Source organism: Gorilla gorilla, chromosome 1, assembly GCF_029281585.2.
Source record: "Gorilla gorilla gorilla isolate KB3781 chromosome 1, NHGRI_mGorGor1-v2.1_pri, whole genome shotgun sequence".
Classification (NCBI taxonomy): domain Eukaryota; kingdom Metazoa; phylum Chordata; class Mammalia; order Primates; family Hominidae; genus Gorilla; species Gorilla gorilla.
The window spans coordinates 193,381,615-193,452,071 of NC_073224.2; the positions used below are offsets into that span (position 1 = coordinate 193,381,615).

The window sequence follows — 70,457 nt, forward strand, 5'->3', positions numbered from 1 at the left end:
TGGCCAGACTTCAACAGGCCTGGCTCTTTAGTAGGCGACCTCTGCCCCCACACCTTGTCCATCCTCCTGGGCTCTGCAGGCCCCTGGTGGCTGGAGTGTGGGAGAGGGAGGTAACAAGGCAGACAGAAGAATGACTGCTTTTTCAGTTATTCTTCTATGTATCTATGGCTTCCACCCAACCCAGCAGGGTGGGGCGCTTAAATCAGGCTCAGAAGTTGTCCAAAGCCCCACTTAAAAAAAAAATAGGGACAGAAGGCTGGGCATGGTGGCTCACACCTGTAATCCCAGCACTTTGGGAGACCAAGGCTGGCTGATCACTTGAGCTCAGGAGTTCAAGGCCAGCCTGGGCAACATGGTGAAACCCCACCTCTGTCAAAAAATACAAAAATTATCTGGGCATGGTGATGTGTACCTGTAGTCCCAGCTGCTTGGGAGGCTGAAGTGGAAGAATGGCTTAAGCCCAGGAAGGTGAGGCTGCAGTGAGCTGTGATCATACCACTGCATTTCAGCCTGGGTGACAGAGTGAGACCCTGTCTTTAAAAAAACGAATAGGGACTGAGGCCCAGAGAAGGGCTTTTCCAATAGCCCGCAGTCTGAGAGGCAGGTTGGGGCTTGCAGGCTGCGCGGTCCTTTCTAGGCAGCTTACCGAGGGCAGACTGAAGGTAAACCTGAAGGAGGTGAACTGAAGGTAAACCTGAAGGAGGTGAACCTTTCAGACGTCTCGAGGGCCCTGCCTCCACAGGGGCTGTGCATGCTAAGGAGACAGCGAGGGGCGGGCCGATGAGCACCTGCCTTTACCTCCCCTTAATCTCCCGTGTCGTCAAGCTTCCGCCTCAGCCCCCTGTCGTGAAGCTTCTGCCTCAGGTAACCTGGATTCTTCCTGAAGCACTGGGGCTCCTGTGTTCTGGAGTTCTCTTCAGGAGAATCTTAAGGTAAAAAAGAATGTGTTCCCTCCCTCCTGGCTGCCCAGCACATGCTGTGCAGAGGCCAGGAGATGGGCAGGGTGACCTGGGAAGGACCCAGGCCTGCGGGTCTATCGTCCCGCTCAGATGAGACCAACAACAAAGAGCAGCTTGTACACACACTCACACCCACGTGCACCCACACACGCCCACACAGGCTCTTTCCAAGAACAGCTCTTCAAGCCTGGCTGCCAAGATAAAGGAGCCACAGGGCGGTCAACCCCAGGAGGAAATATCGCTTCTGCAACTTTTGTTGTTCAGAGGGCTTTGTGAAATCTCCAGACTCTTCTTGGAAAGGATCCCAGGCTGAGGTGGCAGTTTCCCGCAGCGGGAGACATGGGTGAGGGCCACACAGCCTCCCCAGCCTGGAAGGAGTTGGGGGAGGAGAGACCCAGGGGGCCGGGCTTGGAGTCATTAGTGGTGGCAACAGAAGCTTAATCCTTCACTTCCATTATTACCGCACTCAATTCCCACAAGCCTGGGGGTAGACAGAGACCTCCCCATTTTACAGATGATGAAACAGAGGTTCCCAGAAGCCTAGCAGCTTATTAAATAGTCCACAGTGAGTCAGTGCTAGAAATGAAACTGTGACTGACTTGGCACCAGTCACAGGCTGAGCCGGCCCTGCCCCAAACTGAGTCCTGCCATGGCCCATTCTGAGCTCCAACTCTGATCTCTAATCGAGCTGTGTCTTGCCCTAGATTGATCCTGAATCTAGCCTCAGATTGCCCCTCCTGTTAGCCGTAAGCCCTTCGAGGTCAGAGACGTGTGCACTTCTCATTCACCCCGCTCCTTTACGTGGATATATGTGTGATTATTTGAGTAATCTCCATTTTATCCACTAGACTATATATAGGGCCGGGAACTGAGTCTACTTTTGTTTAGTGGCACTTATCATAATGTAATAAGTGCAATAATAACAAGCAAGTATTGGCCGGGCGTCGTGGCTCATGCCTGTAATCCCAGCACTTTGGGAGGCCAAGGTGGGTGGATCACTTGAGCTCAGGAGCTAGAGACCAGCTTGGGCATAACAGTGAGACCTCATCTCAAATAATAAAAATAAAAACAAATTAAAAAAAAAACAAGCTAGTATTGAGCATTTACTAAATGCCAAAATTGTGCTAAGTGTTTTACAGATGTTATCTTTTATTCCTAACAAAGAACCCTGAAGTAGGCATTATCATTCGCCCCACTTTACCAAGGAGAATACTGAGCCCCAAGGTGACACTAGGAGGAGGCGTGTATAGGATACGCTTGGTAGTTCCCTCCACCCCTCACACTCAGTTGCCTGATGAGGAATGGGGTGGAGAAGGAAACCGTGACTGGAAGAGGAAGTGGTGGCCCTTGGGCAGGTGGGAGAAGCAGAGGGCTTTCTGGAGGCCTTGGGTTTCTGAAGCCACAGAAGGGCCAGTGACTTAGCTGAAAGAGATGGGGTGGGCTGGGCACTGTGGCTTACACCTGTAATCCCAGCACTTGGGGAGGCTGAGGCAGGCGGATCACCTGAGGTCAGGAGTTCGAGACCAGCCTGGCCAACATAGTGAAACCCCCCGTCTCTACTAAAAATACAAAAAAATTAGCCAGGTGTGGTGGCAGACGCCTGTAATCCCAGCTACTTGGGAGGCTGAGGCAGGAGAATTGCTTGAACCTAGGAGGCAGAGGTTGCAGTGAGCTAAGATCACACCATTTCATTCCAGCCTGGGCAACAAATGCAAAACTCTGTCTCAAATAAATAAATAAATACATACATAAATAAGTAGAAATGGGGTGGGAGTGAGACCAGCTATATATTTTATGGGGTCCAGGGCAAAATGAAAATGCACGGCCTCTTGCTTAAAATGTAAAGATTTCAAGATGGTGACATCAGAACATTGCGGGCCCTCTGAGCCCAGGGCCCTGTGTGACTGCATGGGTCACACGCCCATGAGGCCGCTGCAGGAGGGAGCATGCTGTGAAGAGGTGGGCTCAAGGCAGCCCCTTGGGGTGGATGTGTGGGTTGGTGCACATGGGTGTTCACATGGCAGCTGGGACCAGTGTCTGACTCTTACGTGGGCATTTGGGTGGCATCTTCCACAATCACAGGCAGCCGCCACCAAGTCTCTGTGGGCACCAGGCCAGCAGTTTGGCTCGAGAGGCCATCTGTACAGGGGAGCTGGTGCCACTGAGCATTCAGGGGCTGTCTGGAGTGTGAGCAAGCCGGGAAGAATGCATGTCTGGGGGTGGAGTGGGTGTGTGGAGCATCAGGCGACAGAGCGTGGCTGTGTGTCTGCCGGTTTGCAGTGGGGCTGTGTACACAGGCATGAGAGACAGGGAGACAGACACCCTGGGATTGTGTGGTCCAGTGCAGAAGTCAACATGTCCCAGGGGTGTGAGAGGATGTGTGTGTGCGTGTGTGCTGTGAATGTATGGGGAATGTGTGTGAGAGGCTGTCAGTGTGTGGGGGCGTGTATGCCTATTCCCACATGCCTTCCTGGGTGCTGGCCCTTGCTGTCTTCCTTATTGTGAGGCCTCCCAGGTGAAGACCTCTCCAGCCTGCCCCAGCCCAGCCCCCAGGCCTTTGTGGGACCAGGTCCCCTCTCAGAGTGACATTCCTGCCTGCCGTGGGGTGGGCAGCCCCACAGAGCTGCCTCCTAGGCTGCTGGGGTGATCCCAGGCCAGTGGTGTCAGGTTCCCAGTGCTGAGCCCTCCCTCTGCAACCCTCTGAGGGCCTTTGTTGGAAGTTCAGACACACTTGTCAGGGGGACGGGCAGAAGGCCACCTCCTAATCGGCTTTCCCAGAAGCTAAAGGAGAATGAGTGATGGGGGTGGAGGGCTCCAGCCCAGAGCAGCTCTGTGGGAAAGAGATGAGGGAAGTGCCCAGCCCTAAAGGGGTCCATTCCCCAGACCCTCTCAGCAGGGGCCCCTTCCCTGAGGGCCCCTAAGGAACCAGACCCCTGAGCTGCAAGAACACTGGCCAAGGCCTAAGAGAAGGGGGAACTACTGGGCGCCATGGCTCAGCCAGGCGGTGGCTCACGCCTGTAATCCCAGCACTTTGGGAAGCAAAGGCAGGTGGATCACCTGAGGTCAAGAGTCTGAGACCAGCTTGGCCAACATGGTGAAACCCGTCTCTACTAAAAATACAAAAAACTAGCCAGGAGTGGTGGTCAGCGCCTGTAGTCCCAGCAACTGGGGAGGCTGAGGCAGGAGAATCCCTTGAACCCGAGAGATGGAGGTTGCAGTGAGCCAAGACCGCACCATTGCACTCCAGCCTGGGCAACAAGAGCAAAACTCCATCTCAAAAAAAAGAAAGAGAGAACATGGGGAATTTGGAGAGAAGCTTCGGGGAGCCCCCTACCTTTCCCATTTCCCCCACCATGGGCTATCTGAGCACCAACAGCATGCTGGGCCCAGAACTGCTCAGCTTCTCAGCCTCCCCAGTGCCTTCTCCTTTTTACCTCCTCTGAGTCACCCAGGAAGCAGGCTGGACCTGGTTAAAGATTCCTATTCAACAGAAGAGGAAACTGCAGACCAGAGAGGGATAGTTATTTGCCCTCAGTAAACAGCAAGCCAGGCTTAGCTCATCCTGGCTCCACCAGTAGCTTCCTCTTCTCTTCGTGGTCAGCGTTTCCCTGAGGTCCCATCCTCTGCTTCTCTCTCTGTAATCTCATTTAGCAACGTGGCTTCATTCACCATCTCCCTGTGACAACCATCAAGGCTAAGAGCATGGATTCTGAGGCCAGCCAGGTTCATCCCTTGGTTGGCCCATGACTAGCTATGTGGCCCCCCGGCAAGTTATTTAACCACTCTGTACCTCAGTTTTCCCATCTGTAAATGAGGATAGTAATAGTACCTACCTCATAGAGTTGTGTAAGGATTAAGTGACTTCTTTTATTTATTATTATTATTATTAATTATTTTTTGAGACGGAGTCTCACTCTGTTGCCCAGGCTGGAGTGCAGTGCTGCAATCTCAGCTCACTGCAATCTCTGCCTCCCGGGTTCAAGCAATTCTTCTGCCTCAGCCTCCTGAGTAGCTGTGAATACAGGTGCCTACCACCATGCCCGGCTAATTTTTGTATTTTTAGTAGAGTCAGGGTTTCACCATATTGGCCAGGCTGGTCTCGAACTCCTGACCTCATGATCTGCCCGCCTTGGCCTCCCAAAGTGCTGGGATTACAGGAGTGGGCCACCATGCCCAGCCAAGTGACTTCTTATGTGTAAGGTGCCAGGCACAGAGAAAGTCTGTGTCAGCAGCAGAGACAGACCCTACATCTTCCCTTGAATAAATAGAAGTCTCCTCAAATGCAGCAAACAAGACTACCCTGAGCTCAGGATCATTTTCGGACACTCACTCCACTCCAACAGAGTAGGGGTCTCCATCTACCCTATTGCCTGGCCAGAGACTTGAAAGTACCCTTGACCCTCCCCATCCTGCTTAAAATCACCGCAACAATTTTCCTTCCGAAATCTCTCATCAATCAGACCCCTGCTCTGCACTCCCTCCCCCAGTCCAGATGGATGCCACCCTCCTCTCACCAGGACGTGACAGATACTGGCCTCCTCTCTGATCTCCTGCCCCCAGCTCCTTCTCATGAGCCACCATGCAGCGAAAGTGGGGGTTACTAAAATACGCATAGATCACCCCACTCCCTCACTGGGAATAGCTTCCAGTGCCTCCCACACCCTTGGCCCTTGGGCTTCAGTCCAGGGTCCTTGTTTCCCTCCTCATCCTCACTGGCTGGCACCACCCCCACCATCCTCAAGCCCCACCCAGACAAGTCCCTTGTTCTTTCAGGGCTCAGGGCTTTGGCAAGCTGGCTCAATCCTGCAGCTTTCTATGAGCTATGCCTCTCCCAGGGCACCCTTCTCTTTGACTTCCTGGTGAACACTGGACCCATGAGACTCAGGTCAAAAGTCTCCCTCCCAAGGGGCCTTTCTGATCTCCCTAGACTGAGCTAGGGGTCCTCTTCTGTGCTCCCACAGGTATCCTTTTTTTTTTTTTTTTTTTTTTTTTTTTTTTTTTTTTTTTTTGAGACAGAGGCTCACTCTGTCGCCCAGGCTGGAGTGCAGTAGCGCCGCGGCTCATTGCAACCTCCACCTCCCAGGTTCAAGCAGTTCTTGTGCCTCAGCCTCCCGAGTAGCTGAATAGCTGGGATTACAGGCACACGCCACCACACCTGGCTAATGTTTATTTTTAGTAAAGACAGGGTTTCGCCATGTTGGCCAGGCTGGTCTCGAACTCCTGACCTCAGGTGATCCGCCCACCTTGGCCTCCCAAAATGCTGGGATTACAGGCGTGAGCCACTGTGCCCATCCCAAGGTCTCCATTTTTTGAACACCATATCACCCTGTGTTGTATTGTTTTCCTTACTTGTTTCTATGTAGCCAGCTCCCAGCACAGGCATAGGCATACAGCAGGTGCTCTGTATATGCTGAGTGCATGAGTGATTTGAACTGCAGTGTTACCAGGGTACCCTTTATGCCAGGGAAGGTGTGTCCCTTGGGGCTGAAGTACGTAGGAGGCAGTCAGTGGCTCAGGCCAGGGGAGGGAGCAGTGGGAGATTTGAGGCAGATATTTGATCTCTCAGCCCCTCCCAGGGAGGCAGGGGACAAGGTGAAAGGGAGACACTCCCCGCCCTAATCCTCAGCCCGCTGGGGAGAGAGGAATGTGTCTCCTGGGGTGGACCTGGGAAGTGGGGAGGTCAGGGCCCGCCCCTGGGAAGCCTAGCAGACAGCTCCCTGCATACATTCAGGTCTGCTGGGTTCTCCTACCAGGAAATCCGCAGACAGAGGAGACTGTCACCTCCCCCAAACCTCAGCCAGGTGCATGCACCACCTCTTCTGGCTCTTGGCCCTGGGCAGGCACTCTGGAGCACCGGGGAAGAAGGTGGAGCCAAAGCAGCCAGGACTGAGCAGAGATCTCTTGTCTTCTTTTTCTTGAAATGCAGCTGGAGGGACCAGGGTTTCACAGCAAGAACTTGCTGGCTGTGCATTTTTTCTGCACTTATTGCCTGTATGTACGGTCTTGCCGTCTATCTCGCGCTGTCTCTCCTGCTCATCGTGAATGTGCTTGTACACACACAGATGCAAGCAGACACTTAGGAATTCATAGCACAGGTTCTCAGACCTGCAGATAGACTTATAATAACATAGACACACCACAGCGCACCATGGCAGAAAGCCCTCCTTCATCCTCTGCTTGCTCACCTCTGAGGACAGAGCTCACAGCCTCTGAAGGCCTCCCTTTCCACTGGAAAATAGCTCTGGCTGTAGATCCAAATGTCTCTTCTTACCACTCCCCTTTGGCCCTGGCTTACTTGCAGTTTTCCACAGAGTCCCCTGCCTCTTTCTGTCCTGCAGACCCATCCGTCTCCCAAGCTACACTGAATACTCCCAGGCATTGCTTGTCTCGGGCGTCCCATGTCCCAGGCTACTCTGCCACTTGTGTTTGGGTGAGGTCCAAACAGCCTAGAGAAGATGGAACTCTCTCCCATTATCTGCTCCCCTGCAGCCACTCCAGAGTGGCATCCCGGCTGCAGATTAGTAAGGGCCACAGAGAGAGCTACACAGTCAGTGTGACAATGGCCAATAGTGCAGTAGGTCCTCCTCCCTCCCCACTGGCCATGGCATCAGAGGGGCAGTGAACAGACCTGGAGACACTGGCTGCTCAGGCCACTGCAGGCATCTCTGGGAATGAACATGGACTGAGGTCTGGGCTGCTGGGTTCTCTTTTATTCGCCAAGTAAGACAAAGAACAGGTCACAACATCACAGGGAATGAGACTGACAGAAGGACAGATACACAGAGTGTCATGCTGCACTACACAGGGGGCAGGCGAGGGGACAGGCAGGGATGAATTAAGTCTTGTTTTTTTCCACTAACAGAATAAATAAATACAGTACACAGTGTCTTTGCCATGGGCTGGCATGACCTCTAAGCACAAATGGTCACAAAACAGCTGGTTTGGAAAGCAGTCTGTAGAGCCCACCAGCCTTGGAGTTGGGGTGGGGATCCGGGCCCCTGGACCATGCTCTGGGGGAGTGAGGAAACAGAGAAATGGAGACTCAGACAGCAGGGAGAGGCCAGGCATGAGGCATTCCTGGAAGGGACAGTCAGAGCTTGAGCCTCTGGCTTTCAGGCCCAGCAGGCCTGGGAGGGGCTCCAGCATCAGGTGTGGTGGGCCTGTACCCTCTGCCCACAAGAAGGGAAGCGCGGTGCTGCTTACAAGCGTGCTCAGAGGAGATGCACGGTGCCGCTTACCAGTGTGCTTGGAGGAGACACAGGTGTGCTCTCCTCTTGCTCTCCAGCTGCTTTCAGTACCCGAGGCTGGTGCCCTAAACTTGAGAGCCCTCCGAGGGCAGGGACCACATGTACCTTCCCTGCCTTCTCTGGCAGATTTGGGTCAATTGAATGGGACAAGTGTTAACAAACATCTGAGGGAAGCTGGGCTGCTCCTAAGGTGGGCCTGCCTCCAGCCATGACAGAACATTGCCCCTTAGGAGTTCAGGGGAGGCTTCCTGGAGGAGGTAGTGATATCTAAGGCTGTTGGATTCCAAGGCCTAGTGACAGTCACTCGTACCCAGGAACTGACAAAAAGCTTCAGCCTAAAAGCAGCTAGGAAGCTTCCCATACCTATCCCGATGATTATTTTTTGTTTTAGAAACAGAACTTCCTGGGGCTAATCCCAGAGGACAGTTGATGGGCTATTGGCCACAAAATCCCTCCCAAACCAAAAACCTCCTCTGTCACTCCTGGAATCTGCCAACCTCCCACAGCGCTGCCTAAGTCTCTCCTCTGATGCCCCCATGGCTGGTGGATTCCCCTTCCAAATTCCAGACCCCAGCAAGAGACCTGAGGATTTGGAAACCCTCAAATGCCTGTCTTGGTGCTTGCCACATGTAGGTGAGGTCTTTAGCCTGGATTCCAGGCCCCTTAGCCCCACCTCTCATGAAGCCAGCCACCCCCTTCCCATGGTCTACTGAGTCTCATCTCTGCTGCTTTGTTCAAACACTTCTCCTGGCCTAGACTACCATCCTGCTCACTTTTTTCCTGTCCAAAGCCTTCTCCATCTGCCCCAGCCTAGGCTGACCCCCATCAAGGGTGATGGGCATTGACTTCTCTGCAAAGCAATTCAACCAGGACACCAACAGAACCTCTCTCTTCCCACTGGGAGAGGAGACAAGCCTTAACAATCTTTACCCTGGCTTTCAGATAGATCAACTTCTTTAAGCAGGGTTTGGAGTGTTTAGTGGTGAGCCACCAAGAGTTGGGGAGCATGACCAAGAATCTGTCCAAGCCATCACCTCCCACTGCCCAGAGCCCCTGAGACCATGAAAAGGTATGAAAATGGGGTGACCCCAGAGGCTGGCACTGGAACTCAAGATCAAATCCAGATTGCCTGAACTAGAAGGGACCCATTATGCTTATGGGGAAACTGAGGCAGTGTCTACAGCGAGGCTTGTGTGTACAACACCCCTTGCTCCACAGAAAGGCAATAGTAATTTCCTACTTCATATATTGTGCTTTTGAGAACCCTCTGTTGTTGTCAATTTAACTAAAAACTTCTGTGTTACAAGGTTGCGAGCAAAAATGCAGAGTGTAGAGCTGGCTAGGACCTTACAGGCCATCTAACCCAGACAGGGAAACAGACCCAGAGAGGCTACAGGCTTGCCCAAGGTCACACAGCTTTTTTTTTTTTTTTTTTTTTTTTGAGATGGAGTCTCACTCCATCGCCCAGGCTGCAGTGCAGTGGCATGATCTCGGCTCACTGCAACCTCCACCTCCCAGATTGCAGCAATCCTCCCAACTCAGCCTCCCAAGCAGCTGGGATTACAGGCATGTGCCACCACGCCCGGCTAATTTTTGTATTATTATTAGTTTCACATGTTAGCCAGGCTGGTCTTGAACTCCTGACCTCAGGTGATTGCCTGCCTTGGCCTCCCAAAGTGCTGGGATTACAGGTGTGAGCCACCATGCCCAGCCGGTCACACAGCTTTGAAAGGGAGTTTGCTGAGCTGGGTTTCCTGGCTATGAACAGGAACACACTTTTCCATTCCAGTGACTAGCTGGAGGGAAGCCCTTACTTCCATAATTGGCTCTGGGACAGGAAGCCTACAGAAGCCTGAGCCTATGTGCTGCTATATGCTTTGCACGCACTGTGCTCAGGAGCAGAGTTCAGCCTTGACTCCTGGTCAGCCGTACCCCTGCCTTGGACAGTATCTGCTGAACGTGGAGGCTCAGCTTGTGGGAGAGGAGCACCAGCCCTGCTGTCTCTGAGAGCACCTCTTCCCCTGCTGCTGCTCTCCATCCAGGGAAGTCTCACCAAAGAGAGCTCTAGAGCCCTGTGGTCAGTCCTGGCTGAACTGTGCCACCAGGCCTCTGTCTTGGGAGGACTTATAGGCAGAAATGCCGGCCATTCTACTGCCTTCCCAGCTTAACTACTGCCTCCTCAATCTTGGGAATAAGGACCTCAAAATTGAGAAGAGAGAACAGAAAGTAATTCATGACGCCTTCTAGATGCCAGCCTGGGCAGGGGTGGGAGTGGGAGCCAGTGCCACCTCCTGCCTGCAGCTCCAGATCCCCAGAGTCTCCAGCTAGGGCCTTGTTGCTTCTATTGGGCATAGAAAGGAACAGCTTCCTAGAGAGGCCGCAGGTGCAGGGAGGCAGGCAGGGCAGAAGGAAAGGAATAGAAGGGGAGCAACGGGAAGTCGCAAAATTACTAAAACCAAAACCAGCCACAACCCCAAACAAAATATAGCTCAAGAACTGACGATACCAACACAGCCAACACCAAAGGAAGAAACCAGGGGCAGTGGGAGAGACAGGGAGAAAGATCAAGGGTGGAGAATACAGAGGCTGGGCCGAGACGGGGCAGGGACCAGGACAGAGACAGGAAGAGGCAGATCAAGGGAAGAAGGAAGGAGAGAGAAGGAGAAACAGAAGGGATGGCTGGAGTGAGCCGCGGAGGCTGCAGGGAGGGGTGGCAGGGAAGAAGAGATGGGAGTGGGGCAGGGGGCCTGGGGCAGGCAGGAGCCTGAAAATATAGCTTTATATATTTATATTTATATCTCACATTCCACACGTAGACTTACTAGGGGGCAGAAGGATAGGGAGAAAAGGGAGGAGGTGCTATTGAGATGAGGATCTAGCCAGGGAGAGCCTCTCACTTCCCCGAGGGAAGCTTGGGGCACCCCAGCCTCTCACCTCCTCCCTATTCGGCCTCCATGGGGTCCAGGCAGGGCCATGCAGAGGGTGTGTAGGTGTGGGCTTCACCTCGGGCTGGGGTATGGGGAAGCGGAGCAGGGAACAGGACCCCAGGCCCTAGGATCCCTGGGCTCATGGAGTTAACTCCTCGAGAGCCACCTAGGGATAACCACAGGGCTAGGAGGGGACACCTAAGACCCCTGGCTGGGTTGGAAGCCAGACAGTCAGTTGGGCAGCGTATCGAGTCCCAGGGAGGCCGCGTGCTGCTTGGCCCGGAGCCGCAGGTTCTCGATGCTTGTGGTTTTACTGTTCAGGGTAGCTGATGCAGGAGCCAGGCCTGCTGGGGGTGCAGGCAGCAGAGGAGACCCCCACACACCCTGGTGGGCAGCAGCGGCTGCTGACAGGGACTGGTAGTAGGACTGGCAGTGCAGTGAGCCCAGCGGGGCCATGTTGACGCCCAGGTAGGGCACAGCAGCAGCCGCCGCTGCAGCAGCAGGGGCCGGACCCCCTACTTCGAAGGACGAGTAGTGCACCAGGTTGTTGGTGGCCGCCATGTGCTGGCGGAATTGCTCCTGCAGACGGAAGAGGCTCAGCGGGGACGAGGAATAGGAGTGGGAGGGGCCCAGGAGGCCACCCCCTGGGGCCACAGGAGTGATGGTCAGGCTGCCTGGGGAATCTGCAAGCAGAGAACCCAAGAACAAAGCCCTCAGGACAAGGGCATTGGTCTGCCGGGAGAGGTGCACTCAGCCTTCTCACCTCCTTGGCACTATAGACAAGACAGGCTTCGGCTGAAACCACATCCATCCCATCTCAGCCAGAGCATCCCCTGAAGCAAGGCTCAGAATCCTAGGAGAAAGGGACCCAGGCTTCTTGGGAAAGCTCCAGGGACCCTGCCAAGGCCCCCACGTCTGTCTCTTTTTCTTTTCAAGGGCTGTAAACTTCCCCCTCCCCCACCCTGCCCAGAGCTCCCATTCCTTCACTCCAACCTTCAGCTCACAGCCCCTGTCCCCTCCCTGCTGGGCTTAGGGTTTGTATCTGAGATATGCCTCATGCCAGAGCTCTGTTCCTTCAGAAATGTGCTCGGAGTCTCTGCTGCACGTGGGAATCTCTGGTACTAATACAGTATTCGCCCAGTATGCACTGGGACATCCAATTGGTTGTTAAAATATTGGAATACTTCCAAATGGTTGATAAATAATTTTTGCACCGAGCTCCCGCAGTATCCCACCTCTGCTACCCAGCCCGTCCCTCAGGACCCCCTGGACCTTCCCACGGCTCTGCAACTAAAGGGTGAAAACCTGGCCCAGGCCTGCTGTGGTCAGTCCTTTCTGATGTGCCATGCCCCTGAGGGGCAGTTGATTACTCGCCTCTGACTTGCTTCACACGCTCAGGGCCCCCAGACCCCAGCCCTCCCATGGTACCCCTCAGACCTCACCTGCCTTGGGGCTGCCCCTCTTGCAGCCCAGCCCCTTGCTGTCAGCCCCAGGGCTCTTCTCAGCTTTGGGGTCCTCAGCCCCTGCCCTGGGGTCCTCCTCACGGTCCGGCTGATCCTCGGGGGCTGACTCACTGGCTGACTGCTCAGACAGAGACAGACTCAGGTGAAGCTCAGCAGGGGGGTCGCTGCCAGGCAGACGTGGGGGCTGGTCAGTGTCCAGCTGGGTATCTGGAGTGGCAGCCTCGGCCTTGCCTTCCCCATGGGAGCCCTCAGCCTCCTTCTGCTTCTGGAGCTGTTCCTTCTGCAGGCTACGTTGCTTCTTCCGGAACTTGGCCCGGCGGTTCTTGAACCACACCTGGGGACAGGAAAGGAGCAGTCCGAGGTGGGCAAGAAAGAAGTGGGGTTGGTGTGGAGCAGGGTGCTCTGGGAGAGGATGTACGTGATAACATCCCCCCACCCCTCTAGGGAATGCGCACCCTCTGTCCCTTCCCAAACTTCCCTCCTATCACTGAAGGCTTTGATGGAGAGATCAGTTGCACCTTGGCACAGGGATGACATGCTGGCTCCTGGACAAGGGGGCAGACTGGTGGGCTGGTGTTTGTCTGCAAGGCCTAGTTAGGAGAGTTGGGCCCTACCTGCACCCGGGCCTCAGGCAGGTTGGTGCACATGGCCAGCCTCTCACGCATCACCACATCTGGGTAGTGAGTCTTCTGGAAGGTCTTTTCCAGGGCCTCGAGCTGCTGAGCCGTGAACGCCGTGCGGCTGCGACGTTGTTTGCGGTGCTGGGAACCATAACGGGCCTCCAAGATGATGTCTTGAAATGTACAGCCGTTGGAGGGCAAGGAGAGGGGGCCCATTTAATTATGGGAAATAGCTTTGAATCTTATCCTGCTCTGACCCACTGTGGACACCCAGGCTGCTGCCAGAGCTGGCCCTGGTCCCTTACCCTTAGAAATCAGCCATCCCCTCTCCATATGGCTGTGGGCTTTCAAGGTCTCTCCACCCCATTATGCACTATCAGGACCACAGAGGTCTAACTCAACTCCAAAAATGGCTGTCAGGCATATGATTGAGGGGGGTCTTCGTTATTTGGCATTGGGATTGGGTAGGTGGGTATTACCCTAAGATGGATACTATGAGTATACTTTGAGACTCCATGATGCTAATAATCTGTAAGTCCATATCACAAGAGTTCTAAGACCCTATAGCCCTTAGATTCTGAATACTAAGACTTCTTTAGCATCAGAGTACTGGTCCCTGCCCATGAGAAGCCAGGCTGGGCTGGTACCCATCTCAAGGTCTAGTCAAGGGAGAACTGACTAGGCAGACAGAATTCACCAGCACTTGATTCTCTGTCCTCTGCATGTAAACCCCCTCATCCCAGCTGGCCTAGAGTCTCTGATGGCAGGGCCTCAGGCTCCTACTCTTCTGTTTCCTGAACAGAGAGCCTGGCTAAGGGGTAAGAGTGGAGCGGGGAGAGTGGGGGTGGCAGGGCTCACGTCTCAGGTGAGGCTTGTTGCACTCAGTCTTGACCCTTGTGGCTGCCTCCCCAAGAACAGAAGGACAAAGAGACCTGGTTCCAACCACTGTGGGTTTGTAGGGGAGACAGGACTATGGACCATTGATTCCACAGTCCTGTCCACATGTCTGGTAACATGATAACCACCCAGGATAGGTGTCTACCTAGGGCCGAGGTCTAGCCTCCATCCTGGGGTATAGCCTTCAGCTCTTTCACTTGACTAGCCCCTGAAGGATAGACAGTAACTGCTCTCCTCACTGCCTCCCATCATGTCATAAGTGGATCCTGCCCTGTTTGTGCTGAAGGGAACTTGAGTCATCTCAGCCTCTGCAAAGGGGTGCCAGAGTCCTTCCCCCACCCTCCAGGGAATGGGAAGTCATCCACAGCACCCTAAATAGGAAGAGGCGGCCCGGCACAGTGGCCCACGCCTGTAATCCCAACACTTTGGGCGGGTGGATTACCTGAGGTCAGGAGTTCGAGACCAGCCTGGCCAACATTATGAAACACTGTCACTACTAAAAATACAAAAAATTAGCTGAGCGTGGTGGTGGGCCCCTGTAATCCCAGCTACTCGGGAGGCTGAGGCAGGAGAACCGCTTGAACCCAGGAGGCGGAGGTTGCAGTGAGCCAAGATGGCACCATTGCACTCCAGCCTGGGCAACAAGAGCAAAACTCCATCCCCCCTTCGCAAAAAAAAAAAAGAATAGGAAGAGGCAACTGGGTATCCAGGAAGCCCCAGACTTTGAGATACTTCTTCTTCAGTTTAAAAAGGGAGTCCTGAACCCCTCACAGACTGACCTTAATCCTAGGCCTGACTCAGCCCTGAGCTGAGTCATCCTGGGGCAGGGGAAGGAGTGGGGACCACTCTGTCAGGCCCACTCTGGTTGGGGAAGGAGCAACAGCTCAGCATCCTACTGCTGGCTCCAGGGACTGCAGGGGTGGCGGGGGGGTGGGGGGCGTGTAGGTGTCACAGGGAAGCCAGGCTCTCTAAACCGCCGGTAGAGCCTCTGCTGGAAGGCAAGGCCTCCATACAAAGGCTCACTTGGAGTTCATGACCTCCTTCCTAAGAATTAGAGAGTTGGGGGTGGGCTGAACACCCCAGTTCCTCTGCCCCCACCAGCGGACATGAGCCCCTGTCCCTGACTCCTCTCTGTGCTCTGGTCCTTGGGTCCTGGAATACTGTCAGGAGCTGATGTCACCACCAGGTGGTGCATAGGACTGTATCCAACATCCCCACCCTAGAAACTATGCCTCCACACTGGTCCAGAGAACCTTTATCCACTGAGTTCTGCCCAGAGGCCTGGCAGGGTCTAAAGGAGTGAGACTGGCCATGCCCTCCCTGCCAGGCCAGTGCTGCTACCCAGGTGGAGATCCCATCCCATTTCTGTGCCTTTGCTCATGTTGGCCTTTTTGAGGCCTGGTTTCTGCCCCTGTGGATTTCAGAAAGCTCTTCCTGACTGCCCCAGCTGATCCTGCTGCTCTGAGCTGCCCCAGCATTTGACCTTGGACACCCTCCTGTTGTGCCCTCTCATGGGTCATGGGCACCTGTTCTCCCTAGGAGTTCCCTGAAGTTTTCTGAGGCCTGCCTGGCACAGGGCTGAGCCCATGTGGGTTTACCAGCTGCTCAAGGCTGGACCTGGGACAGGATGGGGTGGGTGGCACCACCTCCCAGGACATCAAACTCCCCATCCATGCCACTGAATCCTTTTCTCACCCACCGAGAGGCTGGCAGGGCAGGGCAACAGTCAGTAGAACCAGGTGTGGGGGACCAGACTGCCGGTCCCTCATAGGCATATATAGGTACTTACCTTGGGCTTTGGGTAATAATGACCTCTGAGCACCTACCAGGCTCTGCTGAATGCTTTGCATATGTCATCACAAATCACCTCCCAACCACCCTAGGGGATGGGCATGGCCATTGTCTCCTTTTTATAAAAGGAGAAACTGAGGCTCAGAGAAGAGAGCTGAGTGGGAAATCCCATGCTGGTTTCAAGTCTAGGACTCCAAAGCTCATATTTTTAGCCATGTTACGTTCCAACCCCACTTGGCCCAGATTTAGCCTGTCTGAGCCTCCGTTTCCTTGTCCATAAAATGGAAATAATAACCTCTCCACATGGGGATTGGATGATTTGAGGCACACAGAAAGAGAGAGACTCCCACAGTGCCTAACTCACAGTTGGTGTCAGAACATAGAAGCTGTTATTTACAATTCCCTGTGCCTGAACTCTCCTTGTCTGGGCATTCCAGGCTCTTCCAGCTACTTCCCAGCCATAATACTCTGGACTAGTCCCTTACCCTCCTACCTCATTTCTTCATCTGTGAGATAGGGCTAATGAATGCCTCCCTCACAGGCTTGTTACGAGAATTTGAAAGCATAGGGCAGCTCCAGTGCCCTGGACAGTGCTGGCAAACAAAAGGCACTCTGGATATACATGCATAGTTTTGAATTGACATCTCTCTGTGTTGCTAAGTGACCTGAGTCTTTTTGAGCCGCCTAGAACAAGCTTGGCCAGTGCTCCCTCTCCTCTTTGCCTTCCAGAGCCTTCTCCCCCAACCCCCACAGTCCTGTCCCCATGGTCCCATCCCCAGGGCCCTTACCAGCCAGGCGCTCAGCCAATGTAAGCGCATGCACTGAAGGCCGGTAGTCGGGGGCGTGTTGGGCCTGCTGGGCTGCCTGCTGGTGCAGGTTGTACATGGCGCTGAGTGAGTTCATGGCGTGCAGTGAGTAGCCGTTCACCCCATAGTGCTGCATGGCGGCATCCGCCTACAGATGGAAAAGGGAGAGGGGCCGTGAGGCAGGCCTATCAGACTCTGCCCTCAGGGAGACCCACCCCCAGTCCAGACCCTGGATGCCCACCTTCTGATGGGTCAGAAGCTCCCTCCATCGGAAGGGAGCTTGTCTTGCCCGTGGCTTACCGTGTGGGGGTTCCTGCATTCACTCCTTCATTCACCCACTCATTCATCGATTCACTCAGCAGGGCCAGTGCGGGTTTAAGGCTCTGGGCTCTAGAGTCAGACTGCCCAGGGCAGGCTGAAACCTCAAGTCCACCACTCAGGAGCTTTGTGGCTTTAACTTATCTGACCCATAGTTTCTCTATCTGCAACATGGGGTTCATGATAGTACCTATCTCATAGGGTTGCTGCAAGGATTAACAGAAGCCTTTACAAAGGACTAGATCATAGTATGTGCTCAAAAGTGCTAGTCATTGTGATTTACAAATTCATTTGCTGCTTTATGCAATCATCTCTTCGTTCAATTACTCAGGCACTTACTCATTTTTACCTTCATTGATTCACTCACACACTTATTACTTATTCAACCAATATCCCTTGAGGCCCACTTGGAGCCAAGACCAGAGCTAGACTGCCCACTGAGGCATTTGCTTTGAAATGAGATAAACCCAGGGCTGGGCGCAGTGGCTCATGCCTGTAATCCCAGCACTTTGGGAGGCCAAGGCAGGCGAATCACCTGAGGTCAGGAGTTTGAGACCAGCCTGGCCAACATAGTGAAACCTCGTTTCTACTAAAAATACAAAAATTAGCTGGGCATGGTGGCGCATGCCTGTAATTCCAGCTACTTGGGAAGCTGAGGCAGAAGAATTGCTTGAACCTGGGAGGCGGAGGTTGCAGTGAGCCGAGATTGCACCACTGCACTCCAGCCTGGGCGACAGAGCGAGACCCTGTCTCCAAAAATAAATAAAAAGAAAAAAAAGAAATGAGATAAACCCTAAGGTCCTGCACAAACATAAGAATACTGATAAGAATACTGTTGTTATGACTGTCATACATTCACCGCCATTACCTCCCTTTATTCTCACCATATCTCCAAGAAGCAAGCAGGCCAAGAATGACAAGCCCCCCTTGCAGTTGAGTCTACTGAGGCTCAGAGAAAGAACAGTGACAAGTTGAGGCCACACAGCCAGTCCAGGGCCTGCCCCACTCCACATTCCTGCAGCCTTATTCTTTCTTTTTTTTTTTTTAAATAGAAGTTAATGGTTTTTTTTTTTTATTATTATACTTTGGGTTTTAGGGTACATGTGCACATTGTGCAGGTTAGTTACATATGTATACATGTGCCATGCTGGTGCGCTGCACCCACTAACTCGTCATCTAGCATTAGGCATATCTCCCAGTGCTATCCCTCCCCCCTCCCCCCACCCCACAACAGTCCCCAGAGTGTGATATTCCCCTTCCTGTGTCCATGTGATCTCATTGTTCAATTCCCACCTATGAGTGAGAATATGCGGCGTTTGGTTTTTTGTTCTTGTGATAGCTTACTGAGAATGATGATTTCCCATTTCATCCATGTCCCTACAAAGGACATGAACTCATCATTTTTTATGGCTGCATAGTATTCCATGGTGCATATGTGCCACATTTTCTTAATCCAGTCTATCATTTTTGGACATTTGGGTTGGTTCCAAGTCTTTGCTATTGTGAATAATGCCACAATAAACATACGTGTGCATGTGTCTTTATAGCAGCACGATTTATAGTCCTTTGGGTATATACCCAGTAATGGGATGGCTGGGTCAAATGGTATTTCTAGTTCTAGATCCCTGAGGAATCGCCACACTGACTTCCACAATGGTTGAACTAGTTTACAGTCCCACCAACAGTGTAAAAGTGTTCCTATTTCTCCACATCCTCTCCAGCACCTGTTGTTTCCTGACTTTTTAATGATTGCCATTCTAACTGGTGTGAGATGGTATCTCATTGTGGTTTTGATTTGCATTTCTCTGATGGCCAGGGATGATGAGCATTTTTTCATGTGTTTTTTGGCTGCATAAATGTCTTCTTTTGAGAAGTGTCTGTTCAACTTACAAGGGATGTGAAGGACCTCTTCAAGGAGAACTACAAACCACTGCTCAAGGAAATAAAAGAGGATACAAACAAATGGAAGAACATTCCATGCTCATGGGTAGGAAGAATCAATATTGTGAAAATGGCCATACTGCCCAAGGTAATTTACAGATTCAATGCCATCCCCATCAAGCTACCAATGACTTTCTTCACAGAATTGGAAAAAACTACTTTAAAGTTCATATGGAACCAAAAAAGAGCCCACATCGCCAAGTCAATCCTAAGCCAAAAGAACAAAGCTGGAGGCATCACACTACCTGACTTCAAACTATACTACAAGGCTACAGTAACCAAAACAGCATGGTACTGGTACCAAAACAGAGATATAGATCAATGGAACAGAACAGAGCCCTCAGAAATAACGCTGCATATCTACAACTATCTGATCTTTGACAAACCTGAGAAAAACAAGCAATGGGGAAAGGATTCCCTATTTAATAAATGGTGCTGGGAAAACTGGCTAGCCATATGTAGAAAGCTGAAACTGGATCCCTTCCTTACACCTTATACAAAAATCAATTCAAGATGGATTAAAGACTTAAATGTTAGACCTAAAACCATAAAAACCCTAGAAGAAAACCTAGGCATTACCATTCAGGACATAGGCATGGGCAAGGACTTCATGTCTAAAACACCAAAAGCAATGGCAACAAAAGCCAAAATTGACAAATGGGATCTAATTAAACTAAAGAGCTTCTGCACAGCAAAAGAAACTACCATCAGAGTGAACAGGCAACCTACAAAATGGGAGAAAATTTTCGCAACCTACTCATCTGACAAAGGGCTAATATCCAGAATCTACAATGAACTCAAACAAATTTACAAGAAAAAAACAAACAACCCCATCAAAAAGTGGGCAAAGGACATGAGCCTTATTCTTTCACGGCCAATTGTTCCAAGGAAATATTCCATTCATCAGAGAAGACATCCATCCTACTGAGACGGCTCCAGCCTCAACAAGAGGCTGCCAAGGTCCCATCCGGACCCTCACCCAGTCTGCAGCAGTGTGAAATGTCATTTTTGGAATTGACTCCGCATCTGGAGTCTCCCCAAAACACAAAGGTGTTTCCTATTTCCCAAGTGTGGGAGGTGAAAAGGGAAGGCTGGGGCAATGGCAGGTCCATTTGATAAAAGGAAGACATATGCAGGTATCTCAGCTCCTCACTGAAACAGACACAGGCTATATATAGTCAAACATCCACAGCTTGCACACAAACACACACAGTTGCAGGCAAGCACATGAACATTTCGTGCAAAAATACACATACGCAGACATTCTTGGCAAGGCATTCACAGAAGCCTCCTTAATCACAGACACAAACTGAATGTCATTTCCCACAGTTCCACACACAGACATGCTCACAGATATCTACTCATGCAGCAGAGACATCTACACACAAACATTACACTCACACACATCCATTTGTATATTACACATATTCATCCAACACATATTAAGCACCCACTTACTAAATAGCAAAGTCCCTAACTTCATGGAATTTACATTCCTGGATAGAGGGATGTATAACAATGAATAAAAACATATGTACTAATGTTGGACTGGAATATGGGCTCTGAAGAAAAATAAGGCAGAGGAGGAGAATGACAAGAGGGAAAGGAGAGATTGTTTTAGAACATGTGGTCAGGAAAGGGCTCTCCAACATTTGAGCAGAAACTTGAAGTCAGCCATGTGTAGCTCTCAGGAAAGGCTTTCCAGGCAGAAGTAACAGCAAGGACAAAGGCCCTGAGGCATAGACAAGCTTGTGTGTGTAGAACAGCAAGAAAACCAGGGCGGCTGGAGCACAGATGGAGGGAGCAGGTGAAGGAGGTAAGGTTAGAGGGAGAGGGGCCGCTAGCCAGAGGGCTCCACGGCCCACTGTAATCCCACTAATCCCACGGCCCAGTGGAAATCCCAGCTGGATTTTAACCCGAGTGTTATGGGAAGCCCCTGGAGGGTCTTGAGGGAAGTAACATAATATGATCTGGGTTTTTTTGTTTTGTTTTTTTTTTTTTTTATTTCTGAGACAGGGTCTCGCTGTGTCTCCCAGGCTGAAGTGCAGTGGTGCAATCTTGACTCACCGCAGCCTCAATCTCTGGGGCTCAGGCAGTCCTCCCACCTCAGCCTCCTGGGTGTGCTGGGACTACCATCATGCTGGGATAATTTATTTATTTTTTTTGTAGAGATAGGGTCTCACTGTGTTGTCCAGGCTGGTCTCAAACTCCTGGGCTCAAGCAATCCTCCTGCCTTGGCCTCCCAAAGTGCTGGAATTACAGGCGTGAACCACCACACCTGGCCTATGATTTGTTTTTAAAAGCTCATTTTGGCTGCTATACAGAGAACAAACTGCAGAGATGCAAGAAGAAAAGTGGAGAGACCAGGCCACTAGGACACTGCAGAAGTCCAGGCTAGTGACCATGCTGCCTTCACTAGAGTGGGAGGAGGTGCCGAAAATGGTGAGATTTTGGTAGTTTGAAGGTAGAATCAGCATGATTGCTGATAGCTTAGTTATAAGACGTGAGGAAAAGAGGGGAAAAAAAAAAAGGATAACTCAGGTTTCCATCCTGAACAGCTGAGTGAAGATGGGTCTTTTCCTGAATGAAGAGCATTGAGTTGGAGGAGCAGATCTGAGGAGGGAGAGAATGGAAACCAAGGTTTTGGGGGACATGGCAAGAATGACTGACATGTGAATCCAACTTCCAAGTAAGCATATGTTGAATTGGCTGTTGGATATAGAAGTCTGGAGCTGAGGGCTAGATTTACAGATTTCGGAGTCAGCATTCACACATTAACTTCCTCCAACAACAGTCACTTGCAGAAGCCCACTCCACACACCATAACCATAACCTCAAGGCAGAAAGCTAAGAGAAAAGAGTGATAGACATGGTGAGATGAAGAATTTACACCTCAGTATAACAGAATATACCATAAACAAAGCTAAAAGGCAAACAATAAATTTGGAAAAATATCTGTTATATACTGTATATGACATAGAGGAATTCATAAAAAATAAATAGCACAAATCAAATAAAAGGGAATATCCATGATATACAAAGAACTCTTACTTAGGAATAAAAAAATAAAGCTGGGTGTGGTGGCACACACCTGTAGTCCCAGCTACTCAGGAGGCTAAAGTGAGGGGATCACTTGAGCCCAGAAGTTTGAATTCAGCCTGGGCAACATAGCAAGACCCCATCTCTAAATAAATAAAAAGATAGTCACCTTAGTAAAAGATAGGCTAAGTAAATGAAGAAACAACTCATTAAAGAAGAAATACAAATAGCCAACTGACATGACAAAAAGCTCAGCCTTATTTATAACCAAAGAAAGAAAAAGGCTAGGCGTGGTGGCTCACGCTTGTAATCCCAGCACTTTGGGATCACTTAAGGTCAGTGTTCGAGACCAGCCTGGCCAACATGGTGAAACCCCACCTCTACTAATAAATACAAAAAATTAGCCGGGTGTGGTGACCCACACCTGTAATCCCAGCCACTCGGGAGGCTGGGGCAAGAGAATCACTTGAACCCGGAAGGTGGAGGTTGCAGTGACCTGAGATCATGTCACTGCACTCCAGCCTTGGCAACAGAGAGAAAGAAAGAAAAAAAGAGAGAAGGAAAGAAAGAAAGAAAAAAAGAGAGAAGGAAAGAAAGAAAGAAAAGACGAAAGAAAGAAAGAAAGAAAGAAAGAAAGAAAGAAAGAAAGAAAGAAAGAAAGAAAGAAAGAAGAAAGAGAAAGAAAAAGAAAGAGAGAGAGAGAGGGAGGGAGGGAGGGAAAAGAAAAGAAAGGTCATTGTTTACCAATCAGATTAGCAAATATAAAGAAAAATTATTACACAGGGTTATCTAGGGGAGTGGGAGATGGTCATTCTCCTACCTTGATGGCAGAAGAGCTATTTACTCCTTACATCAAAAGCCTTCAGAGAGTACATCGTCTTTGACCCAATGATTCCATTTCTAGAAATGTACCCTTCAAGTATGCAGAGATATGTGTATGTGAATATTTATCACAGCACTGCCTGTGATGGCAAACAATTGAAAACCTAACTGTCCATCGAGAGAGGATTAGTTTAGCAAATGAGGGGACAGGTATTCCCAGTGGACTACAGCACCACAATTTAAAACAATGATGTGTATCTGTATGTGCTGATGTTCACAATATACTGTTGAGTGGGGGAAATAGGTAACAAAGCAGTATGCATGATATGATCCATTTTTGTAATGTATGTATAAATATGCATAGAAAAAAGTCTGGAAGGTTATACCCTGAAATGTTAACAGAGGTTATCTCTGGGAGATAGCAAATGGGATTACACATGATTTTCACATTTATATTATTTCTTTCTTTTTTGGGGGAGGGAGGTAGGGGCTGGGGGGAGGTATCCACGTCTTTCACTGGATATGAGGATGAAACCAGGCTCTGGAGTGTCACAAGCTCCAGGTGGGGAAGGGGGAACAGAGTTTAGAAGCAATTTCATCCATCCCAACTCCTGCTTTTGGAATGCCCCTCCCCCACCAAACTCAGGGGCTTTGTTGCTTTAGAACTCACTGCTGTTGATGTGGTAAGTGACATTTTAATTGACTTAATTATCGCTGATCTCACAGTTTTTGATGTACAATGCAGCTTTATTAACTGAAGCCAGAGAGATCCCTCTCTGGGCCCCACAATTGCCCCATCCCCATGGCCCTCGGAAGGTCTCTGAGATCTTCCCAGTATGGCCCAATGTCCTCCCCCTCCCCAGTACCAAGCACTACCAGACTACCCACCACTCCTTCTCATCTCCACGCCTTTACTCTTGCTGGGCCCTCTACCTGAAACACCATTCCTCTTCTTTCCCTTCCCCTAACAAATTCTTCCCTCTCCATAAGGCCTAGCTCAACTGAGCCCTCTTCAGAAATGGGGCCTTCCCCAACTCACCTCTGACAAGGCATCTCTCCCCACTCCAGGCTGTGATAAGTATGCTCAGATCATAGAAATGAGGATGATCACAATGATGACAACAACAACAATACTAGCTATAATGTACTGAACACACTCTGTGCCAGACACCACACTCAGCACCTTCCATGTATTTTCTTAATTCTAGTGCCTGCAGCAGAGTGCTGTGATGACACTTCTATCTCCCCAACTAGACTAGACTGAGCTCCTTGAGGGCAGAAACTATATCATGCATTTCTGGATACCCACCCCACCCCCAGCCCAGATCACAGGGTCTAGCGCAGAAGCAGGATTAGGAAATAAGGATCAGATGATGAATTAATAATCACAACTATTTATTAAATGCCTCTGATACATCAGACATCTCCATCAATTCTCCCAACACCGTAGGAGGTAGAAAATGTTATCCCCATTTTACAGATTCAGAAATGGAAGGCAAGAAAGATTGGATAATTTGCTAAAGGCCATGGAGGTAGAAAGTGGTGAAACAGGTGTCAACAGGTGAAGTTCTTCCCACTAGCTAGTATTTCCCAACCCCAGTCGCACAGGATCTTTCCCCAGCATATTCCATTCCCTGATTTCTATCTTCTCTGATTTGGTCCAAGGCAATAGGAGGACAGCAAGAAAAAGCACATTCTGCTGGGCATGGGGCTTACGCCTGTAATCCCAGCACTTTGGGAGGCCAAAGTGGGCAGATCACCTGAGATCAAGAGTTTGAGACCAGCCTGGCCAACATGGTGAAACTCCAACTCTGTTAAAATACAAAAATTAGCCAGGCGTGGTGGCAGGCACCTGTAATCCCAGCTACTCGGGAGGCTGAGGCAGGAGAATCGCTTGAACCGGGGAGGCGGAGGTTGCAGTGAGCAGAGATCGCGCCACTGCAGCCTGGGTGACAGAGTGAGACTCGGTCTCAAAAAAAAAAAAAAGAAAAGAAAAGAAAAAACACATTCCCGCTGGTATGCATGCTCGTGTGCACACTGTGTGCATGTGTGTGTGCTGTGAGATGAAGCTGTGTGGAAGCCTAAATCTTCCCTGCTAAGCTCCTCTCCCTCCAGCTCATACTCCTCTTCCTCACTACAGCTGGACATCAAGGCCCCTGCTCTCCTCTGAGGCCATAGAAGGACCCTTGTCAGTGGATGCTACTTACCATCTGAGCTGTACACATGTGGTACCACACAGCCATAGGTCTGAAGCTCACCTCAGTGTCCATGTGCGGCCATGTGTGTACACAACCCAACTGGGATCGGCCACATGATTGTATGTGCATCTGTCTCTGTTTATGTGTATATCTGGCTATTTTATGTGTCTTGGTGGGTGTGCATGCCTGTGAGCCCATGTGTGCAAATGATGTGTCTGTAAGTGTGTGACCAGGGGACGGTACACTAAATGGTACCCTAGAAAGTCATGTGGCCCTGTCCCCTGCTGCTAGGTCAGTGTATTGTGGCTCTTCCACCCCTGAACAAGGTGTGAGAGAGAACAAGAGAAAAATACAGAGAAAGAAAAAAAAAGCAAGGAGAGAGATCAACACAGAAAATAAATACTTTGTCTTAGCCATTTTAGTTTCTGCAACATTTAGCACAGAGCCTGGTATACAGTTGGTGCTTAGTAAACAGTAAATGTTGAATGAATGGGAAGGAATTTTAGACCAAGAGATTGTGAGGGAGGCAGGACCACCACAGCCCAGGATGGTCCACGGGAGGGAATGGAGACCCAGAGTCCTAGCCCACTACCTCCTCTGTCCCAGGACGTAGGCCTCAAGAGGGTGACCCCTGCCCAGTGGGCCCTTTCCCAGCAATAGGGGCAGCCAGGACCTGCACTACTGAGGTCTTCAGCCAGGCCCAGCTGCAGGAACCCCTTCCACATGCAGTTCTGAGTCCTGGTGGCCCCTATAGGGAGGGCCCCTCAGGCTGGAACCCTACAAGGCCTGCAGGAGCCTCTAAACAGAGGCCCTGCACTCCTGGCCCCAGGCCGGGCCCTGCATGGGCTCAGTCCACTGCACACTCCAAACAGAATCAATTATATATTTAAAAGGTGCCGCCCTGCAATTCCTGGCGAGCCAGGAGAGCCATCCATCACGGCGCGGCCGCGTTTCACAAGCTGTCGAATTGTGCTTACATTGGTTAAAAGAATCTTTATATTTCATTAAGCAAGCAGATCGGCGGATCTCCCGCCACAGGCGCCATATAGATGGCTTTAATTTTCCAAATCTGCAAATGCATCCGTTATGTCCCCGCATCGCTGCTGGCTGCGGCCTAATGCCTAGCCAATCGAAGAATCAAGCAGAATTTTATTAGGGGGCATTTTTTATAAATTAACAGCAGCAGTGCCATGAAAATGCATGCAAGACGTCTTTGATTAAAAAGAAAGTGGACCTTTCCTTGGGTCACACCCTGCTCAGCCACCCCACAGGCCTACCCCACCACTCTTTGCCTCTCCCTTTCCTTCTCTGAACTTTTAATTTTCCCTCTGTTTCTTCTCATTCCCATTCACAATGGAAACAAGGCAGAAAAACTTTACTTAGAGGAAAGGAAAGAGAAGGAGAAGCAGAGGAAACAAACATTCTCTGAGAGAATGGCACGGTGAGGCACGGTGAGACACATCATCTCATCAACAACAATAACAACAGCTACCTGTCTTTGAATATCTACCACGTGCCAAGTCTTGTTTCACTCATTCTAGGTATATCACCTGATAAACTTCAACACAACCCTTCCAGATAGGTATAATTATCCCCATTATATGGATGAGAAAACTAAGACTCAGGGAGATAAAGTCTCCTGCCCAAGGTCCCACAGCTAGTAAGTGGTGGAGGCAGGATGGGAATCCAGGTCTCTGAGTCTCTGAAGAGCTATCTGGTATTTATTTTCACAGTGTGACCAAGAGATAGGCCCTGGTGAGGACTAGCCCTGGGTGTCAATGGCAGAGGGAGAGATCGAGAGTAGCCTGTTGCCATGGACTCTGTTCCCTGAGAAAGGCTGCTGCCCCTTTATCTCTGGAGGTTCTCCAGTGACACTCTGAGGGGAGAGGCCACTGCAACCGTCCCTCCTGCTTTGCAGTTTGAAGTCCAAAAGGACTTTTACTCATGCAGGTAGAAGATCATGAATACACGAACCCGGGAGCAGCAAGCCAGGGCTCCTGCCCCAACTCCAGGCTGCTTTGTGACCTTGGCTAGCGTCCTTCCATCTCTGACCTCTTCTGATATGACACTAACCAGGAGGGAAAGAGACCTTGTCATGAGAAGTGTGTAACCCAGGGCTGGCCAGCCACGTGTGAAGGAGGCCGAAAAGGAGGGATTCGTTCATGTGTATGCATGTGTGTGTGCATGAGTGCGTGGGTGTTGTGGGGCTGGCTGAACAAGATGACCTAGAAGCCTTCCAACTCTGAGCTTTTGGGTCCAAGATTTTAAAAGAAGCTCTGTCCCTGGCACATGCCAGATCCTCAACTTCAGCACCTCATTAATTTCTTACCCCAAGTCTATGAGGGAGGCGCTCTCCATATTGCAGATGAGGAGTTGAGGCTCAAGGAAGGTGAGTCCCTTTGGCTGGCCTGCTTGGGAATGGGGAAGGCTGAGCCCCCATCCCAGTAAGTACCCTGTTCCCACATCTGTTCTTAGTTCTGAGTTGCCAGGAATCTGCAGTGGGAGGATAGGATGTGAGGGCTGTGGAGATCCCGGTCCTACCCTGACCAAGGACCCTGCAGGCACACAGTTTGAGAGCAAGCTTGACATGAGGACATCCCCAGCTACTACCTCTCAGATGCTGCTTATTTTACAGGGGCTCCTCCAAGAGCCCAGATCCATTCTTGGGTTACGCTGAACCCTCCATGCTCCCCAAATCTCCTGTCAGTATCAGGCACTCAAAGGTGCAGAAAGCCCAGGGATCAGCCTCTTCCTCCCCCTGCCAGGGGCCAGATTCTTCCCAACAAGGGCTCTCCACCAGAGGGTGGGGTGGGCCAGGCCTCATTTGAAACAAATGAACCCATCTCTCAGACCAGTTCTCTCTGATACCTTCAAAGCCATATTTCTTAAGAGCCATATCCAAATCTGTCATCTCCCCTTCCTTCCCTCCTGTACACTCCCACCTACCACTGAGCCATGGCTCTCCAAAGCTACTATGTGGCTGCCTCCCACTCCGGGAATGTTGTCCCTCCACCAGCATGACCTGGAGAACTCCTGACTCATATTAAGCTTGGACACGCCTTTCTCCAGGAAGCCTCTCCTGCCATCCCCATCTTACAGATTCAGAAATGGAAGGTGAGAAAGATTGGATAATTTGCTAAAATCATCCAATTTTAGCAGTGGTTTGGTCCAGAAGGCACCAGTTGGGTCCGGTGACTTCTTTAAATTCCTATCCTTACCAAATTGTAGTTGCCCATTTGCCTACCTTTTGCCAGAGTTTTATAATAAATAACTATTATTACCAGCTATCCTCATAGAGACCTGACTGGCAGCATCTCATTTAATCTTCACAACCTCATAATCCCCATTTGACTGATAAGGAAGCTGAGACCCAGAGAAGTAAAATCACTTGTCCAAAGCTACACAGCTAAGCAGCTTAGCCGGGATGGAATCGAGGGAGTCTAACTCCAAATTGTGAAATCAGTGCCCACCAGAGCTCTTAACCTTGATCCAGGGCGGGGTCTGCTTCCCCAGCTAGTACTCAGGACCCAGTGCCCAGAGCAAGGGACATCAGACATTCATTCCACAAATAAAGATGGAGCCACTGCCTGTTGAGCGATGGACTTTGGGGGTAGTGTCATGAATTCCAGCTTGAAGGGCTCAGATTCTAGGGGAATTGCAGATGGTCACATGCCCTAGGGCAGAGGAAACCAGCTCTAGGAGATGAGAGTGGGCCAATGTCCAAAGTTTCCTCTTCACCCTGCCTGCTCTGCCCTGCCCCAGCAGGGAAAATCCAATGTCCTCACCAGAAGCCGAGCCACCTTCTGGCCAAAGCTGTGACCCTGACCTTGTCACAGACTAAGCTCTAACCTCATCCTACATGAGCCCTGGTCACTGCCCTCGCCTTGGCCATGTTCCCTCCCCCAGCCAGTGGCATAGGTATCATGACCCCCACATCGCCACCATTAACCCCACATTGCCTGATCCATATGGGAAGGGGATGAGCTATGGGGGTCAAAGAATCTGCTCATCCTCCTTTCATCTCCACTGAGGGCCCCCAAAGTGAACCTGGAGTTGGAGCCATGCGTGGCAGGCAGGTGGGCTTGGAAGTATGTGGCTTTGCAAGGGTCAGATTGGAAGAGGTGCTGGACTTCATAACGGGCACACAGAGTTCATAAATTTCTCAAAGGAGATTCTCACCTCCCCTCTTGGCTCAGGGATGGGGGCCCAGTGGATAGGAGAAGAACCCACTGGGAGAGTTCCAGGGTCCCGGTGGGTCTCAGGGCCAACCACCGGCCAGCGGCCCTTTGAAGGAGTCGGGGCTCTTAGTTCCCTATACAAACTGTTATCCATTAACATCCAATTATCCCTTGGTCCGAGCCATTAATTATAAATCAGCCACTAATTGGGGTAATTAGCCCCCCGCAGGCTAATGGGCCGAGGCTGAGGGAGGCCCCTCCACCTACAGTCCTCCAGTTTTCCGAGGTCCTTAATGTTGGGGGTGCAGAGAAATCAGGCGGCTGGAGTTAATTTTTTGTTTTTTTAAGGCAGCAAAATGCAGCCAGGAAAGGGAAAGAAGATGGGAGAGGCCACTTTTTTGTTGCTTTTTCTCGAATCTGGCCCAGCATCCATCAGCTTTTGAGAGCAGGCAGGTGGCGGGGTAGGCCAAGGGACCTGACTGCAAGTCTTGAGAGTAGAATTGTCTGGGTAATTGCTTGATTCGCTGCTTCCTTTCTGGCAGAGGTACAGCTAGCACACTGGAGATCGAGGAGACTTGGGCGGAGCCGAGATGGAGCAGGGCATAGGTTAAGGCCCCAGGACGTTCCTGGCCTCTCCAGGGTACAGAAGTGGTGGCCCTGCCTGCTCAGTTAGCCTTGGCCCAAAGTCTGTCAGGGACGACCTGGTCCACTTTTGGCCATCCAGATCCAGGCCAGGGCTGGGAAACAGGGACGACAGAGTCCCCTGAGGAGCAGAGCTGCTCTAGGCCCAAGTTAGGGCCTCCAAACGGCTGGAGGAACTCGGAGGAGGGTCTGTCCTGCGGGCGCAGAAAGCGCGGTTGCGGTTCCTGCTCTGCACACTGACAGATGTACAACTCATCCAGGGCACAAACAACCCTGGAGATAGAGCTGCGGAGGCTGGAACAGGCCGGGAAACCCAGTGGGCTCCAGTGGCCTCGGGGCTCATTGAAGCAGCGCCCACAGTGGCTGTAGACCAGAGGGAAGGAGTGACCCCATCTGGGAAATGTGCTCCCTCCTGCCGCGGTCATATCCAGGGAACTCCCCTTTGCCAGCAAAAACCTGGCTAAAGTCCGAAGAACAGCTGGGGCCAGAGCCACCAGAGCTGGGATCTGTGGTCTGCCCAATCTGGGATGTCCACCCATCAGGCAACACTGGGGCAGAGTCAAATAAGCTTGGAAAAACGGACAGGTGACTAAATAGAGAGGCCACTGAACGGCGGGAGGGCTGGACAATGGAGAGCCCAGCTCGGTGCCCTTCTTACAGAAAGGGAAACTGAGACTCACCCAAGGTCAGACAGGAGAGGCACTCAGTGCAGGATGAATGTGGAGACCAGAACACACACCCCGCCGAAAGCTCACCAACCCACCCCAGCGCCCCTCCCTACTCGTTCGGTAATGGGCTTTGGCGGGCAGCAGTGGCGTCGCCCGGGGCCTTGATTAGATATTTATTGCTGTCATTTACATGGGCACTGCGGGGCGGCCGAGCGGGACTGTGAGGAAGGGGTGGGGTGGGGGGCGAAATGGGAAGGCAGGGGTGGGGGAGGTGAAGACTGGCTCCTTGAGGACCTGGGACTGGCCAGAGGAGGAGTAACTTCGAGGCCTGGAGAGAGTGGCGGGAATAGGGAGCGCAGAGGCCAAGCAAAAATGTAGACGCACCCTCCCTAGGGCTGCCTGGGGCTTCTGCGCAAGGTGGGGCTGTGACACTTGGGACTGTTGTCCTACGGGGTGTCTGCATGTGTTGAGCATGAGTGTCTGCGTGAGTTTAACCTGCGAGTATGGAACTGTGTCTATCAGAGGGGTTTTATGTGATTAGTGGATCTGCCCATGCCTCTTGTGTGACTTCTCAAAGTGTGTCTGAGTGTGATACCCATAGCCCAGGTGACTCTAACCCAGGAGTCCCACTCTGTGTGCCTGTCAGCCTCTGTATGTGTGTCTGTGTGTGACACACATACACACCTCTGTATGTGTGTCTGTGTGTGTCAATCTAGACAGCTGGCAAATATGTGTGCGCACACAGAATTCGTTCAGACATAGGGGACTGCGCCTCTGGGTCTGCTTCTCCCTTTCCCTCAAAAACCACCGACAATGTCCCCTTGCTCCAATCGTCAAACCAGATTGGTTGCTCCTCAGAAGAACCCTGGCTTCCAAGAGGCTGGCACTAAGGGCTATGGTGGACTCCTCATTTTAGGCTGTACACTCCCAGAGCACTGAGGCCCAGGAGAGGGTGGAAACTTTATTTCCTGCTCAAAATCCAGTGTGTGCGTGGGTGTGTGCCCGCAGGGTGTCAAGTGCAAGTTATGTTTGAGAACAGAGAAACAGCTCAAATTTCCTGACCACTTGGGGTTGTGCATGTGAAAGTGGCTAGGACAGGGGTGCAGGGATCCTCCAGACACTCACCCAATGCCCGTGAAGCTGACCCGTAAGCCCACTATCTGGCAGAGCCCATCCCAAGGCCCGAGTGCTTGTCCTTCGCCGTGGCCTTCGCCTGGGGCGGGTTTCCACTCCTCTGCACCTCTGCCTTTCTGTTCTGCATTCCATTCGGGGTCTGGGCTGACAGATTCCTGCCTCCTTGCAGGAGTAGGCGCCCCCAAAGACTGCAGGGGTGGGGTAAGGTGTTTACCCCCCTCCTGAGTAGCAATGCCCTGCTTCTTTTCCCAAGAGTGTGTCTACCCCAGCCATACAGGAGAGAGATTTGAGCCAATTATCCAGAGAATTTGCTCTCACTAGGCAGCAAATTCGATTTTTTTCTGAACACCTAGACACACATAAACACAGCTGGTTTGCAGAAAGGGGAGGTAGGAACTAAATTCATTGGTCCTTAGGCCAGAGTGCCTTTCCATTCGAGGGGAGAACCAGGGATGTGGGTAAGTGAAACACAAATCCCCGAAAAATTGAAAACAACCCCCACTACACCCACCTAAAACTAACAGACCATAGAACTTTCTAGAAAGGGGTTGGACAGAGCTGACCCGCCTGCAGCGCACAGAATCCCTAGCACTAGAGAGGGGAAAGGACTCTGGTCGCCCTGCCATCGCCACAGTCAGGTAGGAACTTGCACAATTTCCTCGGCTGTGGAGCACACAACCCTTGCGGTACAGACAGCCCCTTTCCTCCAAGGTCCATCAAGTCAATAAAGCCCTCCTCTTTCCCCAACGCCCTCAAACTGGAGGCGCCCTTAGTAAACCAATATCGGCCCACCCTGCCCCGGCCTCCGAGGAATTTTCTCAAACGAAAAAGACCTTCTGGGGCCCGGGTCGGAACCAGCGCTGAGGCTGCGCTCCAGGCCCGGTGGGTTCTCGGCTTTGGTGAACTGCATGCTTGCAAAGAGGGTGAAAAGGCCTCGGATCTCGTCCTCCCCGTTCTTCCATTCCGGGACTCCTTCCTGCCGCAAATCACAAGCCTGAGGAGCCCGCTGCCTCCCAAACCGAGTGTGGCTGGAATCCAGGAAAAGTCGGGGCCCCAGATTTGGTGCGAATTTGGGGAAGAGGAGGTTTCCCTCAAGCTCCTTAAGTGCACCACCAGTGCCAACGAAGCCCCTGCGCAGGTTCCGGGAATTTGTGACCGCCAGAAAGTTCAGCCGGTGGTGCCCGGGACCCTGCACAGTCCATCAGGGCCCCTGGCCTGTTGCCGTCAACGACTGAGTTACGGCCATCCAGTGTGGGAAGCCTACGGAGGAAAGACCCTGGCAGTCCTCGCAACCCTTTGACTGCTCCCCTGGAAGCGCCCCGAAGGCCGCTCCGCGGACTGGCCCCAGCCTGCCGTTCCTCGCCGGAGCTCGCCTGACCCACGCCGGCTGAGGCCGCGGGAGGCAAAACGAATTCCAGGGAACTAGGGCCACTGCGCCCCAAACACCCACCTGGAGGTTCCTAGCCCAAGGCCGCGTCTTCGAGGGCAGAGGCTGGCTGAGCGCCGAACCACCCTCAACTGGAAAATTCGTGCAGAATCGCAATCCAGAGAGAAAAGGCGCACTTGGTGGCAGCTGAGTTTGAACGGGATCTGCGCGGGCGAGACCAAAGCCAGACCCGGGCAATGCCCGGAGCACTGCGGGGTTCGCGTGGACCAGGAAGCTGGGAGGGTGTGAGCGGCCTCTGCGCTCCGCAGGCTGGGAACTGGGCTGCCGGCCGCGCCCCCTCCCCAGCCCCCGCCCAGGGCTCCGCAACTCCCCAGGCCGCATCTGGTCCGCATTACGCCGGCCACCTCCCTCCCCGCGCCGCCCCTTTCCAAACTGAGAAGGATTTGTCTCCGCTTAATATCCAAACCTTTTTTGTATTTTTTTTTTCAGGGGCGAAGTAATATCTTCCAAATGAGGCAAAACCGTGACGGATCCGAAGCGTTCTCCGCGGGTGCCTGCGTCTCCGCGGGCCAAGGCCTTCGTCCTCGCCTCGGCGCGTTTCTACCCACGGCTTGCCCTCCGCTCTCTCTGCCTCGGAATTTCGAGTTCTGCGCTCTTTCTGTCTCCCTAAGTTGCTCACTTTCTGCCACCGTTTTCAGCCCCGGGTATCTCTTCCTCTGTCTCACCCTGGGTCTCTCTGTCTGTCCCCGACTCGGTCTTTCTGGCATCCCTCCGCTTTCTCTGTCCCTGCGCTGTCTGTCTGTCTCCTAGTCCCTGGCTCCCTGCAAACTTTCTGATCCGCCCAGTGGGTCCGGGACTGCAGGACCGCAAGAGGGGAGGCTGTCCCCGGGTTCTCACGGCCCGCGTCCTCCCTGCAGCGACTGTCCCGCACCACCCCCGGCTCGGCCCGCCAGCCCCGCCCGCTCGTACCTGGTCACCCCGGCCCGCGCCGCCGCCTCCGCTGCCATCTACGCGCGACGGAGCCTGGGCTGGAGTTTTAAACTGCGTTTCCCGGGCGCCCGGCGCGGGCCCGGGCGCTTCCTAATGGCCCTGGTGGCTGCCAATCACGCGTCGCTCCCGCCCCGCCCTGCCCCGCCCCGCCGGTGCCGCAGCCCAGCTCCCGACCAAGGTGGCCCGACAGTCGGTGGGTCTGTGCGCCGGGCTCGCGTCCGTCACCTCTCCCGAATCTCTGCTCCTCGAGCTCTGGCTCCCGGTCCAGGGATCTCTGCCTCTCTCGGGTCCGCGGAAGCCGCAGGCCGATCCCTGGGGTGTTGAAAGATCTTGAGAAACCTCCCCCTCGCCGGTCCCACCCCGACGCTTGGCACCTGGAGTCCGTAGAGGTGACCTGGGGGGAGCCCCGACGGACTCCCGTCCCCACTGTCCCTTCAAGGTTGGTCTTGAGCTGCGCGCACACACACGCGCGCACACATACCTCTTGCCATCAGTTCCACACCACCTGCAACAACACTGCCACCCCCGCGCCACCATGCAGCGCCACAGCCAGTACTCTGAACTCGCCGCCCACACACCCCGCGGGTGCGCTGGTTGGCGCTCCTAGCAGCCGCTCACCTGTCTAGCACCTGGATGTTGGCCTCTGGGCCGGGAGGCCGCGGACTGGAACTCGCGGCTTCACACACAGCACAGGCACCTGTCGCCGGGACTGGGGGAACAAACACACTCGGCGACCGGTCCACTTTGGGAAAATCCTGGGCCTGAGGTGGTCCTGCTCTTACCAGCCCTCTGCTCCCTCCAGGCGGGAACCGGCTCATAGGAAGAGGACGTTCTGGGGCCGGCTCTCAATCAGGCAGAGGCTCGGCTTCCCAAAAGGTGTGTGTCTGAGCTGTGTGCCAGGGGGCAGGTGTACGCGCACACTGCCAGTGGATGCAGGGGTGGCAAGTTGCTGTATAGAGATTCTGGGAGGCTCTGTGGATGTGGCTGTGTGGAGGTGGCTGGAGAGGCCTTGGCCAAGTGTGTGCGGAGGGTGTGGGGTAGGTGGGGAGGGGACACTGTGCAACCAGCCTTTGGCCTCAGTGGCTGCAACTGTGACTCACATGTTGAGTGTGCCCTTGTGACTGGTGCTCCCTTGACCACGAATCCATGTGCAGCTGTGGGGTTTCATATGGTGGTGACTCCTTTGTGTGTGTGTAGCGAGCCCTTGTGCAATTTTCAGCTCAAACGTAGCTGCAAATCCAGGTGGCTGCGCACAGGATGGGCACAGAGTCTTGGGACCAGAGCAGCAGCACCCTGCTTCTGGCAGTCCTTCTGGTCTATAAGCGAAGCTCTCAGGTCTACCTCCTGGGAGCTGGGCTGCTTGCTTAGGGGCTCAGGCACCAGGAGGAGCTGGTGCTGGCTGGTCAATACTGCCAGTAGATTTTAGAGCCCCAGCCTGGGTTGAGGGCATCAGGAATTTTGTGCTGGGTGGGGCAGAAGGGGCCACAGGCAGATTTGAGGGTCCGGGTCGATCTTCAGTCAGAGTTAGGGGCTGGGTGCCTCGGGGGGGGGGGGCGGGGGGGGGAGTAGTGGGCCTCAGAAGGGAGAGGAGAGGAGAGGATGGGGCGGTAAGAGGATTAGGCCGCTTAGACCCTTCTCTCCCACCAGGATCCCCCACCCCCACCCCAAAGCTCCAGAAAAGATTTCTTCTGCCAAAGCAAAACCGTTTAGGCTCGATTTAAAGGGACAAGAAAGGCAGAGGCAGGGGTTTAAATAACCTTTTAATTTCTCTTCAGGGATCCTGGCCCTGTGCGGGAGGGGAGTGGAGAGGAGGGGAGGGAAGGGGAGCCAAGGCTGTTTCTTTGGCTTAGATAATCGAGACTGCCGCTAGAGCTCCACACAAGCTGAGGAGATGGTGGGAAGGACAATGCGCCCCCACCTGGCTGCCCTCCACACACAAACAGGCACACAGATGATTCTGGAGAAAGCTATAACCCACTGCACACACATAGCATCATTCAGTCACACACACAGACATGGGGCCAGGTGCACATGTGGAAGGGTCACATACGGAGAAACAAATGAGGGGGCACCAAAGTCCCTCCCTGCCATCCCGACTGGTAGAATGGAGAAGGCTTGCTCAGGTAGGCCTTGTCCTCTCTGCCCCCCATCCCCAGCTGGGGCTCCCCTTCCAGTAGGAGGGGGCATCATGTTTCTTTGCCCAGGGACTCAACTCCAACTTACCTCCTCCCTAGGTCCCTACCTCAGATAGCACAGGAGCTGCTGGGCAGGCTGGAGGAATGATGACCTCAACTCAGCCTGGGCCTGAGTGGGCCAGACCTGCCCGGGCTGGGGGAAGGGGGCTTGAGAACAGCACAAGTTCTGTTCATTGACTGAGGACTACTGAGGCAGCAGGGCATCAGGCTCAACCAGGCACCCACTCTTGGAAGGAACTTGTCTGCCACACAGATTCTGAGTCCAGCTGGGGGAATCCTTGCTTGCCTCCTATCCCAGGCTACCAAGGCCCCCACCTGTGCCAGCTGTCCCCGTCCCCAAGGTCTGGAGGTGGTGTGTGGCTGGGTGGGCGGTATGCCCTGAGCCTCATGATACAACCAGGCCTCCACAGACTCAGATCCCCAGATACCTGGAGAAGCCCACACTACCAGGCCAGACCCACCTTCACAGAGACACACAGACCTCCATATAGGGGGACACCATAGACAGAAAGAGCTGCAGTCACTCACTCACTTCCTACCCCCACACACTTTCACAGACATTGCAGCCCAAGGGCTGCATTCAGGGCTGGTTGTAGATTTCTGGGTGTGGGGACAAAGTTTGAGGGAAAAACAAAAATCCCTAGCAAGCTCTCTTGCTGAGATGGAAAGTCCGGAGGGAAACAGGACCAAACAGGGAAAGGGAACACGTCCTTTAGGGAGGCCTGAGTGATGGGAAGCTTGATGTGCCACAATGTGGGTGGGTTTTAGTGATTTCACAAAACCATTTTGAAAGTGCCACCATCTAGACAGGAATTAAGAAGTGGAAATAGTTCAGGGCCTTCCTCCTGGAGTCTCCCCGCCTGCCTGCCCGCCCAGAGCTGTTGCTGACGCCTTCAAAGGGCTTAAAAGAAAGGCATCCCCTGAGGAACTGGGGACCTGTCCCCAGTAGACTTTCCTGGGCTGCTGGGACTAGGAGTGCAGGCAGTGGTGCATTTCTGGATGTGGTTTTATATTTGTTCGAATTCATTTTCCTGTGCTATGAGTATATGAATACATTTAAGTATATACTCCTATATTTGTGTGTAATATATGCGTATACACGTTTACATGTGAATGTAGACTGTGCTTATGTGGATTGTGTGAGTTTGTAAATTCCTAGGTGTGCGTGTGGTGTGTGTGTGTTTTGGGGGAGATGTTTCTAAGTTGGACCAAGGGGGAAGTGGGTAAGGGGTGAGTTAATTTAGGAACTTGGGAAAACTAGGTGCTCACCGTTTCCAACTGGTCTGGAAATGCAAAGAACACAGGGTCCCAGCTGTCTGCCCGGAACCACTTTAGGGGCCTAGGTCCCCTTGAAGTCCCAGGGCAGGCCCCAGCCCCACCATCGCTGGTCTCTGAGCTCAGTTTAGAGTAGCAATGTCAAACCCAACCACCCTACTCACACCCCAACTCTGTCTGTCTGTCTATCTGTCCCTCTCTCTCTGTTTCTCCTTAGCTTCCCCCTCCACCTCCACGGAGGCTCCCTAGCAGCTCACAGCGAGGGTTTGAGGCGGGTGAGAGGGGTTGGCGAATGCCCCATGGGGCCGCCCTCTCAACCTCCAGGCGGGTAGGGGATGTCCTCGAAGAACGGGAACACCGGGCTGTGCGGCTTGAGGGCCGGGGCCCCTCCCAGGCCCTTCCGGGCGGCCCACTGCCCTCTGCGTTCAGAGGAGGCTGGGTCCAGGTTCGGGTGGGGGACGCAGGTCTCAGTCCCCATCCTGGGCCCGCTCCCGCCCCAACGGCTGGCGCTCCCCGGGGCAGTGGCTGGGTGGTGGGCGGCTTAGACCTAATTCCGGAGTTAATGGCGGCGGCCGGGCCCCCCGCGGCCCCCTCCACCTCCCACCCCTACCCGGGGGCCCGGCCGCGGGCCGCCCGCATCTGCGCCGTCCGCAGCGATTCATCATCTTGATCCATGGCGCGCGCTGACGGCGGCCCCGGCCGCGCTGACAAGACTAACAAAGCAATTTGCCACGAGCCATCTCCTGGACAGGTTATTAGCGCGGCCGCCGCTTAAAGAGCCCTCCCCACTCCCACCTCCACCCCCAATCCCAGCGCAGGGCAGCTACCGCTCTGTCCCCGCCCTCGGACGGCTACTCCCCCTCACCTCTCAGAGATACCCCCGCTTGTTCCTGACCCTCTCCGACCACCCAAAAGTCACCCTCGCCGCCACCACACACACACACCCTGTTAGTTGCATGCACGTTCCTTCCTTCCCTTACTCCAGCTGCTACCTGCTCCACTCCCACCCTCCAACCCCGGTTCTTCAAATACCCCACGTGCTCCCAGCCTTTCCCCCAATACTCCCAGCCTTTCCCCCAATGCTACCTGACCCATCTCCTCCTCACCTCGAGAACTTGCTGACACCCAGAGGACCTCCTCATTTCTGCCCTCTCCACCATCCTCCCGCCAGCCACCCCCAGCAGAGATTGGAAAACCCTATTTATTCGCAGCTTTGGAGTGGGGGGTCTCCTGTAGTGCCTTTGAGCATGCTGAGTTTCTTCTGACCACTCTTGCCCGCAAGTAACTGTACTGTGAAGGGCAGGTAAGGTGGCCTTCAACCCCACTCACCCCGTGCCAGCTAGGGGGCAATGGTTCAGGCGCTCCTGAGCATAGTTCCAGCCCCCCAACCCACGTCTAGGCAGGCTGCCTGCAGGAAGGCCAAGGCCTGGGCTTCCTCTCCGGTTGCACCTGCTCTGGGAAGTAAAGGAGACCAAGAGATAAGGAGTTCCCACTAAGCAATGCCCCTCCCACCTGGAGAGGCAGATGTGTAAGAGGGCTTTTGGCTGGATCTGGATCTCTCTCTCTCTCTTTTTTTTTTTTTTTGAGATGGAGTCTCACTGTGTCACCCAGGCTGGAGCGCAATGGCACGATCTTGGCTCACTGCAACCTCCACCTCCCGGGATCAAGTGATTCTCCCTCCTCAGCCTCCTGAGTAGCTGGGATTACAGGCGTCTGCCACCATGCCCAGCTAATTTATTTTTGTATTTTTAGTAGAGATGGGGTTTCACCATATTGGCCAAGCTGGTCTTGAACTCATGACCTCAAGTGATCCACCCGCCTCAGCCTCCCAAAGTGCTGGGATTACAGGCATGAGCCACCGTGCCTGGCCTGAATCTGTATATGTAATATGAGTATGGTACACATTCTCATCCCCAAAGGCAGAGTGACTATTTGATGGTCTCAGACAGCAGTCAATTTTTTGAAGGAATTCTCTGGGTGGAGAGGATGTGGCCTGGTGCTTTAGATGTACTACACAGGTCTGTGTGAAGGGACTGGATGTGCACCCCTTCACTTGGGGAACACCCAAGTGTGTGTCTGACTGCATAAAGCCAAGTGTCATACGTTTGTGTACATTCACACATGGTAGGGGGGTCAAGTGTGTCCCCCTACATACATGTGCCGAGAGATTGCCTTATGTTTGTGTGCACTGAGGACTAAGTGTGCCCCTTATGTGTACAAGGAGGCCTGGGAAAGGCCTGAGTGTGGCACATGTGTGAACATGCCTGTGTACACCTGGGGTAACTGGCCTTCAAACCAGGAAAGAGCCCCCACCTCCTTGTTCACTCTTCTCTCAAATTCGGCCTCAGCATTCCCAAACTGTCAGCCTCCACAGAGTGCTGGTGAGAGGCATGGCCCTCTGAGAACCTGGGGGGAGCTCCTGAGGGGTCCAGACAGAGGAGGCCCACTCTATCTTCAGGGCGGCTGGTCTTAAATCTCCACCCAGGTTGGTGCTGTGGGCCCAGGGTAGAGGCAGGGGGATGTACCATGTGCCAGGAGTCTGGCTTTTTTCTTTTCTTCCAGCCAACCAGGCCACGTCTTCACCCGAGGTGAGGCCCAGCTCTGTCGCTGCCTGCGCCACCACCACGTCCCTGACGTGAAATATGGGGGCGCAGGCCGCGCTGGGGAGATTTGTCATCTGTGGTCAGCGGGTGACTCTATCTGCAGACTATTAGAGTATAAAATATATTTTACAAGAGTTTTAGCTACAGGTGACTTGCTCTTTATTACTAGATGTGGGCAAAATCAATACTTCTGTAACTAAAAGATCATTTATTTTGCTTTTTGAAACATTTTTCAACAGGGGCACTGGCTAAGCTTGCAAAGCTATGATTAAGAGTTATGGTGGCGCTGGCTTCCCTTAACCCTTTGAGGACCACAGCTCAGACACACCTCGGGCTGGTGCCTGGCCGTGGAAACACAGACACACAGATACACATCCCAAATGCAGCAAACACAGACGCAAACACAAAGTGCATGGGGCCCCCACCCTGATAAAGCCATCATGCAGATACACATATTTCATACATGTATACGCTCTTCCAGATACACATAGAAATATAGCTGCACACACACTCCTTCCAACCCAGAAACCCACAAATCAGATGCACCTGCACACAAATGCATGCTACTTGAAGGCCCCCAGCACCCACTACACACAGATACCTCCCATTCCATGTCTGCACACACTCACGCATACACACTGGGACACTGAGATGTGCACGGTCACATTGTGCTAACTTCCAACACTGGGTCACTGAGCAACCAGGGGTGGGGACTCTGAAAGGAGGTTGGAAGATGCTGAGGAGTCCCACAAATGCAGCTGTGGCCACTACAAGCAGAGAATGGAGAGAGCCCAAAAGATGGGATCTGTGGAGCCTGGGCCCTACTATGGCCAAAGCCCAGTGCTCCTCAATTCCTCATCCCCAAGACAGCCTGCCCCTCTCACTGTCAACTAAAGCAAGGGATGGTTTTTCCTGGAAGGAACCAGCCATATGGGAAAGCTATGAAGTATGACTCTATCAAAGCTGCTTGTATACCTGCTTGTGACACCTGGCCCAGCCCTGGGTGAGTTGAGAATGATTAAGATTAAGAATTAAGAATGATTAAGCAGCAACATGCCATCCTCAGCATGGCATCTCCTAACTGGATTGGAGGTGTCCTCTAGCCATTATCTGATTCAGATAATCTGCATTAGCCCAGTTGTTATTTACCTCAGGGTTGGGAGAGTCATGGGGGAGATTGTGACTTAACCCACTCACAGGGTGAAACTCTAATGATGAGATTCCCAATAGTGAGACTGGTGAGGTTTATCAGTTAACCATTGCTGCATAACAAATTACCCCCAAACTTAGTGGCTTGCAACAAATATTTATTGTATCATAGTTTCTGAGGGTCAGAAATCCAGGAGCAGCTTAGCTGGGTGGTCTGACTCTGGGTTTCTCATGAGGCTGCAGTCAAGCCGCGCTGTCCAGGGCTATATCATCTTCAGTCTTGATTGATGGGAGCTGGAGGGTCCTATTCTAGGAAAGTTCACTCACATGCCTGGCAGTTGGTGCTGGCTGTCAGCTGGGATGCCTCAGTTCTCTTGCATGTGGCCTCTGGGAGTATAGCCTGGACTTCTTTATATGGTGGCTGAGATGGATCAGAGAGAAAGAGACAGAGAGAGAGTGAGAGAGAGAGAGGGACAGAGGCGGGGGGGACAGAAGCTGTAGTCTTTTATAGGCTAATTTCAAAAGTGACATCCTGCCACTTTGTCATATTCTTTTCATTATAAGCAAGTCACCAAGTCCATCCCATATTCAAGGAGAAGAGAATTAAGCTCCACCTCTCAAAGGAAGAAGTTATCAAAGAATTTGTGGGCGTGTTTTTTCTAAACTGCCACAACTAGGCAAGGAGACATTACCATTTTACCCAGTGTCTGCAAGATGATGAGCACCTCTTGATATCTCCAAATCCCAGGAAAACCATGGAGCTATTTTGAAGTTGGAAGGGTAGGGCCAAGGGATGGTGGGAACTCTGAAGTATCCCTTGCTTAGAACCACAATACAGCATTATAGCGTGCAAGGTAATGAAATGCATGGACTCTGGAGCCAGACTGCCTGGGTTCAAATTCAGGGGGATGAGGGAGGGATGCTTCCTCATCAGGCTCTGCTACTTACTAGCTGTGACCTTGGGCAAGTCAACCTCTGTGCCTCAGTTTTCTTATTTGGAAAATGGGGGAAATAATCATGCTTACCCCCTCAGTTTGTTATAAAGATTGTGCTAAATGAGTTACCACTTAGCACCATGCCTGGTATGTGGGAGATGCCACATAAGTATCACCTAATACTATCAGTTCTTCACTGTCATTGGCAACCCCCTCCCTGTGAACACTTTCTCACAAGGGATTTCTTGAGCACCTTTGATGTTCCTCAGGCTAATCCCATATACCCACCACCACCTCCCCAATTACTCTGGACCCCTCCCTATGACCAGCCCCACAGTTTGACCCAGCCAGGGGGCCAAGAAGAGGGGCCAGGCTCCGTGAGCTCCATTTGACCCTGCCAGCCCAGCACTGCCTTTTGTGGCCTCTCCGGGAATGTTGTGCAATATGTTGGCCACAAACATTTTACGAGCAAGAGGACAGGGAGAAATTTTCCTCTATCGACCCACAGTCAGGGTTGCTCCCTCCCCCTCCTCTCCATAAGTCTCCTTGCTAATGAGAGGGCCAAGGCCAAGGCTGTCCTCTCAGCAGAGCCCCCAAAGCAGCAGGCCAGTCTTCCCAGCACTAGACCTGAAACAACTACCCCCTCCCCCACTCCACCCCGACACAGAGGAGTAGGCAGAGCTCTAATCTAGGAGACCTGAGTGCATAGGGCCTAGGAGCCTTAGCCCTCTGGGGCAGGGAACCTCTCCAAGATTGCTCGGTCTAGGATCCCCAAAACATTTTCATCCAAATACCAATAAATAAGAAAAATAAGGTTTTTATAGGAAAATTTTCATAAAGCTACATCTATTCAATTTGAAGGTCTATCCTCTCTATTCTGGGATTATGTCTTTTTTACTTTTTTGATTCTAAAATATCCTCTTTTTTATAAAATGATGCTGACAGCAGTTAGTAGTTTTCCATCTGTGCCCTTATATGGCAAAATTAATAGCTGGCAATTTTATTCTGGAACTCATATTTAAAACATTTTTTGCTGGCCCATGAAATGCAAACATGTGAAACACCATTCTCTTCTACATAGAAAGCACAAAACTGCCCCTTTCCCATCAAGAACACCTGCTGACCTCTAGCCTGGGTTCAAACACCTGGTGAAAAGGGGGAGCTCACTACATTCCTGCCTCAGCTTGGCAGCAACTTCGTGTGACCTGAGGCAAGCCCCTTCTTATCCTGAGCCCTGGTTGGTCTCCCCATCTGCTCAGTGAGCAGTGCAGACTGATGTTCCTTCTCACTCTGTGATCTAGACCCACTCCAACTGCTACCCTGAGCCCTGCAGCCCTTCTTGCTCTACTCCCTCATCCACCTCCATCCTGAAATGACCACAGGTGGATGCTGATATTCTGGGCCAGGCTGGCTGGGCCTGGGATGCTCCCTTACCAGGTTCGACTGGGCACACAGTCTCTGAGCTGGGGCTAGGGGGGTCAGAGGGGTCTTTGGCCTTTGGCCTGGGGGACCCTTTGGGATGCGACAGGGACAGAGAAAAGGATTTATCTCAGGGGCTTGGCCTGCACTGAGCTCTCGGGACCCCCTCCCCTCCCTGCCCCTAAGGCTTGGCTGGAGCACAAGGGGCCCCTTTGTGGGGCCTAATCTCAAAGCACTTCGGCTTTAGCGACCTTCAGGGATGAAAGCGCCAGGAGCTAGCGGCTGGGAGGTGGTGTGGGGGCAGCCCTGCTAATCCCTGCGCTTTTGCCAAACAAAGCTGCCAGGAGGGGCTGGCTCCCGGGAGATGATCCAGAGAACCAATTCCCCGAGCCTAACCCGCTCTGACAGCCCGACAAGGAGAGGCCCGCTACCCGCCCCCATGGCCCCAGCACGGCCACAGGGGCTGAGGGAGGCCTGGCCTGGGACTGTTGGGCACATCCTGCCATCCACCCATGGACACCCTTCTCTGTCCATGAGCATGTTTCTCCACTTGCTTTCCCCCCGTGTCAGCTACACTGGCCTGCTAGTTCCTCAGCCTCCAAACACCTTAACCTGGTCTCCTCAGGCCCTACCACCCTAGCCCCCACCAGGACCCCAGTTCTTAATTCTCAGCCCCTAAGTTTCCCAATATCCAAAATCCTCAGCCCCTCCCAATATCATCCCATTCCTTAGTACCCCAGACTCCCAGCCCCTCAGCCACCCAATATCCACCTCTCCTGATTCTCAGCCCACAATCCTTAACTCTCCATCTCACAACCTTTCAGCTTTTCTCCCCCAGTTCCCCACCCCAGGCTCCACAGAATGCCAGCCCTGTTCTCCCAGCCCTTCCCCTCCTGAGCTGGGCAGACACCCCTGCCTTTCCGTGGGATGCATCTGGCTCACTCTGCCCTATGCCATTCCACCTGACCAGGCTTCCCAGTACCCCAGGGACCCAGACCTGTGCTCAGTTTGGCCATGAGAGGACGGAAGAGGGAAGTGATTCTGACTCGACCCTGATTAAACCTGTGTCGTGTACCAGACACTCTCTCCACCCATGACCACTTTGAACTCCTGATGCTTCATGCCGGTCTCACAGGTGAGCAGCATCACAGCCAGAGGAAGGGGCAGGGGTCTCTCCTGGGCTCCATGGCTTGAGAAAAGCAGCCCAAAGGGCTAGTTTCTTAGGGAAGAGGGTGTTAACAGGGCTGGGCATTCTGCTGACCCATCGCTCTCCTAAGCTGAGGAGACCCAGGATGCAGAAACCTCCACTAGGCTCAGAGAAGGCCAGGTGCCAGGTGGGTCACCCAGGATGACAGGGGTCACTCAGGAGCCAGGATGGCCTTGGGGCCCACAGGGGAGGAGGTGGGCAGGGCAAGAGGGTGGATTCCCAGGAGAGAGGTGGGGGCCAGGCCAGCCCAGAGCATTTTCCCACCATAGTTTCTGCTGTCTCCACTCCACTAATCTGATTACAATATTTACCAACCTCCCATGGCCTGCTTGGGAGGGGTGGCGTGTTACGCTGAGGATCTCAGTTCCAGTTCCCAGCATCATGGGAGGCCCAGAAAGGTGTTTATGGGACCTAAAATGACTGCACCAGGCCATTCCTCCTGCCTGCAGTCACAGGGATATCTGAAAGACCCCTCCCCATCAAGTCTAGCCTTCTTCAGGAAGTCTCCCTTGCCACCCTCTGTGTCCAGTTTCCTGGGTCCCCTCCAGTACATTGGGTTCTCATGCTGTCCCATCACATTATTAATGTAATATAATAATTATATTATTCAAAATCTGAGGCAGTGCCTTCCTTCCCGAGGATAAAAACTTTAATAGTGAGTTTGCAGGCACTGAGGAAAAAGAGGGTGGTGATGCAGGCCCCAGAGGGCTACTCCACCTAATTGGCATCAGTGTCACACACAGTTGCTGTGACCTCACACTCAGGCTCAGCTCCTTCCTCAAAAGTGGGGTAAGGGAGCACTGAAACACTCATGTCAGGACTCACCGACAGAACAGACCAGACTGTGGTGTCTCTCTCATACACACACACCTGTGCACACACTGTGAATGCACCTGCTGTCACACTGTCACATATGGAGGGCCCACTCCTCCCAGACCCTTCTCCCTCCTCTGTGCCAATTAGCACAGGACAGGAGGTCTATAGGGAACGCCCTGGGCTTGCTCCCTTCCAGAGCTGGTGTAGGTATGAGAGTTCCGTGGAGCGAGGACGCTGCCTGTAGATGAGAGAGGGGGATTCTTTGGGGGCTGGGAGGGAGACTCTTACTCCTTCTGTAACCCAAAATAGGACCATTTAAGAGGCAAGATGCCAGCCTCCCTGAGGATTGAGGACAGAGGAGATAGCGCTCCCCAGGAAAACCAAAATGCGTTTTTCCCCTCCCTCTCTTCCAAGGGTCTAAACCCCAAGCTCACTCATCCCTTGCAGGATTTCAAATAGAGAGGGGTTTTTGGGGTAACAGATAAGGGTTTCTTTAAAAAGCTAACAATCCAGGACCAACTTCAGACTGGGAGAAAGCTTGCCCCTACTGAGGGCCCTAGGGTTCCACCCACAATGTACTCAACACTTACCCCTTTGGGTAATTCCAGCCAGGGGGTTGAAGAACAGGAACAAACCAGACGTCACCAAGGATCGGCTGCCCCCTGCTGTCTGGCTCTCAGAACTGCACCCTCTCCCCTGGGTGCCCCTCCCAGGCTCTTTATGGACTCCCGCAATCACACAAGGCCTTCACCTCTCACCTCCACATGCCCGTGGTTGGGTCAAAAAACCCATTCTGCCTTGAGGTTACAATTCCCCCACTGGCAGCTGCCTCGAAAAGGAGAGGGCCAGGCTGAGGTAAGGGCAGCAAGGTTGGAAAGATGGAGTTTCAAAGGCTGAATCTTGACTTTTCCACCCCTAAGGTATGGAGCGGGAGGGAGAGACCGACACAGGAAACAGGAGAAGTCAGTCTGGGGCGAAGTGGCCCTGAGACTGGAGAGGAGGGGCAAGGGAGAGGGATCTGATGAAGGAAGAGAGAGGGGACAAATCAGAGGGGCACAGGTGAGAAGGGCCCAGAGACATGGCAGGTAAAGTAGACCCCGGTGACAGGGGAAATGGAGATACGGGCACAGGTGAGGGCACAGGTGGGCTGGGGGAGAGAAAAGGGGGCAGGGAAGGCATAGGGAGGCCTCCAAGGCAGCCCATGCGTAGCAGTCAGTGCCCCCTGCTGCTGCCCATCCACTGGTCCACATCCAGCTCTGCATGTCCAGCCCTGAGGACTGGCAGCCTTGTGACTGATGGCTAGACCCCTGCTGGGGGCACTGAGGGTGGCCACTCAGCAGAGGCAAACAGCTTGGACATCTGTAGCCTCTGGACTATGAGACATGGTGGGGTCAGTGGGCAGAACAGATTGAGTTCAGTGCCGTGGTCTGAGGCCCAGACCTGGCAGGGGTCAGGGGAGGTTTGTGAGCCAGGCTTGGCTCCTCTCCCTCCCTCTCTGGCCTGTCCCAAGGGTCCTCTCTAAGGCAGGCCCAGCCTTTCTCTCCTGTTGTGAAGCCCAGAAGGGAGTTTGTCCAGCTGGCCCAAGTGCCGAGGCTCCTAGCCTACCAGGCACCCTTCAGGACAGGACAGAACCCTGCCTTCCAGCCCCCCCATGGTGTACCCCAGCACACACAGTCAGGCCCAAGAGCCCTCTTTCTTTTTTTCTTTTTCTTTTCTTTCTTTCTTTCTTTTCTTTTTTTTTTTTTTAAGACAGGGTGTCACTCTATTGCCCAGGCTGGAGTGCAGCGGTGCAATCAGTCACAGCTCACTGGCAGCCTCAAACCCCACCTACCTACCCTTTTCTGGCTCAAGTGATTCTCCCACCTCAGCCTCCCAAGTAGCTGGGACTGTAAGTGTGTACCATCCATAGTCCCAGCTACTGGCTAATTTTTTGTATTTTTAGTAGAGACAGGGTTTCACCATGTTGCCCAGGCTGGTCTCGAACTCCTAGGCTAAAGCAATCTTCCCGCCTTGGCCTCCCAAAGTGTTGGGATTCCAGGTATGAGCCACTGTGCCCGGCTCCAATCCCACTCTCTACTCTGCCTCATTTTCTTCTATCCACGTGGTGCTGTGTATGCATGGGTGGAAGGAGTATTAATTAGACTATGCTTATAGACTGTCCAGCCCCAAATTCATAACTTTTACCCCCTAAAGCATTGATGTACCCAGTCCCCTGAGGGAGAGAAGCTGACTTCATCATCCCCTTTTCTCAGCCATGGCCTTTGTTTTTGTTTTTTGTTGTTTTTTTTTTTTTTTTGCGTTGTTGTTTTGTTTTTTGAGATGGAGTCTCGCTCTGTTGCCCAGGCTGAAGTGCGGTGGCCAACCTCTGCCTCCTAAGTTCAAGCAACTCTCCTGCCTCAGCCTCCCGAGTGGCTGAGATTACAGACATCCACCACCATACCCGCCTAATTTTTGTATTTTTAGTAGAGATGGGGTTTCACTGTGTTGTCCAGGCTAATCTCGAACTCCTGTCCTCAAGGGATCCACCCACCTCGGCCTCCCAAAGTGCTAGGATTACAGGCGTGAGCCACCGTGCCTGGCAGGCCTTTGTTGAGGGGTTGTTGTGGGGAGGCAGACTAGGGTGAGCCATGTGGGTAACTCACCCGTGGTCACCAGCAGATGATCTGGGTTGGAACCTGGGTGTCCTGCACTCACACAGGGCTCCTTCCAGTATCTCCCCTGCCTCTCCAGGGCCCTGTAGTGGGTCCAGCCATCCACCCCCAGACTCTTATAACATTTCCACACACATACTATACATCAATCAGAAGATCTGTGGCCAGGAGGAGGGATGAGGGCCCAGGTGAGCAAATGAGACCTACCTTCTGGCTCCAAAACCCTGGAAGGTTGTCTTGGTTGTGGGGTGAGGGCCTCGGAGGGGTCTTGGTCTAAGGTAAATCTTGATCTAAAGTGAGTCCTGAAAGACCAATCAGTACTCCAAATGAGGAGGCACTTAGCAATGAGAGAGGCAGCCCAGGGAGGTGCTGAGCTTCCCATGCCAGAGAGAGTTCCAGGTGAGGCCAGAGAAGGAAGGCTGGATGGCATGTTCCTTGAGGCTCCTTAGACCTGAAACCCCAGGCTGCTCCCAGGGAGCAAGAGGAAAAATCACCCACCTTCAGACAGACCACTTGCTCCCCTACTCCTCTTCCTCCCCAGACACATGGTCAGAAGGAAGTGTCTGAGTGGCCTCATTTCTTCAGATTCCCACTCCTATCCCCATGTCCCCCCAAGAGAGCCTGATGTCTGGACTTGAGGATGGCTTAGCCTAGCCCCACCCCCGCAGCTGCCTTCCTTCCTGCTCCCCACCCCAGCAGCCCCCAGGCCTCTTGCTGTGCCTGGCTGAGCGGGGATGGGGACGCCAAGGGGCTAGGGAGGGGGCTCATCAGCGGTTGCGCTGCTGCTAATAGACCATCCTCGGCCACATCCTATTACTGCACATACCCTCCCCAGCTCCCCCAGCCTGGCTGGCCTGCGCCTCTCTGCGGCTCCGGGGACCAGGCATCAGATTGGAGTCAAGATTCCGAGAGTGTCATTTGCCGCCGTTGATGGTGTTGATAATAGGGATGGGCTGGCGGGTGGGGGGCGGCAGCACAGAGGCGGATTCTCTATTAAGGCTTCCCCTCAGCACAGCAGCAAGCGAGAAGCAGGCCAGAGTCGGCACTGGGCGGGCGCGAGGCAGGGAGGTTCTCAGATGGGGTGGGCGGCTTACCTCTGCTGCTGTCTGCTCCATTAGTGCAGATCAGGCCCTGGCATGGAGCGTGCAGACTTGGTAGTTATGGGGTCAGAGAATGCCAAATCGCAGGGAAAGGGTGGAGAGCCAATGGAAAACCCTGCACATCCCTCTACCCCTCTACCCCTCTACCCCGAGTCTGCCTGTTTCCATTCCACTTCACTGTCTGGGACCCACAACCCCCAGCTGCTGAACAGAAAGTGAGCTCCTTGCTGTCCTCCCTGCTCTCAGAGCACAGCCTCATAGCAGCAGCTGCAAAGCCCTGCTGGGAGCTGGGCAGCAGGTGTTCTTGTAGCCGGCCTTCACTGCCCCCGCAGACCCCATCACCTTCACCTCCTCCATCGGCACTTCACTGCCGCCTCCTCCTGTCATCACCACAGCCACTGCTGCCCAGGCCACCTCGACCATGGTCTCCACCCCCAACCCTGCTTCCACAAGGACACCGTAATCACTACTGCTATCACCAACTCCACCCTCATCCCCACTTAGCAATGGTTATGAGCACAGGCTCTGGAGCACCTCCATTTACTAGCTGTGTCGCCTTGGATCACATATTTTAACCCCGCGGTGTCTAAGTTTCATAGTCTTTAAATGAGGGTAATATTAGCCGCCTCAGAGGGCTGTCATGATTAAACAAGTTATTACATATAAAGTACTTAGAATAGTGCAGGGTACATAGTTAGTACTCAATACATCTTATCCTCGTTATTATTATCCCTATTCTCACCATTATCAACTTCATTGCCACCACTCCCACCTTCATCATCACCCCCTCCACTGCCCTCCTTAACAGAAATAGCAGGCCAGGCGCAGTGGCTCATGCCTGTAATCCCAGCACTTTGGGAGGCTGAGGTGGGCAGATCACCTGAGATCAGGAGATGGGTGGATAACCTGAGGTCAGGAGTTCGAGACCAGCCTGGCCAACATGATGAAACCCTGTCTCTACTAAAAATACAAAAATTAGCTGGGCGTGGTGGCATGCACCTGTAATCCCAGCTACTAAGGGAGGCTGAGGCAAGAGAATCACTTGAACTTAGGAGGTGAGGTTGCAGTGAGCCGAGATCTCGCCACTGCATGCCAGCCTGGGCGACAAACTGAGACTCCATCTAAAACAAACAAACAAAACAAAACAAAACAAAAAAACAAGTAATAGCAGCTATCACTTACATAGTATTTATTATGGGCCAGGCACTAGTCTAAGTATTGTGTAGATTTTATTAACTCATTTAATCCTCACAAGAACTCTACGAGGTAGGCATTATTAACATCCCTATTTTATGGGAGAGGAAACTGAGGCAGAGAAAAGTTAAATAAGTTGCCTGGGGTCACACGGCTAATGTCAGAACCAGAAGTCAACCTATCTCCCATTAGGGCCTACTTTGCCCACAGTACTTTGACTATATCCATCACTTCCCTGTCACCTTCATCATTGTCAACATTCCAGCTCTTCCCCCACCTCCATCAGCATGTTAGCACCACCACCACCTCCAAGGCTATCCAACTATCTCCACCTCGATGATGTCATCGTCTCCATCCCACTCTCAACAACCATCAGACCCTCAGCACCGTTGCTCCTTACTCACAGCCCATCTAAAACAGATTCTTGTTTTACCCTCCCTAGGCCCTGTACTCTGAGAGGTATGCATGTGCCCTGTGATACAGACCTGTTAATGTGGCCAGATCTAGAAAGGACAGGCAGAGAAATTTAAATTGCTACAAAGCTATTCAGGTGCCAGCTAGAATTTAAGGTCGGCTGGAGCCTGCAAGACATGCTTTGCAAAGCTGACTTCTCAGTTCCCCTAGGAGGCCCAATGTGGTTTAAACACCCTTTTAGCATTCTGAGAGCCTCGGATGTGGAAAGATACCTTCTACCTCACAAATAGCTACGCTGAGAACAGATTTGTCAACACAGACACAATCTTTCTATTTGGCTACTTAGAAGTCTGTCTTCTCGACCAACTGAAAGCCTTGAGAGTGGGAACACGGCCTTGTTCTTCTCCTTGTCCTACTTCTCACTTACATCCTCCACCCCACAACACATACCCAACATCAGTGAATAAGTGGACAGAGGCGCTCTAGTTAGGCCTGGAAGGGAATGGGATGTGTGTGTGTGTTGGCGGGGGGGGGGTGGGGGGGGGGGGCTTGCTGTCCATGGTACTGAGACAGAGCTTTATTCTTTAGGGACCCACAGGAGGGATCTCTTGTCCTTTAAGAATGATTATTCAGTTTTTTCAGAGCCTATGGCGGCTTGCCATCACTATTTGCAAAGCCCATTACCCTTCACAGAGTCTCTCCCTATTTATAAGGCTCATCATTGTTTGCAGAGCCTTAAAGTTTGCAGCCTGCCATTGTTTGCAGAGCCTGAAATCATATGCAAAACTCATCAGTATTTGCAGAGCCTACTACCATCTGCAGAGCACCTCCCATCACTGATTTCTGAATCTGTCACTGTCACAGATCCAATGATAATTTGCAGAACATGTTACCATTTTCAGAACCCTAGACTTTACAAAGACCCTATTTGCAGGGCCAAACCCCACATATAGATCTCATTATTGTTTACAGAGCCTGTCACCATTTGCAGAACCAGGCTCAAGGCTGGGTGCATACGGGATGCTCAAAAGGTTCTCCTGGCCCATTCATCCATAGAAGGAAAGGGAGCCAGAAGGAAAATAAGGAAACAACAACAGAGAACTCTGCATTCATTCAATAAGATTCCTATGGGTCTACGCATGTGTTGGGCTCTGTAAACAAAAAATCAAGGAAATGCAATAAAAATGGCTTCCAGTTCTTGAGTCAGGCTCTGTGTTAAATGCTTTACACATTTTACTTCACCACAATCCAGAGAGATAGGGACTGTTCCTATCCCCATTTTATAGATGATGAGGTGTCCCTGGCTGAGAGAGATCAAATACCTTACTCCTTATCACAGAGCTTACTACTAGCAAGTCCAGAACTTGAACTTGAGTTTGTTTGACTCCAAAAATCATTTCTCTATTCCTTCTCATTTTGGAAAAAAAAAATGGAGAAAGGGGGAAATTGCAGAGAAATTGGCTGCCTGTCTGAATGAAGGCAAGGCTCTTCCCTTGAAACACAGTATAAAGTGGGAAGCTAAGTCTTTGGAGCCTTCAGAGTGTTCCTGGACTGACCTAGACTGAGTCCAAGTGCAGATTCTGAAGAATAAATCCCCTCAGAGGGGACACTAGGCATCCAGGACACCCTGTCTCCCAGCCTTTTCTCTCCATTCAGCTCCTGACCTACAGCATCCTTAGAACCTGAGCATAGGCCAGGCTCAGTGGCTCATGCCTGTAATCACAGCACTTTGGGAGGCAGAGGCAGATGGATTGCTTGAGGCCAGGAGTTCAAAACCAGCCTGGCCAACATGGTGTAACCCCATCTCTACTAAAAATACAAAAATCAGTCAGGTGTGGTGGCACATGCTTGTAATCCCAGCTACTTGGGAGGCTGAGGCACGAGAATTGCTTGAACCCAGGAGGCAGAGGTTGCAGTGAGCCAAGATCATGTCGCTGCACTCCAGCCTGGGTGACAGAGCAAGACTCTGTCTCAAAAAAAACAAAAAACAAAAAACAAAACCTGAGCACAGAGACCACATCAAGCCACACAGAGGCTTGCCGAGGGCAAGATGAGCCTTGAAGCAGAGAGGTACAGATGGAGAGACACCAAGATTTAGAGACAGACAAGGAAGAGCCGGAGATCATCACAGAGACAGAGAGAGATACAGCCAGACAGAGACAGGGACACAGATTCACAGGCCTTTGACAAGACACTAAGAGGTAGAAACAGGGACATGGAGCAGCCAAGAGTAGAGAGGCCGAGAGGATAGAAGCCAGGAGGGCATGAGGCAGAAGAGGACCCAGTGGTATCCGTCACACTCAGAGGGTCCAAGCACCCAGCAGAGATGGGGGAGGTGCTTGCTGAAGAGGCAAAATAAGCCCTTTCCAGGATGCCCTGCATGTGGGCTGCACACAAACCTACAGTCCCACTCCTGGGTAAGAACGTGCAGACAGCCCACGCCCGGGGGTTCAGCCCATCCCTGACACCCTTTACCCACCTTGGGGATGACCCAACAGACTGCCATCTTGAGCTCAAAAGACTTCTGGGCCTGGACTTTTGTAGGCCAGTGCTTTCCCTGAGCTTGACCCCAGTGGTGTCCGGGTGATTTAGGCGGCACTAGCCCTTCCCTCAATTACCAGCAGTCCTGAGCAGTCCTAAATAGGCAGGCAATCTTCATAAGACAGCATGTTTGCTATGGAAAGCCAGCAGGCAGAGTCTCAAGCCCCCATCCCTCCAGTCCACACTCCAGCGTCCCTCATATGGAAATCTTCCCATTCCCACTGTCCAGTCACGCCCCCAGGCTAGATAATCGGATGACTTTCTTGAAAAGGTCCCTGCTGGTTTCCAGCTGTGTCAAGGGTACAAAGTAAACAGGAGATGCCTGGCCCCTAGCACACAGTAGGCACAATCAATGACGATCACAGAAGGCATTGCAGGCGGGACCCCTCTCTCCTCCTGGTCCCCTTCTCACCCCACCCCCTGGGCCAGTGCCAAGCAGACCCAAACTGGAGAAGAGCAGGGACTTTGCCTCTTCACCTGGGCAGACAAGGGGAATGGGGAAGGCAAGGAGGCCCCAGGGCAGGCCCGGAGTCTCACTCCGATCTGTACCCCCGCTTGCCCCTGCCCCAGCCTCAGATGGGCTGTGGGCTTCTCTCTCCGGGAAGGTAATGGCTTCTGGCCTGAAACAACTGAGCCACTGAGCCACTTCAGATTCAGCCTCTCCTCTTCTCACCCACCCCTACACACACACTTGGAGACTGGAGGGAGAGGAGGGAGTTCAGGCTCCCCTCCCCACAGGGCAGGCTGCCCCAGACTGGCTCCCCATCCCCTCTGTTCTCTCCTAAGTGATGAGCCTGAATGGGGTGGGGAAAATTGCAGTGGATCCCAAAAGTCTCCCTTTTCCCCAGCCATCCTCCTTTGGGAGAGGGGGTTTCAAGAGCTCATTGGCTGTTAGATTCTTTCTGCAGTCTGCCTGTCTGCCTATTCTGAACTAAAAACTATAGTAACAATAATAGAAGTTCCTACAGCTTGAGCACCTGCTAGGTGCCAGCCACTCTGCTACCTGCTTTACATTTTCTTTTATAGGTCCTACGAGGAAGGTATTGTTTTCATCCTTATTTTAAAGATGAGGCCTGAGGCATAGAGAGGCTAAATACCTTGCCCAAGGATACACATCCACTAAGGGGTGCAGCAGGATCTGGACCAGGGCACGGCTCTGGGGAAGGAGGCCATGGCCCAGCCCCCACCTGGAGGTTCCCTGGGTGTGTGGGGGCCTGCTTTTTCCCATCCTCACTCCCTCTAGCTCCATAGGCCTGACTTGTGCACCCCTGGGATGGGGCTCCTGCATGGGTGGGCCTCTGCCCACAGCCTGGCTGCTGATTAATTGTGACCAAGCACTCTCTGCAGCCGCCTAATCAGATCTGCCCCATTGGTGGCCAGAGGAAGCCTTCCTAAGCGTGAAATTGGGCCCGATTGCCCCATAGGGGGCTAGATACCTTAATGGGGGGGTGAGGCTGCCTGGTGGGTCCTGTCCAGTGGGTCAGGGATGCCCCAGAGAAGAGGGTTTGATGGGATTTCTTCTCAAGGGTCTGACTCTTCTGGCTTCTCCTCCCAGGGACTCCGAACCAGAAAGGCTAGAGGAGGAAAAGCCAGTGAGAGAACCAGGCCCAGACAAGGCCAGGGCTTAGCTATGGCTACACAGGGAAGGGCACATGCCTGTCTCCCCCATCACTCTCACTGACCCCAGTAGACTAAACTACACAGCGCACATCTTCACCCTGCCATAGAGCACCCCATCCCACCATGACCGGGATCCCAGGGGCCAGCCCAGGCCACCTCGAGGTGGATCCCAGATTCTGGAGATAACACACACACACACACACACACACACACACACCCTCTGTGTGTGTGACAATAGTGGTGGGTGTGATGGACACACAGGCATACACATGCACGCAGCATGGGGGCTGGAGGCAACAGCCGGTGCCCTGCTTGCTAAAGACTTATTGACCCTGACCCCTCTTTCCTCATTGATCCAGTCAGCCACAGGGTCACTCCATCACTGCCTAGGGCATGGGGTGGGGTGCCCTCCATGCCACAGCAATTACCCTCTGCCACTCTGGGTTTTTGATTTAAAAAATTTTTTTTTTTTTTATAGAGACAGGGTCACACTATGTTGCCCCGGCTGGTCTCGAATTCCTAGCCTCAAGTGATCCACCTGATCAGCCTCCCAAAATGCTGGGATTATAGGTGTAAGCCACCACACCCAATGCCCTGTGCCACTATGGCAACAATTCAATGTCCACCATCTGTCTATTCAAAGGATTGGTCTCTATCAGGAGTTTTGTGTGTGTGTGTGTGTGTGCGTTTGTGTGTGTGTCAGAGAGAGAACAGTGTGTCCATCGCCATTGTATGTGTCCATGATGAGTGCCTGTCTGTGGTCAGTGTGTGTCCACAGTCATTGTGTGTGATGTGATGTTGGTGCAAGGGGTGTGAGGCTAGAGATACACATTCCACTGACCACAAACACATGCTGTATAAAAACATATATATTACCATGGACGTACACAAAGACTGTGGACACACACTGAGCATGAACACATGTATGGACCATGGACACACACTGATCACACACAATGGGCGTTTTACAAATGAAACGAGCCTGACTGAGCCTTTCCCACATCCTGCGTTGGGTAGGCTTGGAGCTGGGTTCTGTGTCCTTTTCCTAGATGGGTAAAAGGAAGCCACTCTCCCTCTCCCCCACCTCCTCCCTGATAGCACCTCAGGGAAGGGGCTGGCCCAGAGGGGCCTGGTGAGGAATGTCTTGGATCCCCAGCCCTGCGGAGAGGACCCCTTAGCCAGAGTCACCAAGAGGACTCGGCCTGTTTCCATCCCAGCGTCCTGCCTCAGTCTTTTCCACCTACCCTGAGAAGGCCCCAGTTGCAGAAGCCAAAACTGGACCCAGACTCCAGAGACAGGCCACACTCAAACACACACACACACTCACAGACACTAACACACACTTGTCCTCAAGGTCCTTCAGAGGAGAGGAGCTGCAGGGAGGTCCGTGGGAGAGCACAGGTGCGGGGCTGTGCACCAGTCCTACGTCTACATAGGCTGGCAGGGACACGTTGTGTCACTGAGGGATTCTGCTGGAACCACAGGAGGCAGGTATCCGAACATCAAATTGCGTGTCTGTGAGTACGTGCATGCTTGTGTGAGCACGAGGCAGTGCTGCGTGCGCGTGTGAGCCTGCGTGGACCTGGCTATGTGGGCTGGTGCGGCCTCGCACGTTCGCGAGTGTTTTGTGGCTTGGGAGGGTGATCGTGGGCAGCGCGCGTGCGCCCGTGGGCTGGTGCAGGCACGGCTGTTGTGGCCTGGGTGTGCGTGTGAGTGTGCGCGCCTGCAAAGTGTGGCTGTGGCTGTGGCTCAGCAGGCGCGCCCGCTCCACTCTTTCGCGGCTGCTCCTGCAGGCGGGTCCTCCATTCACCCGGCTGGGAGAAGTCCCGGCCGCCCGCCCGGGGGAGTCTCCGCCCCCTCCGCCCGAGTAAACTTTTCCCAAATCCAAGAGCCGCTTAGGGCGAAGCCGCCCCCGAGGCCTAATCCGCGCCCCCCGCGGATCTGCATAATCGGGTTAGCGGCCGCGCTCCCTCCCGCTCCCGCCGCCGCCGTCGCCGCCGCGCGCGATTCTCTCGCTGTCACTTAGGGAGGCTCAGCGCGATTTGCGGCCTAATCCCCCGGGATCGCTCGGCCGCCGCTCCCCGAGGGGCCGCCAGATTGTTCCCTTCATAATTGATTGACTCTATTTGCCGGATTGGGACTTCAAAGCGCCGGCGGCGCGGGGGCGCCTGGGAAGGAGCGGGGCCCGAGGAGGGCGGGGCGGGGGCCTGGCGGGCCTGGCCGGGAGCTGCAGCCCCGCGGCCGCATCGCCCGGCCTGGGAGGCCAGAGCATGAAATGCGCAAGTGACGAGGCGGTGACCACGTCCGGGCCTGGTACTGCGCTCAGAGCTCCCCGGGTCCCCTCTCTGAATCCCCCTCACAACCACCTCAGAGCCTGCAGGGTATGTGATTAGCCCCACTTTCCAGGTGAGGGAACAGGTTCAGAGAGGCCTCTTCCTTCTCCCAGCGCCTTCTGTGTGCCCAGCGCCTTCTGTGTGCCCGGCGCTGTTTGGGGTTCGGCAGATACCCCTGTGAGCCACACCGACCCCGTCTCTGCCTCCGTGGAACTTGACTCTAGTGAAGGAGGCAGGCGACACACAGGAAACAAGAAATAAATGAACAGAAAATAAAGCAAGGTGATGTGGCAGTGACTGTAGGGGAAGGGGAGGTAAATGAGACTGAGTGGTCAAAGATGGCTTCTTAAGGAGGTGCGTTTTGGCTGAAATCTGCATGGCATGAAGGAACCTGCTCTGGGAATGTCTAGAGGACAAGCATTGGGGCAGAGGGTAAAGCATTTTGGGGGGAGCCCTCAGCCAAGGGCACACTATTAGCAAATAGTAATGCAGAGACTGAAACTCAGGGCTGCCTGACTCCAAAGCCCAGAGGCTGCAATGCCACATTTTTTTTTCACCCACCCAGCGTGGACTGATCCCAGCCTCGACACAGGCTAAGCCCTTCACAAAAATGTCCCAGACCCACAGGCACAGGTGCCTGTTCAGTTCCACACAGCCCACCCCACTGCTGGCCCTTGTGAGGGTTTATTTTATTTATTTATTTTTTTTTTTTGAGACAGGATCTCATTCTATCACCCAGGCTGGAGTGCAGTAGTGGTGTAATCATGGCTCGCTGCAGCCTCAACCTCCCAGGCTGAAGCAATCCTCCCACCTCAGCCTCCTGAGTAACTGGGAGTACAGGCAGCTGCCACCATGCCCAGGTAATTTTTTGCTTTTGATTTTTTGTAGAAATGAGGCCTCAACATGTTGCTCAGGCCGGTCTTAACTACTGAGCTCAAGCAATCCTCCTGCCTCAACCCCCCAAAGTGGTAGGATTACAGGCAGGAGCCACTGTGCCCGGCCCCCACTGTGTGGTTCCATATCCCATTGATCAGAGGTTGCCTTAGTGGATGGACAGCCCTTTACTCAGAACCTTCCTGCACCTAGGGCCTGCTGTTTCCCCAACTCCTGAGGAGCCAGGAAAGGGTAGGGGGTAGCTAGAGGGGCCCCACTCCCTGCCCAGCCATAGCCAGGCTCCCAGGAATCCCTAGCCTAGACTTGGGAATCCCCAGAAACGCTTAATTAATTCTTGATTACTCACTGTCTCTGCAGCTGCCATTAACTCTCTCCTCAGCCTGGGCCCAGTTAGGCCATGTAATTAAATTAGCACAGCAAGAACACTTCCAGGCGAGAGCAAGGTAGTCCTGCTGGGCCTTGCAGAACTTTTAGGGGGCTGATGAGGAAATCAAGGCTCAGAGACACCAAGGGGAGCACCCAGGGTCACTCACTAGGGCTAGAACAGAGGCCCAACTGTACCTCCCCGGAATTAGTTCTGGCCCTCTCATCCCACCTCTCTTGAGACCTCCACTCTCAGCATGTATTTTAAACCTTAAATGTCTTTAAAACGACGAGAGATTTGCTGCTGTCCTTAATTAAATTTATGCCAATTCACTGAGCTTTTGGAGGGATGGATTTGGGACAGGGGAGGGGAGACCGGGATTTCTATAAGGTGGGAAGCAGAAGACATAGGCTTTGCAGCCTGGAGGCTTTTCCCACTTACAGAATCAAAGGGGTGGGGCAGGGAGAGATGAGGGCAGGATTCTCCTAGCAGGGTGGTGGCAAGGGACGGAGAAGGGCATTAGAGGCCCTGTCCACAGAGGCTCCCCTGAGTGAAGGGAGGGGAGGAAGTCGCTTTCCTTTTTACAGAGGAAACCAGAGAAAATAGAATCTAGCCTAAAAGAACACCCTAAGGTTGGAAGCATATGCACTATCAGCCAAGGCAGAAGGGGCTGGAGAACTTGGCCTCCCTGTTCAGAGTGAGGAGGGCCTAGCCAGAGTCTCCACCACTCCATCCCACCAGCCAGGCCTCCCTCCCTGCATCCTTCCCTCCCTCAATCCTGGGAGATGCTGGCTGACAGCCCTCCCTCCCCCCAAACCCAGCTCCTTGTCACTTCAGAAAATCAGAAATAAGCCTTAGTGATTAGAGGGAGACGAGAGTGAGATGGGGCTTAGAGGCCCAGGCTCAGGGAGGTGTTAAGAGGCGAGTGGGACTCAGAGTATTAGGGGGGCAGAGCTAATAGCTTCTCTGGCTGCCCTCCCCCGGGGACTGCAGTACCCAAGGGAGGAGGGAGAAGAGGAGGGGAAAGAAAGAATGAGAAGATATGGGGAAGAACGTGTGGAAGGGACAAAGGAGGTGAGGAAAGAGGGGGCTGAAGGAGAGACAGGAGCAAGGTAGGAGGGAGGGAATTGAAGTAGTGAGGCACAAAAGTAAAGGAGAGGTGAAGAGGGAAAGGAGATGAGGAAAAAGAAGTACAAATCAAATGAGATTAAAATAAAAATAGTAATCTTTTTTTTTTTTTTTTTTTTGAGATAGCATCTCACTTCATTGTCCAGGCTGGAGTGCAGTGACAAAATCATGGCTCACTGCAACCTCAATCTTTGGCTGAGCAATCCTCCCAGCCTCCCACCTCAGCCTCCCAAGTAGGTGGTACTACAGGCGTAAGCCATCATGCCCAACTAATTTTTGTATTTTTTGTAGAGACGGGGGTTTCACCATGTTGCCCAGGCTGGTCTTGAACTCCTGAGTTCAAGTGATCCACCCACTGCGGCCTCCCAAAGTGCTGGGATGGCAGGTATGAGAAACTGCACCTGGCCAATATTATTTTAAAAAAGATAATACCAAATACTGATGAAAGTAGGGTGAAATGGAGACTCTTGGGAGTACAAATTGGTACAACCTTGGAGGTTCTGGAGATAAAGGGCAATTATTGATTAATTATTTGGCAATAATTATCAAAATTTTAAATATGCATCCCCTGTAGCCAAATAATTCCAACTCTAGGAATCTGTCCCACAGAAACTCTGACTTCTGCACATAATATAAGTACAGAGCTGGTCCCTGCAATGATGCTTGTCATTGCCAAACATTAGAAACAACTAAATGTCCATCAAGAAGGGGCCGATTAAATATATTAGAGGGTGTCCAAACCATGGAATACTATGTGTCCAAGGAGAAGGAGGAGGTATAGAAAGATGCAGGAGAGGTACAGAGGGAAAGTAGATGAGGGAAAAGAGAAGTACGAACTAAATAAGATGTCATTGGTTAGTGAAAAGAATAAGTATGGACCGGGCATGGTGGCTCATGCCTGTAATCCAAGTACTTTGAGAGGTCAAGGCAGGCGGATCATTTGAGGTCAGGAGTTTGAGACCAGCCTGGCCAACATGGTGAAACCCCGTCTCTACTAAAAAATACAAAAACTAGGCAGGCATGGTGGGCATGCCTAGGATTCCAGCTACTGGGGAGGCTGAGGCAGGAGAATAGCTTGAACCCCAGAGGCAAAGGCTGCAGTGAGCCAAGATCGCACCACTGCACCTCCAGCCTGGGTGATGGAGCAAGACTCTGTCTCAAAAAAAAAAAAAAAAAAAGAAAAGAAAAGAAAAGAAAGAAAGAAAAAAGAGTAGGTATGAATAGTTATATGACTATTCATATATAGTGTGATCCCAATTTGAAGATGTTTAAAGAACACTTAAAACTATGTTGAGGGGGGTTGTAAATGTATAGAATCCAACATAGGGAAGGAATGAGAACCCCCAATTACTGACAGCAGGATTTACAGGTTGGGAGGTAGAGCGGGATTTAGCTTTTCATTTTCTTTTCTTTTGCATTATGTTTTTATGAGTTTTTGCAAACCCATGTATTGGGTATGTACATTTTAAAACAATGATTGTTTTTAGAGAGGTGTAGGAAAGGGGTCAGGAGAGAAGAATAAGAAGGAAAGAAGGTGGTATAGGGCAGGAGGGAGCACAGAGGGGAGCAGGCTGGCTGCAACAGGAGTGCTAGTGCATGGGTGGGGGCGTTGGCCAAAGGGCAGGAGTACCACCCAGGCAGTGTCCAAATACATTCCTCAACCGTGTCCCTACCACAGAAAATCTGACTAAGGCCTGAGTAATTGAAGGCTAATTGGGTTTTAGGCTTGTTAATGCTCCTGTGAATGTTTGCACTGAGGAGAGTCAGTCGATCAGATAAATGACTCCCCGTGGGACACAACGGTGGGAGGAAATGCAGAACAAGAAGGGCCTTCTGGATGATGAGCAGGACAGCAGAGTTTTTCAGCCCACTCCAGAGGTGGGGGGTGCTGTGCACGGAAAGCTGAGGAGCCCTTGGACTTCTGTGGGGCAGGGGCAGTGAAAGGGAGGGGCTGGTCCAGGTGTATTCTGAGGCAAAGCCTAGTTGGGGCAGAGTTCTGGCAGGCAGTAGGGAGGAGACCAGGAGGGAGGCAGGGACTGGCAACCCCAGCCCAAACCCTACAGACTGCAAGGTGAAGGGTCTGGTCTCCAAAGGGAGGGAGGAGATAGGTCTACCAGTGATAGGCACTGGGGGGCTGCCAGGGCCTCTGCCCACACCCAGAGAGAAGGTTATTTGGTTTGCAAAGAGATAGGGTCCCTTTTAGAATGATTTCCTGGGCTGGGCTGGAATAGACCCCTTCATATCCACTGGAGCATCATGCAGTGCCCAGGTCCAAGGCCACAGCCTGCTCTCTCAAATTCCCCTCCACTGAGTCCTTGTTTATGACCCATCCCTTGGGCTAAAGGGTCTCTGAGGCTCCCCCATCTCTGACCAGCAGGTGTTGTTGGCTTCTGATTGTTAACACCAGAGGACGCACCCTGAAGGGGTGTCAAGCCCAGGCAGCTAACGAAGAGAGAGAGGGAGACCCTTAAAGAAAATGGAAGGTTTTGTTTTGTAGAGTTGTTGTTTGGAGGAGTCGTGGGTGTGTTATAGGGGCTGGAAATGCTAGCTCCCTAGGAACCCACAGAGAGGGCCTTCCAGGGGTAATCCTCACCCTCAGTAATCCCCTCATCTCTCCTCCAGGGTCAGAAATACAGGATGTGCTTTGAAAGGATCAGCTGCACATTTGTTTCCTCCTCCTCCTCCTTCTCCTCAGGCTTGACTCGGGGACTAGGGCCCCTGGGACAAGGCAGGGAAACGTTTAATGAGTTTGTATTCCCAGAGAGCACAGTGACTGACAGCCGCCCTGGGGGTCACTGTTCTTCTTGTGTCCTGGAAGAGGATGCCGCAGCTGTGGGGCGGGCTCTGTGTGTCCCTGTGAGTGCCCGCCTGTACCCCTGTGCATGTGCACCTGGAGCGGGGCTACAGAGGGACTTCCCAGGACCGCCCTGCCTGTGAAGAGACGCTGCTGCCAGTATCCGGGAAAAGGGGAAGAACTTGGGGGACTGCTGTCCTTTGGGCAGTGGGGTCCCTGCGGTCTGAGCCACAAGCCTCAGCCCTCCACCTGGTCTCCTCAGGTAACCCTCCGCACATGCTACTTGGGCCAGGTTGGTGGGAGGGAAGCCTGAGGCTGCCCACAGTGGGGTTTGGAGGAATCGGGGGACATGGTCGATGTGGAGGCCTGAGTCTGCATGGGTAATGAGACCAGGGACTGGCTTGTCAATAGCATTTAAGTACTTTTCTCCCATTTTCAGGCCAGACTGAATTATTTATTCGTTTCTAGTCAATCGCTGGTAATGTCATTAGCATTTGTCCATCAAAGGTAGGGAACAGAGTGGGAGTGGTCCCCCTCCACTGACCCCACATCCCAAACTGACTCTCAAAGGTCAATCCATCCCCTTCCCTGCCCCTGCTCTCAAGTTACCCTGGGACCAGCATTTTTCAGAGGCCCTGCATGCAGGAAGGTCTCCATCCCCACAGAGCTTCAACCCTGATGGCACCAAGGAGCCAGCTATTCTCCAACGCCCTCTCTTGTTATTCTCCAATGCCCTCCCATTATTAACACATAGACCCATTCCTCCACATGCAGGCATCACACTGGCTGCCTGCTTGAAGAGCCAGCCAAGGCTGGCAAGCGAAGACCCAGCTGATGGTGGGGCCAGGGACCCAGTAGAGCAGGCAGTTTGGGTTGGCACCGGCCTCTTCTCTTGGTCTAGAGGCCAGCCTGCACCCTCAGACTCAGCTCTCAGTATAGAGTCCTTCCTCCCTGCTCAGAGCAGGGTCCCAAGTCAGACTTCTGCCTTTCCTCTCAGGCCAGACTCATGGGGAGTTGAAGGGAGGCACGATTTGTTTCCACTCTCAGATGAAGCTCTCATTCCTTAATCAGCTCCCCAGACAGAATCTGCCTCCCCCTTGAGGCCAGGATCCCAGACTGGCTTTCCAGGGCAGCACCTCTCTCCCTTCTCAGCCCATGGGGCTGCTACCTACACCACTAAAACTAAAGGAGCCCTGAGGAGGATTAATCCCCAGGGAAGGGACTGCTGGTCCTCACTCAATATCCAGGTCAGAAGTTCCTAATCCAGGCCCTTCCCTGATCAATCTAATCTTCCATCCTCGAACCTGGGACTTAAGAAAGTGAAAGGTGAGATTTCTTGCAGAGATCAGGAAAGGAGTGTGCAGTGGGGTCTTTGGAATGCTCTGGGGAACAATGGCCTGGTGAGGCAGTAGGGACACCGCAACAGCCAGAGGGAGAGGTTGAACTGGGCTGCCCTTGCAACGGTGGCCTTGGCCAGTCTCACATCCCATTCTGCTGCTGGGATGGCCTTTCAGAGATGTCCCAGATTGAAGTGGGGAGGCCAGACTCCCGCACTGACCAGTCGCCTGTGGACTGCCCCCAACAAGGGGACATAACTTTGGGAGAGGCAGCTGAGGACACTTCCCCGGGAAGGAACTCAACCGTGAGGCCACAGCGGCCAACACTCCCAGCACTGCAGGAATGTCTCGGCCCTCAAGGGCAATCTGGGCAGCACCACAGCATCCACTGCAGACTTTCTGGGCAGAGGGTTGAATGGGCCCTAGCGATGGCTCGGTTCATGGAGATGTAGGTGGTAATGAATGTTGGTGGACATGGCTAGATGGGGCAGTTTTGGTGGGCACAGCAGCATGAGAAGTTTTGAGGTTATGTGGAGGGCTGGGGCTCTGTGGAGGACAAGGCAGAGCAGGATGGCTTGGAGGGACACGAGACAAAAAGTTTGGAGGACAGAGGGAGTGGATGGGTGTTCATGCTGCTCCTGTTGGGCCTGGGCAGCCCAAGTGGATGTGAAGAAGCCCCCGTCAGCATGACAGTTCCTCAGTCGCTAAGCAGGATTAGCCTCCTCTTCCTCAGAGGGAGGGGCTCCGCTCCTGCATCAGCCACCAGCTCTGGCCCTAATCCCCCTTGATTTCTAATCCACCCACGACTTTCTTAGGCATTAGCTCTGGGCTCTCAGCTCCCTAAGCCCCACCCTGAAGATGGGAGCCGGGCTCCGAAGGGAATTAGGCCAGCTTCAGAGGATGGCTTGCCAGACAACTGGAGGAAGGCTGAGAGCACCACCCACCCTTCAGCCTTTCCTCCTCTGCAGCTCACCCCCACCCCCAGCCAGGGACCAGGGTCTCAGAGGGATCCCTACCAGCTCCCTGCTAGGACCAGGTGAGGACGGGGCAGAGGGGGCTGAAGAGGAAGAGGCTCCCCACCTCTCAGGCCGATGCTGAATCTAGAGGGGGTGCTAGGCAAGGATACAAGGGTAACCCACAGCTTAGCAAAGGCAGACAGAGTGGAGCTCAGGAGAGTGTGCCAGGAGAGAAACCAGAAGGCAAACTGAGGCCAGATTGTGTACGGCCTTGAATGCCAGCTGAGGGATTTGGCTCTCCCCTGGGGATGCTGAGGAGTCATGGTGGGATTCAGAGCAGTTGGTCTGGTGCCTGTGAAGCCTGGCTGGGGTGGGCTGCAAAGGAGGAAGGGCAAAGGAGTGGGTGGCACTCTCCAGCTCCCTCTGGTTGTCTGGCAAGCCGTCCTCTGAGGCAGGCAGAGGCTGGGGTGAGGCTCTTGCTGTGATGTCAGCAACGGCAATGGGACCCAGAGAGAACACCCAGCACCAGCTCCCAGGCAGCCAAGCAGCACAACACCCTGTGTGGCAGCAGGGACAGGTGCAGCCTGAGCCTGGGGGATGGGGGCATCCACATGCACCTGTGAGGGAGCAGAGCTGGGGGCACCTAGGGAAAGGTAAGGTAGGGCAACAGCCCATTACCTCTCAGCAGCTGCCCTCCAGAGCCTCATAATCATCTATTATTCCAACTACTAAGAACAGGCAGCAAGAGCCTGGCTGCAGTACGGGACGGGAAGGAGTGGCCTGGGAGCGGGACCCTCACCTGCCCAAGGCACCCCTTCCCAGAGTTGGGAGACCCATCAGCCCCACTCCAGGCCCTGAGAGTGGCCATGAGCTTCTTTCCTATTAGAAGTGTCCAGGCATGGAGCTGAGAAGGCAGGGGAAGGTGCCAGTCTAGAGGTGTCCAGGTCCCAAGCACCAGGAAGGGCCTGTGGTCTGTTCATGAGCTGCTTCCTGGGAAAATCTGGCATGTTTCTCTCCCCTTCAGACCCATCCCTTCCTACCCCCATCCCCCAGGCTAAGTTGTCTGCAGATATTGCAGGGGTGGTTATGAGTATTCATTAAGCCAAATACTTACTAAAATTCTCCTTACCCTAACCCTTGCCCTGGGCAACTGTTGTTCACCCATTTTTTACAGATGAAATAAACAAAGTTCAAAGGGAAGTCACTTTTTCTAGACCCACACAGCTGGTGACAGCACTGAAACCAGGGAGGCAGAAAGGAAGGACAATCATTTACAATCTAGGAAGGCAGAGTAGTACAGTGGTTACAAGTGTGACTGTTGGAGTCTGATGGATTGGGGTTCAAGTCCGCACTCCGCCTGCCTCTTTCTAGCCGGGCAACCTCCCTGAGCCCCAAGTTTCTCATTCGTGAGTTAATCATGCCAACTCACAGGACCCCTACAGCGTGGGCCTTGTAGGAGAATAGAAACACTGTGATCCAGTGTTTCAGATCCCAGAACACTGGGATCTCTGGGGGAATGGTTGCTGTTGTCACTGCCCAAGGCCACTGAGTGGACAGGCAGAGAAGCAGGGCCTGGTTCCCAGCTCTGTCTGCTTCCAAAGCCCTCAGATGCACCTTCCCAGAGGTGGTGGTAGGCAGCTGGGGTCCCCAGACTCTGTGAGGGGTTGGGCAGTAGGGCAGATGAGTCAGGGTATTGAGCGGGTGGTGGGATGCTAAGAGGCTGAGAGGTTCATCATGACAGGCCCGTTAGGCCATCCCAGCAGAGCCTTCTCATTGGGCCTCGCTAATGAGCCTCCACTGGATTATCCGCTCCCACCTTTGCTCCGTTTACTCTGTCAAATCGAGTTTGCATTTTAAATGGGAATTTGACAAGACGGGCAATTTGTCTGCTGACGAGGTTAATCGGTGTTGGCCCTGCGGACTAGGGAGGGAGAACCCATGCCCCTGCACAGTCTGGCCTCTGCTCAGATCAATGACCCTGGCTGCTGCTCCTCTCTACTCTGCAGCCACTCTGGGCCTCTGTGTATCCAGAGGTTGTCCCTGTGTCTAGCTCACCACCTCCAGGCAGCCTTCCCAAAAGCACCCTGACCTGGGTCACCTCAATTATTCAGGCTGGGTGATGTCCCCTCCACCTGAATGCAGATAGGATTCCTGAGGGATGGGCCATGTCACCCCCTCTCAGAGGAGGGGCCTCCTGTCTCAGCCCAGGCTTCTAGGGCAGGGCCAGATTTTCCCTCAGAGTTGGGCTCCCAAGGGCTGGGGTGTCTTCCCTCCTGCTTCCCTCTACTCCCCGCTCCCATATGGAACTTGCAATGGAGCCAGCAGAGCTGGTGTTGCCACATCCTGAGTTTCAGTGCTGGGATGCGGACTGGTTGGCAAGAAAAGGTTTTAAATCCATCACCTCCAAGCCAGCGCCTTTGTGGAGCAACTCCCAATGTTGGGGCTTACAGGAGAGCTGGGGAACCACCTGAGACTTCCTGATGAGGCCCGAGTTGACCTCTTCCACATGGGTTCCTTCCCAAGATCCTCTCCCTCAAGAATGAGCAAGAATCCAGAACCCAGGGGCTGGACCAGGCCAGGATGGGTTGTGGCTATAGAAGAAGATGCCTTGGCCTCCCCCTCCTCCCAGGGGCCAGCGCCCTTCCCCGCCCCGGCTAATGTGCCACAATTACCTCCTAAGTGCCCAAACAAATGTGGCTGCTGGGGAAAGTGACACGGGCTCCAGGTGATGGATTCGTGCCATCGGGGAGCCGGGCGGAGCGGGCTCCGAAAGGGGGGGCAACACTAATATTGTATCAGCGTCGGCGCCGGCGCCACGAGCCGGTGATGAATATGTGTCACTTTACACGGCGCACACTCGGGGGCCTGGCTGCGCAGGCATGGAAAATAGAGTGTCTGGGATTAATGATATTGAAAATGATAGAGAGCAGATTGGAAATGGCTTCGCCCGCCCGACCCGCAGAGATGGAAACGTACCTCACAGCTATCTGCCCAGGCCTGGCCCCCCACCTGCCCCCCTTCACCTTCCACAAGCTGCAGAGGCCCACAATGAGGACCCTGAGTCTTGGTCCTGCCAGGGGCTCCTGAGGGTGGCACACACTGGGGTGGGTACACCTGTAAGCAGAGACACAGAAAGCAAGAAAACCTCAGCCCCAACTCACCTTTGACCTTGGTCCCAGATAAGCCTGACCCCAGCCACCCAGTGAACGTTGGCCTTGTCCACAGACCAAGCCCTGACCCCAGTTCCAGCCGAGCCCTGCCTCTGGCCACAGAGTGAGTCTGCAGAAGCTTGAGTCTCTCACAAGACCATGAGGGCAGGGGTAGGGGAGGGGGATCAGGGGTGGGGGTGGGTGGTTGTAGAGGTGAGGCTGGAGAACATGGACCCCTCAGTGTAATGCACCCCACTGCCAGAGGGGAGGTCCAAGCCCAGTCTGTTACTCCATGGTGTGGATGCCCCAGCAAGCAAGCAGGTGAACAGGTGTCTTCTCCATTGATGTCATTCTAAGTGTTTATGTTGGGTTTTTGACTGTGTCTGCACACATACGTACATGCTTGCAGGTGTGTGTACATGTATGTGTACATCTGCTCACAAATACACCTGTGGGGTTGTGTCTGGCATATGCAGGAATGTACATAACTGGGTTTGTCACTTTGTGTGCCTAGGTGTGTGTACAGCATCTCTGAGGACTGTATGTGTGTGAGTGTGGCTTGCCTGAGGCCACTCTGTGCATGGAGATGCCTGTGGTGAGCATACATGTGTGTCTGTGTGTGTGAGTGTGTGTCTGTATGTTTACCCACAGATGAAGGGACTCCAGAGTGTGGCCGTTAGTTAAGAAAAACTCTCTTTTATGAGGCCTGACCCTGGTCATAGGCTAAATTCCCAACATCAGGGCAAGATGCCTTTCCCTGTTGGAATAGATCCTATCACACTGGAATTTTATCAAATTTCCCAGATGGACAGCAACCCTGAGACCACCAGTCCAACCTCAACATCCATCCCAACATCAGTCCCCATCCAAACCAAGGTCAGAGGATGCACCTACATCAACATCATCATTCAGTCAACAAACACTCCTTGAAGGCTCATAACATGGCAGGTGCCATCTCTGGTGAGCAGAACAAACACAGCTCCTGACCTCATGGAGGTACAGCCCATCAGAGGAGTCTGACACTGAGCAAGTACACAGATGAGGAAACACAATGACAGTGTGCAAAAAGGGCCACAAAACAGGTGTTCAGAAGACCATGATAGAGATTCACGGAATGACCTGGCATTTGATCAGGGTCGGCTCCTCTGTGCAGTGACATTTGAGCTGAGGAATGAGGAGACAGCTCTGTGGAAAAAGGGGAACAGAAAGAGCAGAGACACTGGACGTATTCTTGGTCTTGTCAGGAGACAGAGGTCCATGGAGAAACAGGAGGAGAGGCTGGGGCCAGCAGGGGCTTCGGTTTTGTTCACCATGGGAGGTAGAGCCACTGGAGGGGTTAAGCAGGAGAGTGTCATGATCATATTTGCATTGTTTTGTTTTCATTTATTTATTTAGAGATGGGGTCTTGCTCTGTCACCCAGGCTGGAGTGCAGTGGCTATTCACAGGTGCGATCATAGTTCACCGCAGCCTGGAACTCCTGGGCTCAAGCCGATCTTCCTGCCTCAGGAAGATCACTCTGTTAGGTGGAGGAACACTTGGAGGTATGGATAGCAGAAGCTGGTAAACCTTTCTGGAAGTTCTGGTATCCACACCAGGCCTAGGGTTCATACCCTCCCAGCAATAGCAGCAGTGTGCATACATCACAGCCATCACTAATACCACCAGCTGGTGCTTCCCAGACGCAACTCGGAGGCCTGGGGTTCCCTGTCCACTTTCTCCCAGTCCTGCTACTTTACTCCTGCCTGGGAGAGTGACCCTTCCTCAGCTCCACTCTCTGTCGCATGGGGTTACCTGGAAATGCTCTCTCCCCAGACCACCTGGATCTTCCCAGCTCTGCTCTGCTCTGCTCTCATCCAAAGAACCAGTCCTGCAAAAGCTAGGAGTTCCTATGAAGACAGGAGAGAAGAAGGGAGCTTCAAACTGGTGGTGAGAAGCCCTGGTCTGAGCAGAGAGTCCCTTGTGCCCAGAGTCCTTTTCTGGAGAAAGAGGCACAGCTCCCAGGGCAGCCCCACCCCCAGCTGTAGGAACTCTGAACACATCTGACAGTGTCCCCACGGGGTCCTATTGCACTGCACAGCAGTGTCCCCTCGGGGTCCTATTGCACTGCACAGCAGTGTCCCCACAGGGTCCTATTGCACTGCACAGCAGAGGGCCTATTGCACTGCAGAGCAGAGGGCCAGCCTCCTGAAATGAGAAAATACCAGCACAGGGCTGGCACAAGGGTGGTGCACAGGAAATGTGAGTGGAGGGGAAGGACAGAGTCCCATAATGGGTGCAGGCAGAGCTGGGTGACCTGACTCCACCCCAGGCTCAGCACCAGCCCCCAATCCTACCCTGTTGCCTGCAGCCCAGGGC

The 70,457-nt window shown here is 52.9% G+C and overlaps 1 protein-coding gene across 3 annotated transcripts; it reads right to left on the bottom strand.

The window, feature by feature from the left end:
- Positions 1-7,649: 7,649 nt before the first annotated feature.
- Positions 7,650-34,048, bottom strand: DMBX1 (diencephalon/mesencephalon homeobox 1). 3 transcript variants are annotated; one of them, XM_004025728.5, is made up of 6 exons: positions 34,007-34,048; positions 33,101-33,240; positions 16,693-16,858; positions 13,211-13,389; positions 12,576-12,930; positions 7,650-11,816 (listed from the first exon to the last, which is right to left on the bottom strand). In XM_004025728.5, exons 3-6 carry the CDS (start codon positions 16,844-16,846, stop codon positions 11,365-11,367), a joined length of 1,140 nt encoding a protein of 379 aa, XP_004025777.3. In that variant the 5' UTR covers positions 16,847-16,858; positions 33,101-33,240; positions 34,007-34,048; the 3' UTR covers positions 7,650-11,364. The 3 variants fall into 3 exon arrangements, with proteins under 3 accessions (XP_004025777.3, XP_063562233.1, XP_063562228.1); XM_063706163.1 differs by lacking the exon at positions 33,101-33,240; XM_063706158.1 differs by lacking the exons at positions 33,101-33,240; positions 34,007-34,048 and having other exon boundaries at positions 11,146-11,816; positions 13,211-13,406; positions 16,695-16,846.
- Between the last annotated feature and the right edge of the window lie 36,409 nt (positions 34,049-70,457).

What these genes read in the sequence shown, in the direction of transcription:
- DMBX1 (XM_063706158.1), bottom strand. Translation starts at nt 16,846, where the DNA reads ATGCAGCACTATGGGGTGAACGGCTACTCACTGCACGCCATGAACTCA. An exon ending in ACATTGGCTGAGCGCCTGGC is followed by an intron (nt 13,407 to 16,694) that starts TGGTAAGGGCCC and finishes CTTGCCCTCCAA; the next exon opens with CGGCTGTACATTTCAAGACA. An exon ending in TGCCTGAGGCCCGGGTGCAG is followed by an intron (nt 12,931 to 13,210) that starts GTAGGGCCCAAC and finishes TCCTGTCCCCAG; the next exon opens with GTGTGGTTCAAGAACCGCCG.